Source organism: Palaemon carinicauda, chromosome 31, assembly GCF_036898095.1.
Source record: "Palaemon carinicauda isolate YSFRI2023 chromosome 31, ASM3689809v2, whole genome shotgun sequence".
Classification (NCBI taxonomy): domain Eukaryota; kingdom Metazoa; phylum Arthropoda; class Malacostraca; order Decapoda; family Palaemonidae; genus Palaemon; species Palaemon carinicauda.
Window position 1 is genome coordinate 73,183,485 of NC_090755.1, and position 72,089 is coordinate 73,255,573.

General features: G+C 41.6%; 1 long non-coding RNA gene across 1 annotated transcript; it reads right to left on the reverse strand.

The window, feature by feature from the left end:
* Positions 1-6,884: 6,884 nt before the first annotated feature.
* On the reverse strand, positions 6,885-57,148 carry LOC137625015 (uncharacterized). Its single transcript, XR_011040800.1, has 3 exons — positions 57,019-57,148; positions 56,369-56,835; positions 6,885-7,494 (listed from the first exon to the last, which is right to left on the reverse strand). It is a non-coding gene; the product is annotated as an uncharacterized lncRNA (long non-coding RNA).
* Between the last annotated feature and the right edge of the window lie 14,941 nt (positions 57,149-72,089).

Here is a 72,089-nt window from a genome sequence, read left to right on the forward strand (position 1 = left end):
AGAGAGAGAGAGAGAGAGAGAGAGAGAGAGAGAGAGAGAGAGAGAGAGAGAGAGAGAGAGAGAGAGAGAGAGAGAGAGAGAGAGATTCATTTAAAGAACATGTTAACACCATGTCTACCTTCTCGCCGATCGTCCGTCTCTTCCTGGCGTAGCAAATCCTACACCTGCGTTGGCCTGTCTCTAAGGTAAAGTGACAATAAAACACATTTTTTATTTATTATTTCTTTATAATTATCTTTTTTACATGCTTATTTCATATTATGCAGTTAAGTTATTGTTGTGTAATTATATTTGGTAATTTATTAATGATTTAATATAGGTTTTTGGGGTGTGGAACGAATTATACAAATTACAGTGTATTCTTATGGGAATATTTGCTCCAACATACGATTGTTTTAACATACGAAGCAGTTTCTGGAACGAATTAAGATCGTATGCAGAGGTACCACTGTAATTGCTGTTTCACGCATAACAGCAAAGATCAAAATCAACCTTAGGCGAAATGTAATCAGCACTATCTTCGTCGATCCCTAGAGCTTGCCACTGTCGGGAGACGACACCCATCAGGTGGAGGCGGAGGCACTAAGTCCGCGCCGCATGAAACGTAAATACGCAGAACGAATCTAATTTTGTATTCAGCTTAGCGCCTGAAGCGCGCGTATAATGTTTGACAACACTAATACCTCGCTTTACCTAAAGCAAGGGTGAGCGTTCTGGGGGATGACAGAAAACGCTTGAGAGGACTTCTGTTCGGGTCTTAAAAGACTGTAACGCCTGGCTACCCTCTCGATTCCTTTTGTCGTTCGACTTAACTTCTCCCCTTCCGGGAGCTTGACAGAGGTCTAAAACTAGGATAACGACAGGTCCGAACAGAAGCACTCTCCACTGAATAAAATTCACTGCGTAATTTAACACTAAAAATTTGCATTCTACTCTTTGGTAAAAAGAAAGTTTCACAATCTTTTGAAAGCCAAAGTATACGTTCTCTCAAATGAAATGAACTCTTAGAGAGACTTCTATTTCTCTCAATCGTTTGAATGAGAATGAAAAATCACTGAATCCCATATGAATGCAGCGAAATATTAAATATTAAATATTACCTTAATAGATATAGTTATAAAATAAAATAAACCCTTAAATTAAGGAATTCCAATAAAAGATGAATCATCACTTGTATTCACAATAACATTTACACTTAATATACGAACAATCTTAGTATTCCACTACGGAAAACAACGATACACAAAATCGTGCGCTACATCGATTCGTATAAACATCAAGTGAAATTTAATTTCCTTTAATCTTTGACTAAGGAAAAATACTGACAGGACCAATTAATTTCAAAATAAAATGTTCCTTTTATACAGTACAACTAAAAAACTTGAGAAGTAAGAAGAATGTACTATTCATAAAAATTGCTACCAAATACTGTATTGTAATATTGTAACAATATTAAACAACTGCGTAACAACTGAACGCTAGTTAATCTCTGCAAACAGATCAAAGATTACCTCAAGAAAAACTATTTAAAGGATAAAATTTTCTTAGATTAATAATCCTTCAATTTAATTTATAACTTAATACTTCAAAGAAAGTATCCACTTATAATTCTTTGTAACAAAGCAAGTTGGACTTAACCCTGGATAGGTACGGTCCTCGGACACCCCTTTAAGGGTATACTCGGACGCGAACGACCCCGACGCCAAAAAAAATTCTTGAAAAATCAGTTTTTGCAGTAACCTCCTTTTTTCTTTTGCCAAAAAAAACTTCAATGAATGCTTAAAACAACTGTAAAGATAAATACTACTCATCTGCAGAAAAACTATTTATTATAAATATTTTAAAAAATTAAGTAGAAAAAAAAAAGACCTGACATAAAAATTCATAAAAAAAAAGTTTATACATATATACACAAATCCTTTTAGGAATTGATTCTTGAATGTTTAGGACACATCTTGATGTATTTTGGATGAAGTCAGACCCATGGAGGTGAAGATCTGAAATGAGAAAAAAAGGGTAACTTTTTTTGGCCAAAAAAAATTGTCCAAATTTCATGAATTTTTTTGGGTACCCAAATGAAATAGGAAGTGGCTAATTTTTTTAGGGAATAAACATATGTTATCCTAAAATAGAAATATGTAAAAAAATCTTCATTATTTTGTAAATTACATTTATATCAGGGGCCATATCTAAAGGTAATTTTTTGAGTACTTGGAAATTTCGTAAAAAAAATACATATATTTAATATATAATATGATATTTATGCAGGTAAAAATATACCAAAATATCACAAATTCTATAGGGAACAAGAATATATATAGATAGGGCAGCTTACGCTTCGGATATGTCCACAAAATGGCCGCCAACCACACTGACTCAGACTCCCTAATCTGCCACTTGAAATGTAGGAAGGGTATGTCAATTTCAAGGTGTTATTTACTAATCTAATTATTATTGGATATGCATAAAAATTGTATGGTGGGTTGCTGGATAATTGTCGATTATTTTACGACTATAAAATTAAAATTCTGACCCAAAAAATTTTTTTTGAAGGGAAATAAAATCGAAAAAAAAAAATGTAAAACAATATTTTAGCTAAAAAAATTTGATGATATTCAAACAAAAAAAAAGTAAACAAAATTTTCCGACAAATAAACATCTAGAGGAATCATTACTCTGTGATAGTTCCTTAGTACGTAGTAATTTTGAAAGAATTGGGAAAAAACGAAAAAATGGCAATCACAGGAAAATCGAACACATACCTATATTTACGCCATATCTGGCTAAAAAAAAGATAGGCATGGGTAGCCAGATCATCTAGAAACACTTTCCAACACTATAAAAATATAAGTTTTGCGACACTACTTGCCAATTCCTTACGGTAACATGACTAAGCAAAAAAATGCAAAACAAATAAAAAGGGGCACTCGTGGAAAAATGGCCATTCTAATATACGGCATTTCAGAAAAAAAAAATTTCAGCCACGTGCTAGGCAAACCATCAAGGCATATTTTCCGACAAATAAACATATAAATGAAATATTACTCTGTGATAGTTCCTTAGTACGTAGTAATTTTGAAGGAAATGGGAAAAAACGAAAAAATGGCAATCACAGGAAAATCGAACACATACTTATATATACGCCATATCTGGCTAAAAAAAAAATAGGCATGGGTAGCCAGATCATCTAGAAACACTTTCCAACACTATAAAAATATAAGTTTTGCGACACTACTTGCTAATTCCTTACGGTAACATGACTAAGCAAAAAAATGCAAAACAAATAAAAAGGGGCACTCGCGGAAAAATGACCAACATTCTAATATACGGCATCTCAGATAAAAAAAAAAGACATGCACGTGTTAGCCCAACCATCAAGGCACACTTTCTAACACAAACATGAAAAAAAAATCAATAATATACGGCAATTCCTTACTACGTAGTAAATTTTTACAAATATTGAAAAAAAAACAGAAATTGGCAACCGCAGTTAAATACCCAATATACCAATAACTACGTCGTATCTGACAAAAACAAAATCACGCATGGGTAGCCAGATCATCTAGACACACTTTCCAACATTAAAAAAGCAAAAGTTTTACGACACTATTTCGCAATATCTTACGGAAAAATGACTTGGCAAAAAAATTAAAAAAAATTAAAAAGGGACACTCGCGATAAAATGCCCGACATTCTAATATACGACATCTCAGATAAAAAAAAAGACATGCACGTGTTAGCCCAACCATCAAGGCACACTTTCTAACACATAAACATGAAAAAAAAATGAATAATATACGGCAATTCCTTACTACGTAGTAATTTTTACAAATATTGAAAAAAAAACAGAAATTGGTAACCGCAGTTAAATACCCAATATACCAATAACTACGTCGTATCTGACAAAAACAAAGTCATGCATGGGTAGCCAGATCATCTAGACACACTTTCCAACACTAAACAAGCAAAAGTTTTACGACACTATTTGGCAATATCTTACGGAAAAATGACTTGGCAAAAAAATGAAAAAAAAGGAAAAAGGGGCACTCGCGGTAAAATGGTCCTCGTGGTGATGAACGACATTTTAACTAAAAAAAAAAACATGCACATGGTAGCCAAACAATCCACCAAGACTTTCCACAACAGATAACCTATACAAGTTGCACCATTCTACGACAATTTCATAATACGTAATAACTTTGATAATTATGCAAACTACCTCAGAAGGGTAAACTCGGACGCGAACGACCCCGACGCGTCTCAGAAATCGGGGAAGGAGTACAGCTACAGCAATGCACATCTGGACACTACTAGAGCGTGTAGGGGAGACACCTCCTGCAGGTCGATCACCCACAAATTCAGTCACAGGGGTGAGTCACGTGAGAAAAACCTGTTTTTTTTTGACGCTCGGGGTCGCAAACGACCCACCGTACCTATCCAGGGTTAAAGCCTACGACATAAGGCTGTGACGTCATCAATGGAAGAGATGTTTACATCTCGCCCCATGCTTTCACGAGGTTTAAAATAGGTTGAAAAACCTTTTAATCTTACCTTTTAAGTTATAAATACGTGATCGCAGATCAAATAAAACAAAAAAGGGAAAGCCCAAACTCAAAAAACGTTAATACATCACCAAATAATGTCCAAACAGAGTAAAAAGCGAGAGAGAATTTCCAATAGAACAGCCCGCTATGGCGGCAGGGAAAATCTGTAGTAGTTGGGTATAGTTCTACCTGTAGTACCGCGAGGGCGCTAGTGTACTCCTGGCATACTGGCGATGGCCCCGCGAGATTTTGAGTTTCCTGCCGGGGTCCAGGGACTTTAGCCATTCTTATATAACCAGTGGGTAAGTTTTATATTTAAAAATATTAAATTATGAGAAAAACTTCAAAACTTTGTATACACATTACCCAGAAAAAAGCTTCAGAAGGGCAAGCAGTATATCTCTTTTTAAGGCCATGTGGTCTAATTTCTATAATATCTAAAAAGTAAAGAAAAAGCAATGGTCTCTAGATAGGTTCCTTGTCAAAGCTAAAAATGTGAAAAAACAAAATAGACTATCAAGAGTCTAGAAAGTGCAAGTGAATCGGTTAGTGATAGTGAACGTCATTGAAGAGAAAACTTGATAAAGTACTCAAAAGAGAATTTCCCTCCAAACAGTAAACTGGGCCCCTACTCCTCTCTTGTAGGTTGGGCAAGGCACCAGCCACCCGTTGAGATACTACCGCTAGTGTGTTATGGGGTCTTTTGACTGGCCAGCTTTCCTTACTCTCTTCACTTCTTTCCAAAACTACTACTTATTCTCTTCATATGAACGACCTGACTCCGCCCTAGGTCAGCTGCCCTCTTTGCCTCGGTTACCTTGCGCTTTACTTCCACATTTTTCTCTCTACTGTATATCTTTCATACGTCTTTACACCATTACTCCTTCTCTCTGGTTACGATTCATTTTCCCTTTGCCTACACACACACTGAATAGTCTGGCCTATTCTTTACATACTCTCCTCTGTCCTCATACACCTGACAACACAGATTACCAAATAATTCTTCTTCACTCAAGGGGTTACTGCACTATCATTGTTCAATGGCCACTTTCCTCTTGGTAAGGGTAGAAGAGACACTCTAGCTATGGTAAGCAGCTCTTCTAGGACACTCCAAAATCAAACCATTGTTCTCTAGTCTTGGGTAGTGCCATAACTCTGTACCATGGTCTTCCACTGCCTTGGTTTAGAGTTCTCTTGCTTGAGGGTACACTCGAGCACACTCTTCTATCCCATTTCTCTTCCTCTTGTTTTGTTAGTTTTTATAGTTTATATAGGAGATATTTATTTTAATGTTGTTACTCTTCCTGAAATATTTTATTTTCCTTTTGTCCTTTCCTCACCGAGCGATTTTCCCTGTTGGAGCCCCTGGGCTTATATCATCCTGCTTTTCCAACTAGGGTTGTAGCTTAGCAAGTAATAATAATAATTTTAATCATGTCAGCCACGACTTTCCTCAAAGATAAAATTTGAGTTAAATTGTCAATATCTCTATTTAATATTTAGAATTATTAATTGTATATTTTTCTGATGTTAGGATTTATAAATTGTTCAATAATCAGCATTGCAAACCTTTAAAAGTGACTATTTATGGATGTATATTTTTTTATAGTAATGCCTCGCAACACAAAATAAACTCATTCTGGAGTGGCTTTTGTAACAATCTTTTTTTCGTGTTGTGAGTCACATTTTACATGTAAATCGCCTAATTTGTTCCAAAACCTACAAAACACAACATTAAATCTTATAATAACGCTACAGTGTAACCACAATGACATACTGTACAGCAAAAATACATTTGAACCATTCAATATACCTAAACTAACTTAACTATAAATTAAGTAGTCATGAACACAATGTAATAATTAATGGAAAATAATACAAACCATACAGTACTATACTGTACAAAATATATAGTAACATATGTACTGTACTATTATAGTAACCCTACTATAGAGATACAGTACAATCTCTATTGTGTAAACTCATTTTCTAATACTTTTTTAATGGGTGATTATTATATTCTGGCCTGGTTGGCAAACCTATTTTCCCAACAAGAATTTTTTTTGCAATGCAAGTCATAAAAGTATTCGCATCTCGTTTTGCAGCATGAAAATTTTGTAAGCAGATCCTATTGTGGAGAGAGCTATAACTGTATTTCTTATGGGAAAAATTGTTATAATTCAAGTGTTTTAGTTTACAAACTTGCACCCAAAACTTTCATAATCCAAGGAACCTGGTTATAAATCTACCTAAATTTATTTGTATACTGTATTATGTAGATTACTAGTTTGCTTATAAGTGAATTCTTTCACATCTACATTAGTTTTCTTTTCCTTAAAGAAAGTAAATATTCCAAATTTTATTGTTATTTGGACTCTTAGTATGGACATTCCCACTGTCAATAATACACCCTTTTTTAATCCTATAAGCATACATATCAATGGAATAGATAGGTATTGTACATAAAAATAGGCACACCCTTCATCCATGAATTTCAACTAGTTCTTTTCACCAATTATACTTTTGTATTATACTTTCAACTTGTGCCTCCATGGTTGCTGTTTTGCAAAATACATACCAGATTATCATGAATCTATAAGGGAAGGGGAGAATGAAAGCTGTAAACCCTAAGTTCTAACAACAAAGTCTAGGCTCAATTTCATCTATGATTTACAGGATTGCTTTAGAATTCTTATGTGTAATATACTTGACTAATGTACACAGAAAAAGGTGAAAACTGGTAATGGGGAAAGAGATATACCAAAATTTTGTTCCTCAAAATAATTGCCAATTTTCAAAGACACCACACTCAAACCAATTAACTTTGTATACCAACTTACAGCTTGTTACCTTGTGTAGAGGAAACTCAAAAGGTTAGCAGGCTCCGTTACACAAACGTTCACGAGTTACGATAATCTTCTAAGGGAGGCATCCCAAACTAAAAAAAATCCTGAAAAAGGGATATGAAATTAATAAACTAGATCACAAAATAATATTTCGAGGCACTCAACCTTCAACCATTGATCAAGCAATAAAAAACACAAGGTTGTCTAGTTCTTACTATTAAAAGAGAGGAGATTAACCAGCCCAATGAGTCAAGCTGAACTTGGGAGGACAAATATTTATATTAAAGTTGATAAATAAAATACATAGTAAATATAGTACACAAATGAATAATAAAATGGTAACAGGAAATCTAAATCTTAGCCATAAAACCTTTTTCTCAAAAATGTTAATATCTTAAAAATACAAATTCTGTCCGGAAATGTAAATAAAAAATTCTTACCAAACTATAAATATCTCATTTAAAACAATTACAATTGTTAAAAACTACACATTTCACATAATTTGTATTTTTCCTAGCCATACAATCGAGTTATTTAATGGGGTTACTTTTGATTTCTTTTACTAGGGCCAGACAATCAAAAAGAAATTGGTAGATTGTCATGTTGCGTTACTAGGCAACTGCTGCCAATGATGAGTCTCGCTTGTATCAAGCACTTAAAACTTTTGGTAAATGACTCAGGTTTGTATAGCTAGGAAATATATAAAATTTGTAGTTTACTCCTACGTGGATACAAACTTCCAAGTCATTTAATGGGGAGTTTTCCTCAGGTGGGAGGAAGTCTCCATGAGGTAGGTGGTCTACCTTTTTTTCTCAAGATACAATTACTAATAATAGCAAGAGATCAAAGTGAATTATTTGCGAGCAGTGCAGCCGGCTCGCACAAGGCAGAACTTCCTGTTCCTTCTAAAGAGCTTTGCCAGGGTGAAGTGATATGAATATCAAGTGGCTTGTAATATAAATATATTAATATATCAGCCAAACAACACACTTCACCTGCTCTAGGAAGGTTTTAAGTAGGGACTTCAAGTTCGATCAAAATTGCCATTCGCCTTCAAAGTCAAACACCCATTATAATGCAATGAATAACTGATGCCTGAGATAAAAGCAGTTACTTATCCCAAGAGAGCTTACATTAGACACTTTGTTGTGCAGCAACAATGGGTCCTATGGATAAGTTGTCCAGTGTGCTGTGTGTGCAATCTTCCAGACTCCTACTTTTAGAGCTTGAGCGATTGTGGGGTTTTTGCGGAACGTTAACATTACAGCCAGCCCACGTACATCACATGCTCGAGGGGGCCATTGGAGACACTTCCCCTGAGGATTTATAGGCTCAAATGATAGTTAACCTCAATCAGAAAGAAAGTGTTTCTGGAAACTTTTTTTTTGGAGAGGCCTGTGCTCACAGACAGATGGGAGATTCTAAGCCTAAGATACTGGATTCTCTTTAGATATTTACATAGTGTTTTAACAGGACATGGCAACATGACCGCTATGTCATCAGTCACCTCTTTTAGAGATAAGATTGTGAAAGTCAAATCTGATATCATCAATTGGATTTTGGGTTTTGACCATCATGCAGTTAACTCACCCTCATGACTGAAGCTAAAGGCAAGGAAGAAGACTGTCTTTAAGGTAATTTCTCTGACTAAATTTATGCATAGGTTTACATGGGGATTTTTTTCAAGGCTCGTAGAACCTTAGTTACATCACAGGATTGGGGCTTTAGTTCTCGCGGAGGCAAGACAGCTTGAAACTTATAATCAAGGCTGAGAGTTTCCAAGAGCTTGAGAGGTCAGGTCCTTTCAGTTTGAATGCTTGGCTCAAGGTCAAGCAGTAGCCTTTTACCGCAGTGACTGAAAGGGCCTTCTTGTTCCTTAGGAAAACAAAAGTCTGCAATCAGGGGAATATGGCTTTGAAGGGAGAAATATTCCCCTACGACGCCAATCAAAGATTTTCCACTTAGTCAGGTAAACTGCTGAAAAGACTTTCGTTGGTATACGGAAAGCCGACTCACAGTTGATCTTGAAAAGCCTTTCTTTCTGAGGAGACACTGGATAGTCTCCAGCCATGAATGGATAGGCAATGCACTGCATTATGGAATTTTTTGTGTGGTTGGCGTAGCAGGTTTGGGCATTCTGGAAGTTCCAGGTCTGAGAACCACTATACTGCTGGCCAATTTGGCGCAACTAGCATTACTCTGACTCCCTTGGATGTTCTGATTCTGTTCAGTGTCTGACGAATCAGAAAGTGGTGGGAAGGCATAAAGTCTACACCATCCCATAGGTGTGGAAATCGTGTCTTCCATCACTGCAGCTTGGTCTGGGACTGGAGAGCAATACACCGGAGTTTGAGATTCAGGTGGGTGGCGAACATGTCCAGAGACGGGAAACCCCACAAAAAGTCTCTTCGCCACTAGAGGAAGCAAAAACCATTCTGAACCAACTGTTGTTCCTTGATAGCTCAGATGGCCGGTAATGACGTTTCTTTTGCCGGGGATGTACCTCGCCAAGGAGAAATTGCCTGCGACTGTGTCCACTTGAAAATCTCTACTACTAGATTGCACAGCAGGAGAGAGGCTACACATCCTCTTTTGGAGATTTAAATCACTACCGTGGAGTTGTCGCTCATCAACACCACAGAGTGACCTTTCAGTCTTTGCGAAGTGGAATAACAGAAGTTTATATGGAAGTTCATGTCCTCTTCTGACCACAGACCCGAGATCTGTTTTTCCCAGATGAGCATCCCTTCCCTGGCGAGATGCACCTGTGAACAGTACGAGCTGTGGGAGAGGAGCCTAAAGGAGTGTTCTCGCTATTAGGTTCTCCTAATTCAGCCACCACAGGAGGTCTGATATCACCTCTTGAGGTACTCGAAGCAGGGTTGCAGGATGGTCCGAGGCTTGTGACCACTGGGCCTTTAGAGCCCACTGCACCAAGCGCAGATACAATCTCCCCAGGAGAGGTGACATAACTTCTGCCACATAGGGGCAGGCAGGAGGTTCCCTTTCAGAAAAGTTGCTGCCAAAGTCCTGAACCTTGCCACTCTGTCTGCAGGAGGGAAGGTTTTGGCTTGCACCCGAGAGACTGGTTGGGGAAAATGAATGAATGAATGATTTGAAGTTCTCTGGCATCCTGACATCGAAAGTCATTGACGCCTATATTGTTCATTATAAATAAAGATTGAAAGAATATTCAATTAAAACCAGAAAAGTAAATGTTATAAAAGATAAATCGCATTAAAAAGACCTGCTTCTGATATAAATTTAAAAATGCCACTAGCATTGTACGACCATCCAAAGATCTTGGCAAGGATGAACCTGCCATCCTCACCCCGAGCCTCAGAGAGATATCCATTTCTTTCTGTGCTATAAGTGGGGCATTCAGTCAACTAATGCCTCACTGTCAATGGTAAGAAACAGTCATCGTAATATGGTTGGTGTTGGCCAGCAAACAGAAACTCTTGTGTCATCCGAGTGTGACCAACGCAGAGAAGACAAAGAGTAGAACCCCATTTTCGGGGCATCCCATTATACCTCTGAGGGGATATAACAATCGCAATTTCTCTCATCTTATTATCGGTTAAACTATCCTAATGCTGTTGCCAACTGTTTTAAATAGAATTCTTCATTGCTGTTAAAATATCATTACAGAGAATGGGATACCTTCTAGGTAGCAACTCGGCTGCAGCATTCTTTACTAGTGAATCTGCCTCTTTATTTCCAGACACACCAGTGTGCCGTAACCCAGCAAAATCGAACTGTTAAACATTTTAGGCTAATAATTAAAAGCCACTCTAAAATCTTTAAATCTAAAGGGTTACAAGAATTAAAACCTTCTAAAGCTTGAAGGACACTTCTTGGATCACTATAAATGGTAAAATTGCCCTCCTCTTTTAACATTTTCTTAATAGTGGTTAGTATGCCATATAATTCAGCAGTAAATATGGAAGATCTTGGAGGAAGTGCACCTCTACAGTTAAAAGAACTACTATATACTCCAATTCCAACACCAGCATCAGATTTGGAGCCATCGATATATATATATATATATATATATATATATATATATATATATATATATATATATATATATATATATATATATATATATATATATATATATATATATATATATATATATATATATATATATATATATATATACTGTATATATATATATATATATATATATATAAGTGGATTCCTTATGTTTTTCAACATTTCATAAAAAGAGACCTAGCTTCTAATTCGGCATAGTTTTTTAACACCAAAAAGATATCTCGGGTAATTTCCACGGAGGGGTTGATGATATCTTAAATGGAGGCACCTTACCTCTAATTACATCAAGACTTTAATAATTGTTTTACCCGAAAACCATAAGGTTGAGGAGATTTTGTGTGCAACTCAAAGTACAGTATGTTGAGTGCCTTGCAAGGGCTTGCAGTCTGAAAGACTAAGAATAATGGAAGACATTTGGTAATGATCTAGAGGTAACTCTCCAGCATCAAGGAGATTCAGGATAGGCAAGGTTCTAAACATTGCTGTGGACAATCTTAATACCAACATGATGTATTGAATCCAATCTCTTTAATCAACTTTGGGTGGCTGAGGAGTATATTTCACAACCATAACTAATTTTGGAAATAATTAAGGCCTTGTATAATTTTAAAATAGTTTTACAATCTGCCCCCTTGATGTATATGGGACAATACTTTTAAGATTCAGAGCCTCAAAACATTTAGCTTTCAACCCCACTAAGTGAGGAACCCATGTAAGCCTAGAATCAAAAATCAATCCTAAAAATTTAGCTTCACTTACATATGGGATCCGTTGCCCTGGTTGGGGACACGGCTGGACTTCTGCAGGTTCAGTTGTATCCCTGACTCTTGTGTTTCAGCAAGAGCACTCTGGATTGCACCTAGATTAGCCTGTCGTTTAGGTATCTAATGAGCCTGAAGCCCATGGCATGTGCCCAGACTGCGACAAGGACAAAGACTTTGGTCAAGACTTGGGGATCTGTAAATAGGCCAAAGCTTTCAAGCTTGTCTTGAAAGGGAAACCTAGATACTTCCTTGAGACAGAATGGGTGGGGACCCAAAAGTAAGAATCTTTCAGGTTTATGGTAAGAAGGTAGTCATTCTTCAAGATGGCCTGGAGAACGGTTGGCGTCTCTTATCTTGACCCTTGTCTGCAAAATTGAGATGTTCAAGAGGGAGCGGTCCATATAGGTCTCTACCTCCCATCAGCTTCTTTACCAGGAATAGATTGCTGAGAAAGCCAGGTAAGTTGTTGAAAACTTCAACTGCTTCTTTGCTTAGCAACATGGAGACTTCCTCTGATGAGAGTAGATCTTTTGAAGATCCTTTCATATATGGTTGGATCTGGTTCCTGGTCAGACGAGGTGGAAAGTCTATGAAGGGGATCTGATACCCTGAACGGAGGGCTTCTGCCATCCAAGGGTCAGCCCCTAAGCCATGCCACCTTTACCTAGTGTGTTGTAGACATCCCCCACTGGTGGTAAGCTGGGGGACAAGCCCTCCCTAGCGTGAACTGCTGCCCACAACATCCTCTCCAACGAAAGTTAGGTCTAGGATTCTACCTCCCAGGTTATCGTGCATCCATGGGAGGGAGGAGACGTGTCTGTTGGGGAGGTAACCTAAAAGGCAAATTCTTCATTTGTTTCTGAGGAGTAGAAAGAAAAACTCTGTGTCACTGCTCTCCTTACTATTGGGCTTTATTCCAGTCTCTCTAACTTCTCAACAGCCTTAGTAACATCTGAAGATGGAAAAGGGGAAGGCAAATTCATTAGGTCTGAGTTCCTGAGAACAGTAACATCTCTAGGGGAGAGCTGTCTAAAGCCGACTCAAGAACACAATTTAAAGGAAAACATCCTGGTGGAAGAGGACCTCTATGGCCTAAGCATCAAATCTTGAAAGCTCCTTTTAACTATTCCCATACATTCTTGTCTTTGAGGTTTCTAGAAACGGCAAAACGAGTGTGCCCTAAACCAGTGATCTATTCACAAGCAAGTCTGAATGGCTGATATGGCGGCTACCTCCATGTTTGTCAGTTCCAGTCCCCGAAATTGTGCCTGGTTAGTTCAATAGTCTTTCTGCTAGAATTGAAGGTACTAAGTTGGCCACATCTTGGTAAATGGGAAGTGAGCTTTGAAAGGCACCAGAGTTAATATAAAAATGTCTCTGGCACCAAATCGATAATGGGGGAATTTTGATTATCTACTTGCCTTTACCAAGTTTTCAGCAATAGACTCGAGTTTTAAAAAACTCGAGTGCCCTTAGGCTGGTTAGAAAGGCCCATGTCAAACCATATTCTAGGGCTCAGACTGCGGGAAGGTAACGTCTATAGCACACCATCTGATAGCAGCCTGCGCTAAGGGAGACTCGTCTGAATCTTTTAAATGAGGATGATAGCACACCGTCTGATAGCAGCCTGCGCTAAGGGAGGCTCATCTGAACCTCTTGAATGAGGATGAGCCTCATGATCTTAACGAATTGAGAGGCTTCCAAGCTCAATATTGAGGCCTCATCAATAGTGTTGATATCCTGGTGAGAATATTTCGTCTTTGTAGATCTCTTTACTTTTCCTAATAATCTTCCTTCCCCTTAAGTAATAACAGGAAGCAGGGGGAGGAGGAGGAGTGGAAGGAATCTAGTTCACTTCCATCGTAAGAGCATTCATCGCTATACCCTGAATGGAAAGCGGATAAGTTGAATTCTCTCTTAAAACTCGTTTTACGAGGTGAGAGAGTTCTCAGCACTGTGCCATTTTGAACGTCTACACTCAGGGCAACATCTACGACGTCTGCAGATCCGTTCTTCTATCTATCTCCAATAGGGGAGTGATCCTAGGGAAGGGGGGAAACTTTCAGCGGCCCTTATCCGCTTTCTATCCCTAAAAAAAAAAATCTAAATAAGAATAGCGTTCCGTAGGACGCTTATCATGATTATCATGATCGTCATACCAAGTGTAAGAACAGTATCTGGACGATTACAGTCAGCCCGCACTTTATGCAAGTTTATACTTCGTGGTTTCACTCTTACTATATGCAACAAAGGGTAGTAGGACAAAATACCCAAGGACAAAAAGTTATTCGAGATTAGTAAAGATCTTACAATTAAAACTATATAACTACCCAACAAGCTGTTGTTCATTTTACTTTTCTTTCTGCACTTTGAAAGGCAGAAAAAAACGCACACTTCTTTTCCTCAAACAAATTTCTTTATCGTTCATTTTGATTTTTGTAAGAAGCCCTTCAGTCCAAAATGGAAATCATCACTAGTAACAATGAAGGAAAAAACTAATATTTGAAGGATATGCATACATTTTTAACAGAAAAAAAGAATGACGTACATATTGGAGGTGTGAAAAACGTGCTTTGTGTAGTGCCAGTATAATCACTTTTAATAATTTAATTGAAAAAAATACTAACAATCACTCGCATCCAACAGATGAAGCACGCATGAGTGCTTTGAAAGTTATAGAAAATATGAAAAGATCACACTCTCAAATCTGAAGCTAAATCTTCGGTAATTATACACTGTACACAAGATTTGTTGTTAAGCATATGCGGTGCTATGCAGGTGAAAGATTCCTTTGCACGCAGTGTAAGACGTATAAGTGTGTGTGAAAGTGCCATTGAAGATTTATCGATAACTACAAGAGGTGAACGTATTTTATGGTATGAATCAGAAAGTGTGCTTATTTACACAACTAGAAAGAATTTGGAAGTCTTGAAAAGTAAGAACAAGTGGTTAAGTGATAGCACTTTTAACTGTGCACCAGTCAGAAATCTGCTTTATACAGTACGTTGCATTGTGTTGTGTCCCAAAGTAAGACTTTTACCATTAGTATTGTCACAACTTGGATGTTAGAATGTGAAATAACAAAAAATAAATATAATTGCATACCGAATACCCAAGGTATAACAAAATTTAAAAGTGAAGAAACGCAAGGGAACGCATGTAGCTGTGGTATGCTGGGAATGGGGAGTTCAAATAATATTTCAGTAACATAACCTTAATTTAATTCAGTGCACAGTAAACATATACATATAAAGTAGACATAATACACACAAAATAATACACAAATATAAAGATAATATAACTGTCCTAATACTGGACAACACACTGGTGAGATAAGGGGATTATGAGGTACAGGTTACAAAATACTTAGCCGAAAAAGCCGACCAGCAGAGAAGTTCACAAAAACGATACAAAGACGAGACACAATACAGGTGAGGGAGGCAGACTTGTAGCAGTGGGTAGCAGTAATGAGATGCCAGTGACTACCGATCCAGCTCAGACCCTGTATATATACAGGCCAGAAGCAGTCACGGCGTATCCTGATTGGCTTACGTTGAGGTGGGAGCAAGCAATCCCACTTGCGACTGCTAATTAGAAGACATGACAAGTGCTCAAGTAATTAACAAGCAACCTGCTTGTTGTACAGGGAAGGCAGGCGGGGGGAAGGAGAATGGTGGCCGTGACACCCCCCCCACCGAAGACCTCCGAAGTGGGACATGAAGGAGGTTAACCTTTTGGAGCACGAGATAAGGTGTCCGCAATGATGTTGTCTGATCCCTTGATGTGGTGAATTTCGAGATGGTATTCTTGAAGAGTAAGTGCCCAGCGAAGAATCTTCTGATTGGTTAGTTTGGATTTCTGGATGAAGGCTAACGGGTTGTGGTCGGTGAATATTTTGATTGGACATGAAGCAGACTGTAGGTAGCATTTGAACTTGTTAACGGCCAGAATCAGGGACAAGGCTTCCTTCTCGATGGTTGAGTAACCCACCTGGTGACTCTTCAATTTGGCAGAGAAGAAAGCCACAGGGTGCAGAATGGTGGAGGATGGATCTGGTTGCAACAGCACTGCCCTAACTCCAATTCCACTCGCGTCAACCAGCAGGTGGAAGGGCCGCAGATAATCAGGGGTACCTTTAGTACTGGTTCAGAAGCCAAGAAGTTCTTGATGTGGGTAAAAGACATCTGGCATGCTGGAGTCCACTTGAAAGGCTGAGCAGGGCTAGTCAGAGTGGTGAGGGGTGCCGCCACAGTCGAGAAGTTGCTGCAGAATGGACGGTAATACCCCGCCATCCCGAGGAACCTCATCACCTCCTTTCGTGTCGTGGGTGTAGGGAAGGAAAGGATCGCCTCCACATTGGCTTCTTTTGGGCGCACAGTACCGCTTCCCACTACATGACCCAAGAAGGTTACGGTGCCACGACCAAACACTGACTTCTGGAGGTTAATGACGAGTCCTACGTCCTCCAACCGTTGGAACAGTCCTCTCAAACGCACCACGTGCTCGTTCCAGTTGGTCGCCACCACCACCACATCGTCCAAGTAGGCATGAACTCCTGGTAGGTCTCGGATGACGGAGTTAATGAGTCTCTGGAATGTGGCAGGGGCATTAGTAAGTCCAAAAGCCATTACCTGATATTCATAGAGCCCAAACGGGTTGATATTCATAGAGCCCAAACGGGGTAATAAAGGCAGAAAGGGCCTGGGCTCTTTGGGTTAACTGCACCTGATAATAACCCTTCAGTAAGTCTATTGTAGAAATGAAAGAGGCATTTCCTACTGTATCTAGCAGTGTTTCAATGAGTGGCAATGGGTAGGCATCCCGGACAGTGACGTTGTTTAATTTACGGAAATCTGTACACATCCGGTAAGTTTGATTAGGTTTAGGAACCAAGATACAGGGTGAAGCCCAGGGAGACTGACTAGGTACGGCTAGATTATGATCAAGAAGATACTGTACTTCTTGTTTGAGGATTTCAGTCTTGACAGGGTTAAGGTGATAAGGACGTTGTCTAATGGGAGGTTGGTTTGGATCTTTTAATTGAATGTCATGTTTAAGAATATTGCAAGAGCCTGGATGTTCTGAGGTAATAGTTGGAAATTGTTTTAGCAAGTGAATTATCTGCTGTTTTTGACAAGGGTTAAGCCCACAAAAATACTCATCAGACTGAAGCAATAGTTCTTGATTCGATGAGGCACTAGTAGGTAAGGGAAAGTCAATGGATTGGGTGCCTTCATTTTCCTCGGACAAAGTCACTGCCACAGGAGCTACATCATCATTAATGGTTACAAGAGTCACTGGCAAACTGCTGGTACCCTCTTCTGGTGGTCTGGAAAGGTAGGACTTTATCAGATTAATATGTACCAACTGCTGTTTTTTACGTCGGTCTGGGGTTTCAAGAACATAGTTAAGTGGTCCCAGCCGTTCTTTAATTTTATATGGCCCTAAAAATCTCTTTTGCATTGGACTCCCTGTTATAGGTAGAAAAGCCAAAACCAAATCCCCTGGATTAAATGTTCTACTTTTCGTTTTCTTGTAATACTGGGCTTTATATTTGCCTTGGAGCCGGGACAAGTGGGACTTAGAAAACTTGCGTACTTCCTGTAATTTACTTTGTAGATTTTTAACATATGCATTTACATTAGTGTGACTGTCTGACTTGGGCATGAACCACTGATCTTTCAATATTTTTAAGGGTCCCCTTATGGGTCGCCCATATAACAACTCAAAAGGTGAGAAACCCATAGATTCGTGATTGGCTTCCCGAATAGAAAAAAGTAACCAATCTAAGTTAGTGTCCCAACTTGCTCCAGTCTCCAGGCAGTATTTTCGTAGCATGGATTTTAGGGTCTGGTGGTACCTTTGCAGACACCCCTGCAATTGTGGATGGTAGGCTGAGGAGACAACATGTTTGATTCCCAGTTCAGTAAGGACCTGTTGAAAGAGAGCACTTGTAAAGTTAGTACCTTGATCGGATTGGATCTGACAGGGGATTCCTTTAGAGGTGAACATAGATAGCAAAGGTGCAATTACAGATTTGGCAGTGATGGATTTAAGGGGAAATGCCTCAGGATAACGGGTGGTCACATCGACTACAGTTAAAAGATATTCGTTTCCTTTCTTTGTCCTAGGTAGGGGGCCGACACAATCAATGATTATTTTAGTGAAAGGCTCTTCTTTGATAGAAATTGTCTTGAGGGGAGCCTTGGGAATGTTTTGATTAGGCTTACCCGCTACCTGGCAAATGTGACAGGTCCGCACGAAACTGGAAATGTCCTTACGCATCCCCGGCCAGTAAAAATGTTCCAATACTTTGAGAAGTCTTCCTGATACCTAGATGTCCTGCAAAACCATCATGAGCTAATTTGATGACACTATTCCGAACTGATGTAGGAAGGACTATTTGATGGGTTTCTGACCAGGACTGCAACTTATTGTGGGTAGGTGGTCTGTATGCTCTCATTAAAACTCCATCTTCAAAATAAAAGCATGGAGTGGTGTCTATATCTGTTTTGTCGGTAGCTGTGTGAAGTACATGAGAAAGTGTGTGATCCTGCTGTTGTGCCTGAATGAGTTCTTCTTTGTTCATGGCCCTGTTTATCAGATCATCCTTCCCAAAGGATGGAGGAGTAGTAGGTAAAGATGGAGTTAAGGATGAAGAATTAGCGGAGGGAGCAGTTAAGACCTTACTTTGAGACCGGGTGACAGCACAGGCAGGGAAAAGGTGGGGAAGTCTTTCATCCAGATCATGTGTAGGACTAACAGGTAAAGGTTGGTCTACTGTCTTCACTGGAGGAACTGTTAGGGTACCTGCGAGATCATTACCTAGTAGAAACTGAATTCCGAGTACAGGCAAGGAGTCTTGACGTATGGCTACTTTAACAGGGGAGGATAGAAGGTCACATTCAAGATAAATTTCTGCTAGGGGATAAGACGTTTGACAAGTTAGATCAGACAATAAAACTTTTTCACCGGTGTAAGAATCAGAAATGTTCGGAATGACATTGGATAATAGAATGGACTGGGCTGCACCCGTGTCTCTAAGTATAGTGATAGGGTACTTATGATCACCCTTACATATCGACACAAATCCTTGAGAGATAAAAGGGTCAAAGAGAGAGAGATTAGGACCAGGCACATTTGAGGCTGCTATTGGCTTAGAAGAAGTGACTGTGTGTTTGGAGTTGGAACTTTTGGATACTTTACACCCAGGATGACGACACTCTTGGAGCATATGCCCGGGTTTCTTACAATAATTACAGGTTACTGGCTGGGGAGCAGGACGTGAACTGTTGCCTCCTAAACCTCGCCCCACTCCTGCAAGGTGTTCACCAGAGGGGGGTCTCACACTGGGGCTCTGCCTACGAGCTCCACTCCCCCACGTGTCTATCATCAACGCCTGAGCATCCACTAACTCTGCTGGTCGGATCACATCCACTAACTCTGCTGGTCGGATCAGCTCCTTCTCACCCCTTTCCTCCACATATCTCACCAAGTGGAAGGGAAGCTTATTCTTCCACTCCTCCAAGACAACAGCATTAACTAGTTCTGAAAATGTTGTTACATTAATAGCCTCAAGCCACTTTTTACACTGTCTTAATTTATCAGTGGCAAATTCAACATAAGTTTGGGTATGGGACTTGGTTAAGGATCTGAATTTCAGTCGGTAGCCGTCAGGAGTAAGAGCATAGGCATACAAGACCTGTTTCTTAACAAAATCATAATCCTCAGGCCTATCTAAACTGTTATATACCCTAAGAGCCTTTCCTGTTAATTTTGGAGTTAGGATGGTAAGCCATTCATCCTTTGGCCATTCTTGTTTGTTAGCAATAATCTCGAAAGTTTTAAAGTACCCATCAACATCATCTTCAGAAAAACCAGGAAGGAGGGAGGACATGTTACCTACATTTAATTTTAACTGTTTTTCCTGTATTTCTAGTACCTTTTCTTTGCTTTTTTCTGTTATTTCCACCTCTTTAGATTATAACTCTAACTCTCTTTCTTGCTTCTCCCTTTCTAATGCAAGCCTTTCTCTTTCTAGTTTGATTCGTTCTCTTTGAATTTCGATTTCTCTTTCGTTTTCTACTTCTAATCTGAGTTTTTCTCTTTCTTTTTCGCTTTCTAACAGTTCTCTTTGCATTTGTAATTGATAGTCTAATTTTAATTTCTCCAGTTCTAAGGGATTGACTTCAGTAAATCGCTGATAAGGCCTAGCAGGTGACAAAACGGGAGGCGAGCGGTAACCCGCTGGTTCAGCCTGAGCGTTTACTATTAATAATATTTCAGTAACATAACCTTAATTTAATTCAGTGCACAGTAAACATATACATATAAAGTAGACATAATACACACAAAATAATACACAAATATAAAGATAATATAACTGTCCTAATACTGGACAACACACTGGTGAGATAAGGGGATTACGAGGTACAGGTTACAAAATACTTAGCCGAAAAAGCCGACCAGCAGAGAAGTTCACAAAAACGATACAAAGACGAGACACAATACAGGTGAGGGAGGCAGACTTGTAGCAGTGGGTAGCAGTAATGAGATGCCAGTGACTACCATTCCAGCTCAGACCCTGTATATATACAGGCCAGAAGCAGTCACGGCGTATCCTGATTGGCTTACGTTGAGGTGGGAGCAAGCAATCCCACTTGCGACTGCTAATTAGAAGACGTGACAAGTGCTCAAGTAATTAACAAGCAACCTGCTTGTTGTACAGGGAAGGCAGGCGGGGGGAAGGAGAATGGTGGCCGTGACAGTATACTGTGTTACATGTAGAAACATGAAAAAACTTGATACAATATTTGAGTTCCTCAAAGAGCAGCGTCTTTTCCCAGAGTCTGTGACTCTTGATTATGAACAAGTAGCAACAAAAAGTTTGAAGATATGTTTTCCAAATACTTCAATCATTGGCTGTTTTTTTTTCATTTCAGTCAATGTCTTTGGCACAAAATACAAAACCTTGGTCTCCAGTGCTGGTACACAGCGACAATGCTTTCATAATCAAACAATTACAGGCCCTAGCTTTTGTTCCTCCAGAGGATGTGACTGATCTTTACAAAGTTTTTTACTTCAATCGACCACGAAACTGACAAAATTTTGAGTGAATTCTTTAATTATTTTGAAATTACATGGCTCGGAATAGTTCAAAGAGGTCGACGAAGACATCCACCCTTCGATGTTTAAATGTGGAATGTGTACCATAGTATAGAATCAAATTTGCCAAGAACTATGAACTCTCTAGAAGGATGGCACCATTCTTTTAACAAGTTTCAACTACTCACCCAACTCACTCTAAGCTTGTAAAAAAAAAAAATCAAAACTGAACAACCAAGTACAGTGTTTATTCCCCAACAGGCCACCTTAGGTGCATTGAATTTCATAGCAGTATGAAGAGTGCAAAGTTATCTAGATCACTTTTTTTTATCCCTTTTTAGATGTTTTATCCATTAGGCATTTTGTCCATTGGGCATTATGCCTGTTACGCATTTTGTCCGTGTTGAGGAATTAAGCATTTTGTTCTTAAGCATGCTGTCCTTAGGACTATGTCATTAGGCATTCTATCTGCTCACAGCAACAAAGAACTGCAGTACCTATTAAATGAAAAATCAAATATTCGCGATAAAAAATCTTGCGACATGATAAATTGCACTGGGCTTGCTTTGCTACACTTCCCTCTCTCTACACCCAGCTTGTCCCAACTTTCGCTGTATATCCATTTACTGTGGTAAAAATTTACAACTATGTTGGAAATGAAAGTGGATTTTTATTAAACTGGTGTTTCACTTAACTATATCTAATAATAAAGCATGGAATTTTACTAAACTGGTGTTTCACTTAACTATATCTAATAATAAAGCATTGAATATTTACATTTTAGTATCATATTTATAAATAAAAACAGAATTATAACCTTTTCCATTGCTTACGTTTATGCTTTCCCAATAGACAGATTAAGACATGGTACTGAAGGATACTTCACATTTCCCAAATGAAACCATTTTAACTTTATCTAATTAGCATACTAATTTCAATAGCTTTATTTGAATTACTGTATATTCTTGTGTAAAGGACGACCACATATCATACACTATGTTGGTTTTTGGCTGGAGCCGGTTGCCTAAGGTCAAAGATACCGCCATGGCCTCTAAAACATTGATATGAAGTTGGCGGAATATTGTCGACCATAGTCCCTGGACTTTCTTGTACTGAGAGTATTCCCCCCCCTCCCCCCCCCCCCACCTGTTAAGGAGGCGTCTGTGTGAATGACCAGCTTGGGGGTGGATATTGTAAGGATACAGATTTGCCAGATTTTGACCTTTGTCCATGGTTGAAGTCTTTTCTTCAGAATTGGTTGGAGTCGAGCCCTTTGTCTCGATATTACTCGTTTTCCTGGAGCACCATACTCGGCTTATATCTTTCAGTCTGGCCTTCAGTAGTATATCTGTTACTGAGGTAAACTGGAGGGCACCCAGGATTCTCTCTTGATTTCTCCTGGAAGACAATTTGTCTTTGAGAAAACGTATTGTGTTTTGCTATATCGTTCCTCTTGGCTGTTGGGGGAGACAGTGTGGGAGCATAGAACCCATTGAATCCTAGCCATTGAAACTTGTCTTCGGGACAAACGAGATTTCTCGAAGTTGATTTGGAACCAAAACTGTTGTAAGAGATTATCACTCTGTAGTTGCCGAGAGGCAATTTTGCCTAGTTGAAGAATAGAAACGGACGAAAATGCCTTGCTTTCGGAACATGATAGCAAACATCTGCAAGATCCATAGAGGAGGTGACGGCCCCACAGAGAAGCAAGGTCCGCACCTGAGAGATGGTCAGCATGTGAAACTTGTCGCATTGAATGTAAGAATTCAGAAGCGACAGGTCCAGGATTACTCTTCGCTATTCTGAGTCTTTCTTTGGCCCGCTGAACAAGTGATCCTGAAATTAAAAGCGATTTACTTCCTTTATTGCTTCCCTTTGCAATAGATCGTTTCCATATACGACTAGCTCTTCCGTTGGATGTTGATGAAAACTGGTTGGTGGAGGGGGCCTTTCTATCCAACTCCACCCCAGACCTTTGGAAATTATGCTGAAAGCCCAAATGTTGAACGTTCAACGGTTCCGAAAGATGTAAAGTCTTCCCCCCACCTGAGAACTCCCAATGATTTGCTGTGGATTTACCTCCTTGGCCTCCGCGGAATTCTCGGCCTCGAGAGTAGCTGTTGCGAAAAGTTCCTCTCGAGCTAGCGCCTCTGGCGCGCTGGTAACCCTGGAAAGCACCCTGAGTTTCAAAGGTGGGCTTAAGGGCTGGGGAAGTAGCATAGGAGGTAGTTGCTATTTGGGACTGAGGAACCAGCACGTATTGCTGTTGGGGTTGACCCTTCGAAGTGAAAGGTTGACTCCCTTGTGCCACCTGGATGGTTTGAACCACCTGTTGGGACTGCCGGTTTGGAAGGAATGGAAAGATCTCAGACTCTTTCTACCTCGAGATTGGTTGCTGGCCGGTTCGAACTTGTGCTTGGGGACTAAGCCCATCGAACCTTGAGGCTCTGATTGACCCTAGCAGCTCCGCTGACGACGTTGTTGACTAAATCCTCAGGGAATAAGTCAGGGCCCCAGACTGGGGCTTTAATGAGCTTGTTAGGCTCATGTCTGATAGTGGCCTCAGACAAGACATGCCTACAGCAACAACGTCTGGCCGCAAAGAAGTCGTAGGAATCAGACAGTAAGGTTTGAAGTAATGACTTCATCAAGACCTTAAAAGGTGGTTCTTCTTCATACATTAAAGAGGTCTTTTCTGCCATTGTAGTCGAGTTGATAGGTCTACTCAGGCGCATACAGGCTTTGAACTCGAGGCATATCAGGGATTCCGGAAGCCTGGGTAGCCACTCACTGAACTGAATGAAAGCACAGTCAGCGCTTAATTTACCCGATGTGAAGGTCGCTGGGACGTTAGTCCAGCAATCGTGATCCCTGGGGACAGGAGGGAAGTCGGATCCGTTTCCTTCAGTTGCGGTAACGGCTTGTCCTCGTTTATTGCCTGCTGAGCAAGGTCCACTTTCTTAGTGACACACGGAGTAGGGGTTTACTCCTCCACTAGAAACATCGTGTACGGGCTCTTGTGAGGTGTTAACGTAGTGTTAACACACTCCCACTCGTTTAAGGGCCGGACCCAGGTGGACTGAGCCTGCCCTTCGGGTACATTTCGGTTTCTTTGGGGACTTTGTCAAACCTTACGAGTGTCTCCTTGGTAAGGCATGCGAAACCAGAGAGAGGGAACTGTAGACCCGGCAGGTAGAATTCAAAATCTTCTACAGTCCGGGTGCCAAACCCTTCGATGGTAACATACCATCTTTGAAGGGAGAGTGCAAGGCCGCCTTCCACGGATTGCTTTCGACGAATTCCGGGAGCTTAGAGGCATCCGGGATGATATATTGTGCAGTTGAGGTAGCCCATAACGAATGAGACCCTGTACGAGGCTATCTGGTTTAGCACTCTCTCAGTGAGGGTGCTAACAAGGGAACCTATTGCAATATAATATATATACACATACATACATATACGTATATATACGTACGCACGCACATACATACATAATATGGAAACACATCAACACAACATCGTGTTCAAAATAGAAATGAATTTCTACCTCATACATGGGATCGGACGCTGGCCCCTTCTAATGAAAGGTCAGGTCGAAACCAACCATGCCACGAGAGGCCATTGTATCAATCTTGAAAGGGCTGCCGGATCGAAGGGAGCCTCCGGGGTCGTAGGTTTTAGGCTGAGCTTCGCTCTCGACCCAAGAGAAGTCTTCACTGGTTTGTGATTTGGAAGACCTGTGAGTCTTTGATAGGGGCTGGCGGGTAGCTTTAACTTTAGGGACAACAGGACGTGGCCTGACATCAGCCACGTGCTTCCTTGAAAACCCCTAAAAGGAAGAGACACAGGGTCTCTTTGCCCTGACACTCCAGGCGAACCCGCCCACCCAGATCTAAAGGGTCACCAAGGTAGAAGTCATGGAAGACTGCGAGCTCCGAAAGAGGGTATATCGTTACTAATGAACAAGGTAACTCCGTTGGGAATGTAAAATAAATAGATCGAGAATAAATGTTTAAATCGATCAATCACAAAGGAAATAAAATGAAAATCCCAAAAGATTATATCCGAAGTTAAAATTATAGATAGTAACGACAGGGGCACCTACAGAGTGTCCCATAGTAGGGTAGTAACCCAAAAAGATCCGGGTGTTCCGAATTTTTTAAAATAGACCGGTATGAAACCGGGACAAAAGGCTATGAACAAAATTTCGGACCGGTATAGTAACCGGGGAGAAAACTTTTCATAAATTAACTGACATTGTTAAAATAATTCCATAAAAGGTGAAGATTACCAACGAAATAATATTGTCATAGCGAGAAATATACTATCCCGTCGGTACTGGGGAAGTATAGAATAAAATAAAGATACATGAGTATCCCATAGCAGGTCAGTAACCTAAAGAGATCCGGATGCTCCGAAATCTTAAATTAGACCAATATGAAACCGGGACAAAAGGCTATGAACAACTCTAGGACCGGTTTAGTAACCGGGGAAAAACCTATAAATAAACTGACATTGTTAAAACAATTCCGTAATAAGATAAGGTTATCAATGAAATAATATTGTCATAGCTTGAAATACACTATCCCGTCGCTACTTGGGAAGTATAGAATAAAATACAGATACATGAGTATCCCATAATAGGTTAATAACCTAAAAAGATCCGGGTGTTCCGGATTCTTAAAATAGACCGATATGAAATCGGGACAAAAGGCTATGAACAAAATTTCGGACCGGTAGAGTAACCGGGGAAAAAATATCACAAATTAACTGACATTGATGAAACAATTCCGTAATAAGTTAAGATTATCAATGAAATAATATTGTCATAGCGAGGAATATACCATCCCGTCATTACCAGGGAGGTATAAAATAAAAAAGGGTTTATAATAACATACTACCTTATAATAACATGTTCCCTGTTAAACAATTCCGTAATTTTATATGATCATTCAATGAAATAATATTGTCATAGTAGGAGATATACTACCCCGTTGTTACTGGGGAAGTATAGGATAAAAATTTTATAATAGCATGTTATAATAACATGCTACCTGTTGGCTCCGGGGAGACAACTATGAGAGACCCCGGGGTCGTAACATGCCTACCGGGGTAGGGGGAGTCAAAAGGGGAGGGAGGAAGGAGTTCAATGACTCTCCGCCAGCCACAAGAACCCAAATGAACACCGACAATGAATAATATAACAACAAATATCCGCTCCTCCGTGATACCCCACGAACAAAAATTTCTACATTATAGTAGAAACTAAAATAATACAGTACATAACGAAACATAACCAATACACAACCAAGTTCCCCCAGCCGACCGATGGCCAATCAGAGCGGCGGGGAAAAAGGGCTACGACAAGGCATGAGAATGAATGTACTAGACTGAAACCCCGGTGGATGTTCTCGGTACCAACTATAGTGAGTCATAAGGTATCCCAGGAAGGGATGGTGTGAGGGGGGGAGGAGGTGGTGGCAAGGCTGAGGTACGAGAAGGACTCGATCCGTAATGCCAAACCGCTCACGCAACATGAGAGACGAGAGGAATCCCCGAATGGGGATAATGTTGGGGGGAAGGAGGCAACGAGAACTAACCAATGAAAGGGCAAGAGGAGATCACGTGGGCATGAGGGAGGACAGGAGTACCAACCTGACCGATGGAACCACATAAGTAAAACGGAATGATCATAAACGGAATGAGCAATAAAATAGTGTAAAATAATGTACAATAATGTTAAATGATGTAACACATTGAACTGGTTATAGGCATGCGTAACTTAAAATAAAATTAGTAAGAGAAAGACGCAAGGGAATGGCAGGGGGATAGGCCTAATAGCTGGCAGCCCTCCAGAGCGGGAGTCGTCGCGCTGGACAGGGATACCAACATAACTTCTACCTAGGGTAGATGCCGAACGGTAGGAAACAAATAAAATAACAACTGCCCCGCGAGAGTCCCACTCAAACTAAGCGATAACTAGACGGTTATCACAATAATAAGATCAATATATCAATAATATAATAATATAAACTCTTAATACGGTAGCGAAACCAACTAAGCCATGCCCGAAGGCAGGCTTGCCAACCGAGTTCAAAACTATGATACGTAGTAAATCATCAAAACATCAAAATAATATCCAAAGCACAATGATGAGGTGTAATCGGTGAGAAAAACCTCCAAAATAAGGTTCGAAACGAAAAACAATAAGTATGGAAGACCAATTGCAATACGTTAAGAATGAGCGAAGGCAGTAGCAAGCCAGCAAGGGAGCCGCAAGCGGTCCGACAAGAGGAAAATATAAAACCTCGAATAAAATTAAAATTAATGGCAATGCTACCCCCAAAAGCTCAAAACTCATAGACTTGGCACTTAACTTAGATATGGAGACCAGGGAATCTGCCATCGGCAAAAAGAAATGAGATATGAACGAAAAAACCAAAGAGAAAAATATACAAATGTTCATAGAAAACGTGCTATAAAGGAGTGACGTCACTGGCGTGGGTTAGGTTAGTGGTAGTAGTGTTGATCGGCACCTCGCTGTGGCGGGGATTTTGAAGAGGAGATATCTAAATAGTGCGAGACCTCTCGTTGTGAATTATCACGCCCCAGTATATTATACTGACACCTTATATAGGTGAGCGAGCTGGTTTTCTCTGGTAATATATAGCAGTTATATTCCTTAGAAATGGTGCTTTAGGAGCATTTTCACTGGGCGGCACAGCTCGGAGCCCAGAAAAGATGTTTTGCCAGAAGACGTTCAAAAACTTTAGATATGGGAGTAATGGAAATTGGGTGGTAATCAGTTGGACTTGAGCAACCAAAACCACATTTAATAGAGAAGTAACATTACCAATTCTCAAAAAAATAAAAGAGAGAGAGAGAGAGAGAGAGAGAGAGAGAGAGAGAGAGAGAGAGAGAGAGAGAGAGAGAGAGAGAGAGAGAGAGAGAGAGAGAGAGAGAGTGTGTGTGTGTGTCTCTCTCCAGGTCAATAAACCCATCGAGTACCTTTATAAAAAGAATGCATGTTCTGACTTTTTGCTCCCCCCCTCCGAAGTGATACTAGCAGAGAAGTCTCCTTCCACCCAAGGCAGCTCCTCTCGGGGTGGGTCGTAGGCATCCTCAGAGTGACTGATGGTTCCTGCAGGCCTGGAGGTCCTTGAAGACTACTTTGGAAGTATCTTTTGAGTCCTTTGATTCCTTACGAGGAAGGAGGTAGGATTCAAGCATCGAAGGCCGGATGGGATTGTCCCTCCTGACTTCCGTCGGTGGTAGAGAACTCTCTCCATGCGAGGGGAAATTTCCACTGTAGGTGGAAGGGAGGAAATGCAAGCCTTGTGCGACTCCCTCGGCAGGGTTGAGGTAGGAGTGTGTCCGGCAGAAGACACAGAACGGAAAGGCCTCGAAGGCCTAACAGGAGTTAATTTCCCCTAGGGGATATAACTGCGTCTGACTCTCCTCTTTTCCTTTTCAAGGGAGTAGTCAAAGTTCCTCACAGTAGGTCTACTGGTGCCGTTGAATGGGAGGTCACTGAAGAGTGAGATGACACAGCAGGCCTGATGGCTTGCACTACTGTTCTGACCATGGCACTGAACCAAGGCTGCTTGCTGACTGAGCACTGTCAGAAAGATCCCTTGTAGGGTAAGGGACCGAAGGTTCCCCGTGAGGAGTCTCTACCGACGTTTGCGATGGTGGGTCTGCCTTTGAAGATACAATCTTCAGGATCCTGAACCCTACTATGGAGCCTCCTTTCCCTTTCTCGGGTGGTCGCGTTGAGATGCGTTTGCGGGAGGGGAATGGGGCAATGATGACCTGTCAGTCTCGAATGTGAAGTTCCTTTTGCCTGTGAGAATGTTTTGAAGCCGGGGGAACCTGCTCTAAGGTTTGGCGCAAGCGCGCAGGAGAGCGCTGGAGCATTTCCGAGCCGGAGAGAACTTGCGCGTAGTAGAGTGATGGGGCGTAGTAGAGTGATGGGGCGTAGTAGAGTGATGGGGCGTAGTAGATTAATGGGGCGTAGTAGATTAATGGCGCGTAGTAGATTAATGGCGCGTACTAGAGTGATGGCGCGTAGTTGAGTGATGGCGCGTAGTTGAGTGATGGCGCGTAGTAGAGTGACGGCACGCAGTAAGGTACTGCGCAGGTGAGCGCAGGTGATATGGAGTGTGCTGAAGCAAAGGAGAGCGCTGGCGCACAGGAGCGCGCTGGTGCAGAGGAGAGTTCTGCCGCGTATATCGCTGGGCATGAGAGCGCTGCCGTGTAGGACAGCGCAGCTGTGCAGGGGAGTGCTGACGAGTTGGAGAGTGCTGGAGGGCACTGACATTATGCTGGTGAGCACTAGTGAACTGAAGGGCGCTGGCCTGCTGGAGAGCATTGGCGCACAGCCCAATGTTTTGGAGTTCCATTATGAGCAGACAGACGAACAGGAAACAGGAACGGAGAAGGCAGGTCAGCAGGTCTGCGTGAAGGAAGGTCTGGAACCGGGATGTGCTCTTTGGAAGGGAGAACAACCTCCGACAGGGAAGAGTAAAGGGCCGAAGTCCGAAGACAAGCGGCAGCATCGTAAGGAGAAGGTCCAGAAAAGGGCGGATGTCAAGGGCCGGGGGACAAATGAAGAAGAGGTTCCTCTTCAGGGGAAGGTTACAAAAATGAGGCTGAAGAGCCAAAGAGGGGCCTTTTCACAGATGGTGAAAGACCATCTCTAAGGCGAAGCGGAGGGTAAGCTCTGTGAGATCGAAGACGCCCTCCAGGGGCCGAGGAGTAAGCAAGCCGACCTTTAGAAGCAGCAATCCTTCACAGAGGAGTCTCTATGAATGAACTCCTCCTCCGAGGAGAAACACTCGCAGGATAGAAAAAAAAGACAGTTTCCCCATTGAAAGGATGAACAGGAACAAGGGAAACACAGTTGGCAACAACAGCTGGAGAATCTAAAGGTGCAGGGGCGTCGGCAGTAGCCACAGAAGACGCATGAGACACCACAACGTCGACGCACAACAGAGGATCCAACTCCGAACTTGAAGAATTCTGCACACTTGCACCACGAATGATGAATTGCAGCAAGGAGTCCTTGAAGGGTCCCAAGGACGATCACACCTGTAAAAAGGGAGACAAGAGACAAGGGCTCACCCAGGGGGAAAGGTGGGTCTGCTTCGTTAGGGGGGAAGCGACGTCATCTCTCGACGACAGGGGTTGACCATTAATTAAAGGGTCTATGCTACTACTCGACGGTCTCCCGGAAGAGACCGAACAAGGAGGAGCTCCGGAGGAAGGTCAGGAAGCAGAAGAGGAGGTCTTGGGTTTTTTCCCTTTAGAAGAAACCTTCGAAGGAGAACTATCCCGCTTTGACTACTTCTGTCGTCCCACAAACATTTCCCACTGAGGGGCAGAACACTTCCAACACGCACTACACCTGTTATCACTATCACACCATTGACCTCTGCAGGCGGGACAAAGGGTGTGGCGATCGGTGTCCACGGCTGACATGATGGTTACGCAGGGCCGACTTTCAAGTCCAGGCCAAGTACGCATGGTCACAGAAGTCAACCCACATACACTAATCAATGATAAAGCACAAACACAAGCAATTAATGGCAGTCCAAAAATAGGCGAGGGATGAAGAACGGCAACGACCATTCACCAACCGAGCCAGAAGCAGAGAGAGGTAAATCACTGGTGTGTGAGCGGGAGCTGTAGCAAGCTACCGCAGCCCTTGCTAAAATTTTAATGGTTCGACAATAACCCCCAATAAATAGCACAGGTTTGAATTCCCGTTTCGAAACAAGCTGTATTTATGTTCAAGAATGTAGAGATATACGGTAACATACTGCGCAAGAGACAACACATAAGAAGTTGCATCATGCTAGTGGCGTAGGCTACTCGTGTGATTTGATCGATTGATTTAAAGTTTTCTGGCATCCCGACATCTAAGGTCATTGACGCCAATATCATTCATCATATATAAAAAAATAAAGAATATTCAATTAAAACCATAAAAGTTAAGATGTCCTTATTAAAGTTAAATAGTTTTCAGAAGACCTGCTTCTGAAATAAATCTAAAAATGCCACTTGCATAGTATGACACATGGTGTCCAAGAATCTTGGCAAGGATGAACCTGTCATTCTAACCTCGAGCCTCAAACATATCTATTTCTTAAATTATTATAATTGGGGCATTCGGTCAACAAATGCCTCAATGTTAAGGTACCAAACAGTCGTTGCAATATGGTTGGTGTTAGCCCTTCAGCAGAAACTCGTGTGTCAACGGAGTGTGACCAATGCGGAGATGACAGAAACGACTCCCACTTTCGGGGTATCATGTTATACCTCCAAAGAGATATGACATTTGTTACTTCTCTCAATTTATTGCCAATTAGACTATCACAGTGTTATTGCCAATTATTACAAAACAATTTCTTGATGTTAGGTAGGAAATCATTACATGAAACGGGATACCTTCTTAGTAGAAACTCAGATGCAGCATTCTTTGCCAGTAAATCTGCCTTCTCATTCCCAGACACACATACATGTGCTGGAACCCAACAAAATTGAACCATTATACCTCTCAGTCCAATAACGAAAAGCCATTCCAAAATCTTTAAAACTAAAGGGTTACTAAAATTAAAAATTTCTAAAGCTTGAAGGACACACTTTGCATCACTATAAATGGAAACACTCCTCCTCCAACTCTATTTTCTCAATAGTGGTTAGTATGCCATACAGTTCGACAGTAAATATGAAGCTGTTAGAGGAAGTGCATCTCTACAATTAAAACCATTACTATGTACTCCAAATCCAATGCCAGCACCAGATTTGGAGCCATCAGTAAACATAAAAGTTGATCCCCAGTGTTCTGCAACTTGTTCAATAAAATGAGACCTGGATTCTAAGTCAGTCAATTTTTTTTTAACTCCAAAAAAGGATTTATAAAAAGATACCTCTGGTAATTTCCATGGAGGCATTGATGATACCTTAAATGGAAGCACCTTACTTCTAATTATATCAAGACTGTTAATTACTTGTTTAACCCAAAAACCATAAGGATGGGGAGATTTTGGGTGCAACTCCAAGTATGATGTGTGCTTTACAAGGCTTGCAGTCTGATAGGCTAAAGAATTAGGAAGTCATTGCAACCTCAACCAATACCGAACAATAGATGATGTTCAGTAGAAGTCTTACAGGTAATTCTCCAGCATCAACCAGGAGACTTATGATAGGCGAAGTTCTAAACGCTCCTGTGGACAATCTAATACCAGCATGATGCATTGCATCTAATATTTCTAATTGGCTTTGGGTGGTTAAGGAATATATTTCACATACATAACTAATTTTAGAAAAATCAAGGCCTTGTATAATTTTAAAATAGTATTGCAGTCTGCCCCTCATGGTGTATGGGACAATACTTTTAAAAGATTCAGAGAGTCAAGACATTTAGCTTTTAATGCTTTTAAGTGAGAAACCCATGTAAGCCTACAACCAAAATATCAAGCCTAAAAATTTAGCTTCACTTACACATGGGATTTGTTGACCTTTAATGTATATATCAGGGTCTGGATGTGCTCCCCGAATACAACAGAAATGGACAAAAAGTTTTACTTGTAGAGAACTTAAATCCATTCATATCGGCCCACTGAATAATTTTGTCAATTGAGAGTTGTAGTTCTCTCTCAACCATTGCCATTCTAGCTCCAGCAAATGATATGTAGAGATCTACAAATACTGTTGAGAGAACATCCCAGGGAATGACCGAGGATATTTCAGTAATTGCTTGTGGAAACAGGGTTACTCTCAGCACACTACCCTGAGGAACTCCCTCTTCCTGACATTTACTCTGATAGAGTTTCCCCCACTCTCAATTGAAAAATTATTTGAAAGAAATGATTGAATAAACAGTGGTAGCTCTCTTAATCTCAATTCATGAATGATTTTAAGTATACCATATCTCCATGTAGTATCATATGCCTTTTCAAGGTTAAAAAAACTTTCACATGGCGCCGTTTATCAACGCATCAATCGTTGAGTGCATTTTTTTGAATCCACACTGAATAGGTGATAAAATACCCTTCTTTTTAAGGTACCACATCAGTCTTGCATTGACCATCTTCTCCATGATTTTACATAAACAACATGTCAATGCAATTGGTCGATAGCTTGCTCCTAAAAATTGTCCTTATCGGGTTTTAAAAAGGCTAAAATAATGTATAGTTCCCAAAAACTTGGATAAATATAATCATGCCATACTTTGTTAGTAATGCTTAAAATAATAACTTTGTATTAAAAGGTACATATTTAATCATTGCATATGGAATTCCATCGGGTCCAGGGGATGAATCGTTACAAAAAGCAAGTGCAGAATCAAATTCTCTTTCAGTAAAAGGAGAATTATACGACTTCCCTTCCTGTTGCAAAATTTAAAATTTTCTTTTCTATACCGGTGACCAGAAGCTCCTTCACACTCGCATGACACATTTGAAAAATGATCAGCCAGGCCATTGCTAGCACCATTTGCTTGAGTCACATACTGACCATTCACCTTCAACACTGGTGGTGGGTTTGGGGTAAATTTGTTGGCAATCTTGTTCATTTTCCTCCATACAGCAGATGGTGGTGTTCTACTGTTGACTTTGGAAACAAAGGATACCCAAGATTGGCGCCTAACTTCTCTACACTTTTTGTATGTTATCAAATTTTCCTCAGTAAGGCGTCTACGCAATATGGTCCAAGATTTTCTAGTGGCTCTGTGCACGACAGTTAATTCTGAAGACCACCACGTGACTGGTCGTCGTTTGAATAATCCTGTGGTTTTGGGAATAGAATTGACTCCTCGTGTAAGGAGAGTTCCATTCAGTAGGTCTATGGTATCTTCAATACTTTCAAAACTGTTCTGCACCCCCCTAGATTTCACTTAGCTCATGATATTTAACCCAGTCCGCCTTGTCAAGATTCCATCGTGGCGATCTCTGTAAAGGTGGACCATTGTTGTTTATAATGATTGGTGCATGATCACTAGTATGCCAATCATCTAATGTCCTCCAACCAAAATCAAGAAGGCAGTTGGACCTTACAATTGAAAGGTCAATGCATGACAAGGTACCTGTGTGAACATGGAAATGTGTGGGCTCTCCTGTATTAAGGAATCCGACATCCTCGTTCCCCTCAATTGATGATATAATATTCCCCCTGCTGTTTGCTAAAACATCACCCCACAAAGGATGTCTACCATTCAAATCTCCAAGAAAAAGAAAAGGTTGAAGGAGCTAAATTATCATATATGTTATCATTTAGTACAGAGATCAGATTGTATATTTTCTCCTTATATCAATCTGTACAACCACTGCCTGCAGAGGTGTACGAATATATAAAGGTATTTGGGGAACATCTCGACGAACGTATATGAGACTTCGCCATGGCTCCTACTCGGTGATTAAATGGTGTTCTATAGCTAACATACTCACGAGGACAAGGAATATTAGCATCAAGCTTGCTCTATTGTAGAAATACATTTATGGGGGAATGTTCATGAATTAAGAGCTTAAGTTCTTTATATTTGGCCCTTAACCCTGACAATTTCATGCCAAAATGGAAGATCATAATAAAATAAATTTATGAATATACTTAACCCCCTGGTTATATAAGAATGGCTAAAGTCTCTTGACGCCCAGCATATCGCAGATATGCTAGGTGTACACTAGCGCCCTCGCGGTACTACAGGTAGAACTATACCAAAACCTCCTGATCTTCCATGCCCCATGGTCTCTAGAGGGGAGGAGGGTGGGTTTTTAACTTATATAACCAGTGGGTAAGTATATCAAAAAATTTATTCTATTATGAAAATATCATTTTTAAATATAAAACTTACCCACTGGTTATATAAGAATAGCTGATTGACACCCTTGGTGGCGGGTCAGAGACAGCTATATTTCTGGGTCGACCTGTGACGGCCGGTGAAAAAGTCCTTCTTTGTACTTTTTCCGATATAAATCTTCCAAATATACCAGAGAAAATTAAAAGCATGGAATGCAGAGGTTACAACCCTTGCGCGAGCACCTTGTTGGTGTCGTATATCTACCAAGGGCGTTTGTAAAACACTATTCACAGGCTGTCTTCCATTTAGATAATCCCTTCATCAAAGGGGGAGGGCAGTGACAGGCCCTAGAGAATACAGTTGGGTTACCCTACCGACACCTACCACTCGCGCTCACCAGGTTATCCTTCTGTTTTTGGACTTGCGAGCAAGTTGAATTTGTTTGGCCACAGTGTTTTTTCGAAGAGTTTCTCGTTATTTCAACATGACTGACGTTGCTACTTCACCCTTACCAATGTTAAGTACCATAGTTTGTTTTGGCAGCTTATTGCAGTACCGGGCATTTGTTCTGTTTCCAATATGGTGGTTTTTAGTTTTGGAAGCGATTGTCCTGCCGAGATATCGGAAGCCATTTTGGGTTATGTTCGCTTCGGTAAATTTTCTAGTTATTTTTGCCCGTCTGGTACTCTGTCATCTAGGTTATATCACTTACGTTTTATGGCCTTTTGTGTAATCATTAATTATTATTAGTTTTTACTATGGTATTTATTTGCTTGCAAGTCCAATTTGGACCTACGAAGAATAGCGATTTACAGAATAGTGATTTAAAGTTTAGCGATTTAGTCTGTTAGTTTGTACTCGCCTCAGGAAGGCTCGATTTAGACTATATCCTTGTTTATTTGTTACGTTGTCGTTATTCTTCGTTCTTGGTTATTACAATTACGGTACTAAGAAAAAAAAAAATCAATTTTATTAATTTTCTTATATTATTGTGTGATGTTAGTTTTTTATTATGTAACCTTGAGAGCGAGAGCATAGAGTGCTCGTTTCCTGTTCTACAGATATGAGTTATCCCTTCTCTCGTTTTCTTTATTAGCTCGAGTAAGAGAGGTGAATTTCCTGTTCTCTGTTTTTATACGATCACAAGTTATTCAGGCCTCCTCTTATTATCGGAGTTGATGATAGTACGTTTAATGTTATACACGTTTTATTGATGTGGTTACTGTTAATATAGATAACACTATTAATAGGTACGTTAGTGTACGAGTCATTAATTGGGGTCGTTTTATACCGACACCCTTAGCTCCGCCTTGAGTTATGCTCCGCTATAATGGATACTCATTGGGTGAGAACTAGTCAGATATTTGGAGTGCAACGGTGAAATCCGGCACTCAGACTCCGGCTGAGGCCTTTTACACACGAACCTTTGTCATGTTTGATCGCCTTGAGTTATACTCCGCTATAATGGATACTCATTGGGTGAGAACTAGACAGATATCCCTTAATTGGAAATTCACTCAAGAGTTACATAAACAACTTAAGAGGTTCTCACCTGATAAGGAAGCTGACTGCAATGATTCTCTGCCTCATTTTATTTGTTATCCTTAGGAGATCCAGCGGTCCACCCAGGGGGCTGATGATCTCTAGGAGCTGTCAAATAGTTCAATAACTAATAACATGACAGGACCTCAACTAATACCTTTGTTCCGGGTGCTCTCTAGGAACAAAATGACCACCTGACTAAATCAAAGATTGCGGAAGATTGCCGACCAATCTTCACGTACAATCATAAAAACATATATAAAAGTTCCAAGAGAAGAACAAGGGTACGAGGAATTTAGGGAAATATAGTGGTGGATATTTCACCTACTACTGCACTCGTCGTTACGAATGATCCCAAAACGTAACCGTGCTCATAAAGAGACTGGAAACGGTATAAGTAATGCAAGGTGAATACAAGATTACCCCTTCAACAAGCTGTATGCACGATGCTTTGCAGAGAATAGTTTGCTTAAAAGCTACAGAAGCTCTCACAGTTCCAACTTCATGAGTCTTTACGCTTTCGACAGCTTAAGATCTGTCACACAACAGAGTGAAAGAACCTTAGCAATTAAAGTCTATACGAGATGATAGAGCGTTTTAGACATAGATAGCGCAGGCTTCTTGACCGTGCTCCATTTATGCCATGGATGAGAAGGAAGTTTGTTAATGACCAAGAATCCAGGTTGCAAGGTGCCGAAGGCTTATCCATTCCGAAGTCCATGTTCTTGCTAAAAGATTGAACTTCAATGACTCTCAACTATTGCCAGACTTACTCAGAAGTCTCCTAAGTTAGACCTTAAAAAAGAAACCAAGTGTAAAGGCTCGAATCTGTCACTATCGTGGAATTCTAGAAACAACTTCTAAATTCCAGGCTGGCGAATCTTGCTGAAGCTTCTAAGTCATCTCAAATGATCTAAGAAGATCTATAAGGTCTTTATTTGATAGATCCAATCTTCTGCGTCTGAAGACAGCTGCCCGCATACTCCTGTACCCCTTGATGGTCGAGGAGGAAAAAGGATGTTTTCTTCTAAGGTTTTAGAAGAAATAGGCCACTTGTCTTAGTTACTAAATGAAGAGACTGCTTTAGCTCTCCACCACTCCATAAAACCTCCTATTTGGGCTGCAAAACCTTAAGGCAAAGGTCCTTTGTACAAGCGATAGCCTCAGCTGCCTCCTTCGAACAATCCTCTAGATCTTAGAGGTTTTCCAAAATACTGGAGGCAGCTAGACCTAAAGCTTGATGGTTTAAAATAAAGCGTTCGTGATCCTGACACGGGGAAACAGACTGATGGCATGCTTACAGTATGCACCCAGCATGGTCCCAGCATGAGTCCAGTATGGTTCCAGCATGCGGAATGTGCTCAACATGTCGTGAGTGTGTCAAGATCTAGACCGCCTCCCGAAACACGTCCAGATCGGTCGCCAGAAACCGATATTGAAGCTAGGCTTGTTGAAAAGAAACATCAACAACGTGAACCTCATGCTGTCAGGTTAAGACCTATTCGTGTGTAACCAGAGTGTGTTCAACATACTTAAAAGCCAAAGCTTGACGCGAGGGAGCGTTAGCTGCGAGGCCAGAAAAACGCGAAGGAGAGATAACAGTCTGTCCATACTGCTGTGAGAAAAAGACTTGACTGTATACGGCATGTGCTTGCATTGTCGTAAGGTGTCAGAGAGCTGTATGCGTTCACCTTGTCGTGTGGAGTCCCGCTTGTTGTAAATCTACAGCGTGCTGCGAGGCGGCGACAGCATCGCGTCCGTTCAGTGGCGCAAAGAAGCGACAGTTAGTTTATCATGACGCGGGAAAAAACCTGACTGACATTATCCAGCATATGTCCAGGCTGACACATGCGTCTAGGTTGCTTAGGATTACAGACTGACCGGTTTGTCGAGAGTTGTCCGCAGTAGCATGCGTCTGCATGAGTGGTAGTCGCGTGTCCCGCAGACCGCGAAGATGGGACAACTTGTTGAAAGGATCAACTTTGACTGTCAGCGTCCAACATATGACCAGACAGGCGTCTGCGTCTGTGACTGCGTGGGGGAGAGACCAGACCAGACCTTGCGTCTGCGTGACGTCTGCCGTATGAGAGAGACCAGACTGCCACAGCCGTCTGCTCTAATGCTTCCTGTAACAGGAGCATATCTCTGCGAGGTAGCGTTGCTGAGCATCGGAGAACTACGCTGTCTGATACTAACAGAAAACCATTTCTATGGTCTATGGTAGTCCTTAGACTCTTTTAGGAGAAAATTTTTTTCCCCTGAGAATCGTAAACGCTAAAAAAAGAAAAAAAAAAAAAAAAAAAAAGATGAAATTGACCTCTTTTAGCTCAGACCAAACCTACACTCGCGGGGCAGCGTGTGCGCCAACTCAAGTGTGAGCGAAGGCTGGGAGAGATCATCAACCGCAGTCCCGTGAGTGACCTGGGAGAGTCCTTATGACATTTCTAGCGCGCCTTGTGCGCGACCTGAACATATCCAATGCTGTGAGATACCGTCAACAGCAGCCGCTAGACCCCAGAAGAAAGTACTAGACATTTCCCCAAACTGGGGGAGGGGAAGAAGCGTGAACAGAAGCAAACTGAGCACCTTTTCTCTCGAAGAACTATATGTCTTACACAATTTTGGTGCTAACACATCGCCTTCTTTCGAAAAGAAAAACTTCCGGTGAACATCAGTTACTGCAGGATAAGTTATTAGAAACATACGACTCCTGAAAGGTCTTGGACGTATTGATTGGTGACTACCAAGTCTAGGTTTTGCGTCCTTCGGCGAGGACAAACTCTCTCTTCCCTGAAAGTGCATAAGATTCCAGAGGAAGAGCTAGGATTGTATGCGACTTGCATGACTTCCGCTTCTCTCGTGGAAGAAAAAACATGCTCGATTGCTTCCAGTTTAAGCATCGCGACATGCCTGCTGCGAGGGTAAGTTCTGTTCGCTTGCGTACATGATGAGTAACTTCCTAGTCTAGTAGACAGGGAAAACGTAGAACGTCATCCCCGTCCGGGAACTGCGTCCTATTACGCAGAAAAAAGTTACACGATCCGAGATACCATAGCGATGACGAACTTATCGCTTCAAGACATTCCAACTTCGCTCTTCTCAAGAAACTATGTCACATGGTTGCGACGTCATAGTTCGACAATCGTAGAAGAAAAGAGCTTTATTTCATCATTCCAAAGCGGAGAGGGAATGTCTTGGACTGCATCAACAGGATCGCTCGGCGGAACATACGTTTAATGCACAAGGTCCGCTATGAAGCCTACTGACCTTCCTTCTCCCAAGGGTTGGAAAGTAAGGAAGAGGTGTAGGGCTAGAGTAAGACGAACAAGAACAAACACCTCCTCCAGCGCACTGTGCTATGTTTACGAGTCACTAAACAAGAGCGTTTTAAAACATAATACATTAAACCATAAAAGATCTGCCCGTGGTGGGAGATATACTCTTACCCTCTATTCTCATAGAGACATTACTGCACCTCCTGCTGTTGCAGCTGCAGGAGCTGAGGAGCTGCATCAACCTCTACAGTAAGATTCGTTACTTTTCTGAGAATGATTTAATGTTAATTTATTTGTTTATTTTCTTATTTACTTACTGAGCCATCTTTCCCTATAGGAGCCCTTTGGGGTTAAAGCATCTTGCTTTCTCAACTAGGGTTGTAGCCTGGCTAGTAATAAAAATAAAATAGATACACACACCATCAACGCAACTAGCGAAAACTCTGAAGTCGGAACTAGGAGCAGCAGGTATAAAATAAAAGAAACTTCAGAAAACACTCATGAGTTTCTGAAAGTTACTCCCTTCCTCCACAATACTCTTATCCTAGGAAGAGAAGTCTTGATTCCAAAGAATCCACTCCTTAGGATTCTGAATTCAGACCTCAATGCTTAGAGGTTTTAATTCTAGTTCTCCCAACTAAGAATTAGCCTAGCAGGCCTTGGTCTGAGAAATGTTATTTTCATTGGTAAAATAAATTTTTGAATATACTTACCCGATGATCATATAGCTGTCAGCTCTGCTGCCCGACAGAAAAACCTACGGGCGGAATACGCCAGCGATCGCTATACAGGTGGGGGTGTACATCAACAGCGCCATCTGTCGAGTAGGTACTCAAGTACTCTATGTCAACACAGAACCAATTTTCTCCTCGGTCCACTGGGTCTCTATTGGGGAGGAAGGGTGGGTCCTTTAATTTATGATCATCGGGTAAGTATATTCAAAAATTTATTTTACCAATGAAAATAACATTTTTCAATATTAAACTTACCCGATGATCATATAGCTGATTCACACCCAGGTGGGTGGGTAGAGACCAGCATATATGTTAACCTTAAGAGCTAAGTATTCCGTATTTAATTTTAGCAGTTATTCAAAATAACAAACATAAAATTAATAAGTACCTGGTAAGGAAGTCGACTTGAACAATTACTCTGCCTTTTTAAGTACGTCTTCCTTACTGAGCCTCGCGATCCTCACAGGATGCTGAGCGACTCCTAGGAGCTGAAGTATGAAGGGCTGCAACCCATACTAAAGGACCTCATCACAACCTCTAATCTAGGCGCTTCTCAAGAAAGAATTTGACCACCCGCCAAATCAACCAGGATGCGAAAGGCTTCTTAGCCTTCCGGACAACCCAAAAAACAACAATAAAAAGCATTTCAAGAGAAAGATTAAAAAAGGTTATGGGATTATGGGAATGTAGTGGCTGAGCCCTCACCCACTACTGCACTCGCTGCTACGAATGGTCCCAGGGTGTAGCAGTTCTCGTAAAGAGACTGGACATCTTTAAGGTAAAATGATGCGAACACTGACTTGCTTCTCCAATAGGTTGCATCCATTACACTCTGCAGAGATCTGTTTTGTTTGAAGGCCACTGAAGTTGCGACAGCTCTAACTTCATGTGTCCTTACCTTCAGCAAAGCATGGTCCTCCTCATTCAGATGGGAATGAGCTTCTCGAATTAAAAGTCTGATATAATAAGAAACTGCATTCTTCGACATTGGTAAAGAATGTTTCTTAATGGCACACCATAAAGCTTCTGATTGTCCACATAATGGCTTAGTCCGTTTCAAATAGTACTTAAGAGCTCTTACTGGGCATAGTACTCTTTCTAGTTCATTTCCAACAAAACTAGCAAGGCTTGGAATTTCGAACGATTTGGGCCAAGGACGAGAAGGAAGTTCGTTTTTGGCTAAAAAACCAAGCTGTAAGGAACATGTAGCCGTTTCAGATGTAAATCCAATGTTCCTGCTGAAGGCGTGTATCTCACTGACTCTTTTAGCTGTTGCTAAGCAGACGAGGAAAAGAGTTTTCAAAGTGAGATCTTTGAAAGAGGCTGATTGCAGTGGCTCGAACCTTGCTGACATAAGGAATCTTAGTACCACGTCTAAGTTCCAACCTGGTGTGGCCAACCGACGCTCCTTCGTGGTCTCAAAAGACTTAAGGAGGTCCTGTAGATCTTTGTTGTTGGACAGATCTAAGCCTCTGTGATGGAAGACTGCTGCCAACATGCTTCTGTAACCCTTGATCGTGGGAGCTGAAAGGGATCTTTCCTTCCTTAGGTATAACAGGAAGTCAGTTATCTGAGTTACAGAGGTACTGGTTGAGGATACTGATTTGGACTTGCACCAACTTCGGAAGACTTCCCACTTCGACTGGTAGACTTTGAGAGTGGATGTCCTCCTAGCTCTAGCAATTCCTGGCTGCCTCCTTCGAAAAGCCTCTAGCTCTCGAGAGTCTTTTGATAGTCTGAAGGCAGTCAGACGAAGAGCGTGGAGGCTTGGGTGTACCTTCTTTACATGCGGCTGACGCAGAAGGTCCACTCTTAGGGGAAGTGTTCTGGGAACGTCTACTAGCCATTGCAGTACCTCGGTGAACCATTCTCTCGCGGGCCAGAGGGGAGCAACCAACGTCAACCTTGTCCCTTCGTGAGAGGCGAACTTCTGTAGTACTCTGTTGACAATCTTGAACGGGGGGAACGCATAAAGGTCTAGATGGGACCAATCCAGAAGAAAGGCATCTATGTGAACTGCTGCTGGGTCCGGAATCGGTGGGTTGGCCCCACAATGCCCATAGTTTGTTGCATACATTCTTGTGAAGGGTCCACTCTGTTGGGATGATTTGACCCTTCCGGCTGAGGCGGTCTGCCATGACATTCATGTCGCCTTGAATGAACCTCGTTACAAGGGATATGTTTCGATCTCTTGACCAGGTGAGGAGGTCCCTTGCGATCTCGTACAACTTCATCGAATGAGTCCCTCCTTGCTTGGAGATGTACGACAGTGCTGTGGTGTTGTCGGAGTTCACCTCCACCACCTTGCCTAGAAGGAGGGACTTGAAGCTTCTCAAGGCCAGATGAACTGCCAGTAGCTCCTTGCAGTTGATGTGTAACTCGCTTTGAACCGCATTCCAGGTGCCCGAGCATTCCCGACCGTCCAACGTCGCACCCCAGCCCGTGTCCGATGCGTCCGAGAAGAGAAGGTGGTCGGGGGTCTGAACAGCCAGTGGCAGACCCTCCCTGAGGAGAATGTTGTTCTTCCACCAAGTCAGTGACGACTTCATCTTCTCGGAAATAGGAACTGAGACCGCTTCTAGCGTCTTGTCCTTTCTCCAGTGAGTAGTTAAGTGAAATTGAAGGGGGCGAAGGTGGAGTCTCCCTAACGCGATGAACTGGTCCAGTGATGAAAGCGTCCCTATCAGACTCATCCACTGTCTGACTGAACACCGGTCCTTCTTCAGCATGGACTGGATGCATTCTTGGGCTTGACTGATTCTGGGGGCCGACGGAAAAGCCAGAAAAGCTTGACTCTGAATCTCCATTCCTAGGTAAACTATAGTTTGGGATGGGATGAGTTGGGACTTTTCTATATTGGCCAGGAGACCCAATTCCTTGGTCAGATCTAGAGTCCACTGTAGATTCTCCAGACAGCGACGACTTGACGCAGCTCTTAAAAGCCAGTCGTCCAAATAGAGGGAGGCTCTGATGTTTGCTAAATGCAGGAATTTGGCAATATTCCTCATCAGTTTGGTAAAAACTAGAGGTGCCGTGCTTAGGCCAAAGCACAGGGCTTGGAACTGGTAGACGACCTTCCCGAAAACGAACCTTAGAAAAGGTTGGGAATCTGGGTGGATGGGGACGTGAAAGTACGCGTCCTTTAGGTCTAACGAGACCATCCAGTCTTCCTTCCTGACCGATGCTAGAACCGACTTTGTCGTCTCCATGGTGAACGTCTGCTTTGTGACAAAGACATTCAGAGAACTGACGTCTAGCACCGGTCTCCACCCTCCTGTCTTCTTCGGCACTAAGAAGAGGCGGTTGTAGAAGCCCGGGGATTGATGGTCCCGGACTATGACTACCGCTCCCTTTTGTAGTAAGAGAGACACCTCTTGCTGTAAAGCTAGCCTCTTTTCCTCCTCTCTGTACCTGGGAGAGAGGTTGATGGGAGTCGTTGCTAGAGGGGGCTTGCGCAAGAATGGAATCTTGTACCCCTCTCTGAGTAACTTCACAGACTGTACGTCTGCGCCCCTGTTCTCCCAGGTCTGCCAGTAGTTCTTGAGCCTGGCTCCCACTGCTGTCTGAAGAGGATGGCAGTCAGACTCTGCCTCTAGAGGACTTGGATCCCTTCTTCTTGCTCCTACGTTGACTTCCGGCATGAGCACCTCCTCTGCTGGAGGCTCTGCCACGAAAGGGCGGGATGAACCTTGAAGCTGGCGTGTCCATCCTAGGTCTAGGTACGGAGGGCAAAGGGGTGACTTTGCGTGCGGATGACGCCACCAGGTCATGGGTGTCTTTCTGGATCAAGGAGGCAGCAATCTCCTTGATCAACTCTTCAGGGAAGAGACACTTCGAGAGTGGAGCAAACATCAGCTCCGACTTTTGACATGGGATGACTCCAGCTGATAAGAAGGAGCAAAGGTGATCTCGCTTCTTGAGTACCCCAGACACGAAAGAAGCCGCAAGCTCACTAGAACCATCCCGAATGGCTTTGTCCATACAGGACATGATGAGCATGGAAGTTTCCTTATCCGAAGGGGAGGTCTTCCTGCTCAATGCTCCCAAACACCAGTCCAGGAAGTTAAAGACTTCGAAAGCGCGGAAAACTCCCTTCATAAGATGGTCCATGTCCGAAGGGGTCCAGCAAATCTTGGAGCGTCTCATAGCCAGCCTGCGGGGAGAGTCTACTAGACTTGAGAAGTCGCCCTGGGCAGAGGCAGGAACTCCCAAGCCGAGAACTTCTCCCGTGGCATACCAGACGCTAGATCTGGAAGCAAGCTTGACCGGGGGAAACATGAAGGATGTCTTTCCCAATTGCTTCTTAGACTGCAACCACTCTCCCAGTACCCTTAAAGCTCTCTTGGACGAGCGAGCGAGTACGAGCTTCGTAAAGGCAGGAGCTGCTGACTGCATGCCTAAAGCGAACTCAGAGGGAGGCGAGCGTGGTGCTGCAGACACAAACTGGTCTGGATACAAATCCTTAAAGAGCGCAAGCACTTTCCTAAAGTCTAAGGAGGGAGGCGTGGTCTTGGGTTCTTCGATGTCGGAGTGTTGGTCGTCAAGATGTGCAGCTTCGTCATCATCAGAGATACCATCGTCTGAATGTTGAGGAGGAAGAGGCAACGGAGTGGGCTGGACGGCTGAGTCCGGCAGCACGGGTGCATGCGTGGCTGCACTGGACCCAACATCATGCCACTGTTGGTCAGTCTGAGAACTGGCAACAACCAAAGCTGAGTGGGAGAGCAAAGAGTCTACTCCCGACTGTGGAAGGATAGCGGAGACCACCGTGGGTTGCGGAGGCTGACGCACCGCGTCAAAACACGGCAGCCTAACTCCACCCTCCTGTTGTTGTGGTAGCTCACGCACGGCAACGGAGTGCTCCGTGCGTCTGTGAGCGTCAGCATGCGTCTGGCAGGGTCGACTGCGCATGGGTGGAGGAGCTCTCACAGCCGGAGTGTGGGAGCAGGCAGCCTCAGCGTCTGCTGGGCGCACAACCGTGGCAGGTTGTAGGCTAACGGGTGCAGCGTCAACCTTCTCCGTAGCCGGAGTGTGGGAGCAGGCAGCCTCAGCGTCTGCTAGGCGCACAACCGTGGCAGGTTGTAGATTGACGGGTGCAGCGTCAACCTTCTCCGCACGAAACTCCTGCATAACCGCAGCTAACTGAGTCTGCATAGACTGCAGTAAAGACCACTTAGGGTCTACAAAAGCGGCAACAGACGGAGCTACTGTCCGTTGTGACTGAGGGTCTACAACAGCGGGTGCGGCAACAGACGCAGTTACTGCCTGTTGCGGTACCGCTTTGCCTCTCTTGGGAGGTGTGCAGTCGTCGGATGACTGCAGCGAGTCCGAACTGACCCAGTGGCTACACCTGGGCTGTTGGACTAGCTCGGAAGGGACCTTACGTTTAAGAGGCCGTGAGACCTTGGTCCATCGTTTCTGTCTAGAAACCTCTTCCGCAGACGAGGAATAAATGGGCTCACTCGTCTTCTTGTGGGTGGGACGATCTCGGTAAGATACGTCCGAAACCACGGAGGGTACGTCTGTACGCTGATTAAAGCCTGTCGAACCCTTTGGTCGTACGACATTGCTTCTCCCCTGGGCTTGGGAGCTTGCAAGAGGTCCCGGACTGGGAGGACGACAGGCACGAACAGACGCACCCTCATGCGTAACACTGACACTTTTCACTGCACTGACACTCACTTCACTTCCCACTGCACTTTTACCTTTCAACTCTCTGACGTCAGCCATGAGTTGATTGCGGTCATTCGCCAATGACTCGACTCTCTCACCTAGAGCCTGAATGGCACGCATCATATCCGCCATTGAAGGTTGATGAGAGCTAGCAGGGGGGTCGGGTGCAACCACTACAGGGGAAGGAATAGGTTGAGGGGCATGGGGAGAGGAAAAATCAATTGAGCGAGACGAACTCCTCCTGATCCTATCCTTCTCTAGCCTACGTGCATATTTCAGGAATTCTTGAAACCCGAATTCCGAAAGCCCAGCGCATTCCTCACATCGATCTTCCAATTGACAGGCTTTACCCCTACAATTGGAACAAACGGTGTGCGGATCAATAGAGGCCTTCGGAAGACGCCTTGAACAGTCCCTAGCGCTACATTTCCTGTACTTGGGGACTTGAGAAGGGTCAGACATCTTGAATTAGTCAAAGGGGGGAATTCAAAATCTATCCAAGTCGTCAACAAATAATCCAAATCCAAAAAAGAATGCAAGGAAGTATTGAAGATAACTTCTGCACAGCGATAGCTAATAACTAGAGATGAATACTTCACCAAATAACGTGAAAATCAATCCAGAAAACAAGAGCGTATTCAGTAGGTCTTGCCGGTGACACGACAGAGAGAAAATTGGTTCTGTGTTGACATAGAGTACTTGAGTACCTACTCGACAGATGGCGCTGTTGATGTACACCCCCACCTGTATAGCGATCGCTGGCGTATTCCGCCCGTAGGTTTTTCTGTCGGGCAGCAGAGCTGACAGCTATATGATCATCGGGTAAGTTTAATATTGAAAATATAATATCTTTCTAGTTAAGATTTATTTCTTAATATAGCGCCTGGAGCAACAATGACTCAACGTTAGTCAGTCATGGTCAGGTAGACATCAAAGACTATTGTCATAGGTAGCGAAGCGTCCACACTGACAGTGAAGCATCCACACTGACGCTGACGCTCCGCTCCGTTGACGTTCCGGTTCCGTTAACGCTTCACCGGCTCTGTTGTCTGTCAAGTTGCTTGGTAGCATGCTCTGCTGCCTGGCGAACATCGGCGCGCCTGAATAGACTGATACTAGGCGCTATAAGCGGTCGGTTGGCGTTGAGCAGGTAATCGAAGTGATGCATCCACCTCCTCCCACCGTTGAACATTGCGGCTGATAGGCCACCTTTGCGACAACGAGTCATCACTGGAAAAGATATGTAGCCTGTTCGACCGCGTCAAAACCGGAATAGTGACACCCAACCGCACTGCCAACGGCAGGCTGATAAGACTGCATAAACGAAGATAGTTGCTGTTTCATGTATAACAGCAAAAACCAAGGATCAACCTTAGGCGAAACGTATGCAGCATTATATTCGTCGATACCAGGCGCTTCCCACTGTCGGGAGACGACACCCATCTGGTGGACGAGACGGCACTACGTCCGCGTCCCATGAAACGTAACACACGCAGAATCAGTCTAATTTTGTTTTCAGCTTAGCGCCCGAAGCGCGGTTAATGTTAGAAAACACTAATACCTCACCTTATCTATAGCGAGGGTGAGTGTTCTGGGGATCGACAGAAAACTCTCAAGAGGACTTCTGTTCGGGTCTTAAAAGACACTAACGCCTGGCTACCCTCTCGATTCCTTTCACCGTTCGACTTAACTTCTCCCCTGGGTCCGGGAGCTTGACAGAGGTCTAAGGCTAGGATAACGACAGGTCCGAATAGAAGCACTCTCCACCGAATAAAATTCACTGCGTAAATTAGCACTAAAAAAATTTATATCTTACTCTTTGGTATAAAGATTTTCACAATTATTTGAAAACCAAAGTAAACGCTCTCAAACGAAATGAACTCATTAGAGAGAGACTTACAATTCTATTAATGCTTTGAATGGGAATGCAAAAGTCCCTGAATCCCATATAAATGCAACAAAATATTAAATATTAAATATTACCTTAATAGATATATTTATAAATTAAAATAAACCCTTAAATTAAGGGGATCCAATAAAAGGCGAATTATGACCCGTTCCCATTGGAACATCTACAATTAATATACGAACAATTTTAGTATTCCAAAAACCATTAAATAAACAACTATACACAGAATCGTGCGCTACATCGATTGTAAAGAATACTGTCGTATAAACATTAATTGATCTGTAACTTCCTTTAATCTCTGAATAAAGAAAAATACTGAAAGGACCAATTGTAAAATAAAATTTTCCTTTTATATAGTACAACTTGAAAACTTGAGTAGTAAAAAGAATTAGATCGGAGATCATCTAAAGAAAAACTATTCGAAGGATAAAATTTTTTAAAATAACAATCCTTTAATCTAATTTATAACTTAATACAGTGATGCCTCAGGATACGAAATTAATCCGTTCAGGATGCGGTTTCGTATCCTGATATTTTCGTATCCTGAGTCGTGTTTTACATGTAAATAGCCTAATCCGTTCCAAGCCTTATAAAAAGTCACCCTTTCTTTCATAAACACGCTAAACTGTAGTAATAAACATGCAATGCAGCCATTTCTATCATTCAATAATTAACACAACCATTAAAAACAGCCTAATCCATTCCAGAAACCACTGAGATTATTCAATAATGTAGTTATAGCCAAGTTATCCCCCCCAAGCCCAAAGAAAATGCTCCGTTTTCTTTACTACTGTATAAAAGTTACGGTACTGTATGTACGTAAAGCATTTAGATCAGTGAAGGTGTATTGTTACCTGTATGTACACCTAAATTAATGATTGATACCTGTACACTCTGAATAAAAGGTTACAGTTAATTAGTGTAACAAAAAAGTTGAAACTTACCTTTTGATTGAGACGATGTGCGATAGCGAAGTCGCGGCAGAGGAGGATGGCATAAGGCAGAAAACGTAACAAGTGACAGACTACGTACAGTAATTTACACACTTAACACATTAACTTTACGAAATAAAAAAATGGAAGAAATAATTAACACTTAACATTACGTATGGAAAACTATAAGATGAAAGAAAAAAATTACTTTAACACTTAACGGTAACATAAAACTTAAAATTGAATTTTTTTTTTTTTTTGCTTTTTAATAACTTTACGTTTTTCTTATTTTCTAAATCTCTTCTACTTCTTCATCACTTTCTTTTTTCTGTTTCTTTTCTTTACTTTCACCTTCTAATTCTTCATCCCTTCCTCTTTTCTGTTTCTTTTCTTCACTTTCACCTTCGTCTTGGCCTACTAATACCGCTGGCCTCTTTAATAAGAAACTATCCATTGAAGCTTGTTTCTGCCTACTTTTCAACACATTTCTAAAATGCGTTAGGCAAACGTAAAATAATACACTACGTAACAAGTGACAGACTACGTACAGTAATTTACACACTTAACACATTAACACTTAAACTTTACGAAATAAAAAAATGGAAGAAATAATTAACACTTAACATTACGTATGGAAAACTATAAAATGAAAGAAAAAATTACTTTAACACTTAACGGTAACATAAAACTTAAAATTGAATTTTTTTTTTTTTGCTTTTTTATAACTTTACGTTTTTCTTATTTTCTAAATCTCTTCTACTTCTTCATCACTTTCTTTTTCTGTTTCTTTTCTTTACTTTCACCTTCTAATTCTTCATCCCTTCCTCTTTTCTGTTTTTCTTCACTTTCACCTTCGTCTTGGCCTACTAATACCGCTGGCCTCTTTAATAAGAAACTATCCATTGAAGCTTGTTTCTGCCTACTTTTAAACACATTTCTAAAATGCGTTAGGCAAACGTAATATAATACACTACGTAACGTTATATACAGTCTATGTATAGTAAACACTAATACAGTACAGTGCACAGTAACGAATGTTTATTAACGATAACAAGTGGCGTACGAATGTACTGTATATTAACACTAAGTCAAACAAGCGAAAGCACACAATGTCTGTTAACGATACCGCGGTCGGAACGAAAAGAGAGAGAGAGAGATGAACGCCCGTGCGTAGGCAAGCTGGGATAGTTGCCGACCAATAGGAAAGCAGGATCTTATGGCATCAGCTAGCGTCTGAGTAGGGAGATAACTAATGGGTGAGCGGGAGGCTGACAGTGAGTCTACCCAAGTTCAAAGTCAGGGGGCGCGCGCTTTTTAAAATTTCTCTCGGCGAAGAGTTGGGATCTCGTAAGGTTTTCATATCCTGAAATTTTATCCGTATCCTGGGGCATAAAAATCTTCGAATCACTTTTTGCATCCTGAATTTTTCGTAAGCAGAAACTTTCGTATCCAGAGGTATCACTGTACTTCCAAAGAACGTATTCACTTATCATTCTTTGTAAAAAAGCAAGACAGACTTTTAGCCTACGGATCAGGCTGTGACGTCATATCAATGGATGAGATGTTTACATCCCGCCCTTATGCTTTCGTGAGGTTTAAAATAGATGGAAAAACCTTCTAATCCTACCTTTTAAGTTATAATTACGTGATCACAGATCAAATAAAACAAATAAGCGAAAGCCCAAACTCAAAAAACGTTAGTACATCACCAAATAACTTCCAAAAGAGTAAGAAAACGAGAGAGAATTTCCAATAGTACAGCCAGCAATGGCGGGAGGAGATGATCTGAAGGGTTTGGTATAGTTCTACTTGTAGTACCGCGAGGGCGCTAGTGTACACCTGGCATATCTGCGATAGCCGCGCGAGATTTTGAATTTTCTGCCGGGCGTCAACAGACTTTAGCCATTCTTATATAACCAGTGGGTAAATTTTATATTTAAAACTATGTATTACTTTCTAGAAGACATCTTCGATAAGGTCTTCCCATTGACAGTTTTTTATTTAACAATATTTTCTTTATGCTTCTTAAGTGTGGGTCTTGATAAGTCTTATATTAGACTTTTCAGTGTGATTTTTACCCAATTCTTGTGGGGATGGTAGATTTCAACTTAAATTTTTGATTCAAGAAGTTTTCCTTGATGATCTGAAATATCAACAGGCAGATCATATCTATTTGATGACATAACTTTGGTGTTTTTAATGGATGAGGGTGGGAGAGATGGAGGTCTCGCTCTTTTCCTATAACAGGTGGTGGTTTATCAGGTTTTGGCGTTTTCCCCACTACAGGTGCACCGGATAACTGTGTCTAATGTGAAACCCCCCAACAAATCAGGCAAAGATATAGTGTAATGGGAGACAAAGGTTTAATAGAGGTGAGCAAAGCCTTAGGTGATATTCTTGCCCTATCCTGCAGAATTTTATCAGAAGATGGCAAATTTCCCTTCTAGGGAATACTGGCAGTAACAGGTGGGTTGGATGTCTCCTGCCTCATTTTTTCTCCTGATTTTAATACCTTTGCATAACTTGTTGATTTACTCAATAGTCTCTTGGCATGGCCCTTACTCGTGTTCGATACTGGACTTATTGAGAGCATTCTCTTTTAACTTAAGTTGCTGGCAGCTCCTATCAGTAGACTTAAGATTCAAATTGCAGTTTATACAATTGGCCTCTAGTGTACATTCTCCATGGTAAACATTGGAGCAAGTAATGCATATTTTATCATTCTTGCAATCTTTAGATGGATGCCCAGATCTAAAGCAATTGAAACATTGCAGTGGTTTCTGCTTAAAGTTTGAACTTTAATCCATTCATTTGCTATGTATACGTGGAAAGGCACATCAGCATCCTGGAAAGTTAGGATAATCATTGACGTTCCAGGGACTTAGGCACTTTCCACACATTTGAAGGACATGTCATCTCTTCTGTAAACTCATAAAACCATTCCCTTTCCATAACTGAAATTTAGATGGGGTTTGACATCCAGCTTTATGTCATTCTCTGTCTTTAAATTGCAAAGTATAACAGTTTGTGTTTCTGATTTGGCACATGAGGAACTTGTTCTTTCAAAAACGAGATATAACTCCTGGTATAATGGTACCTATTTTCTATTGAAGAAATTTACATATCTTAAAATAATTTCTTGTACTCCATTTTGACTGAGCAATAAGCCACTTTGGTGGTTTTGGCTTTCTCTGGGAGGGTTCAACTACCTCTATACCTTTATTAATCCAATCTGCAGGTTTGTATATATCTAGATCCTTAGGTACCCCATCGCAAAGAGCACCCTTGATGTTCAAATTATTGATTTTATTATTCATATTACTGATTGCATTGAATGCTTCATCATGATTAACAATAGATATCCATTAATCGCATTTGTCACCTTCAAGCCTCATTCTTATTCCGTTGATTTTGCCATAACATTGAAATGTTTTATACAAGCCATTGTAATTAGTTTCTATTGGAATTTGGGTGACATGGAGGGTTTGCAGTTTCCTTATGTTACCCAAATTACTTCATTTTTTAGCATCGATAAATTGATCCCTTAGAGTTTCCAAGTCATCAACAGAGGGGGATTTCGTCAACAGAGGGGTTGGTTGGTAAAGTAGAAGCAAGCCGGGTTATTTACCTCTTATCGGAGGACGTCAGTTCTCCTATCCAATGTGGCCCAACACTAGAAGAGGCTTCAGCGGGGTTCAGTCCTCTATTAGAGAGGGGATGCCTCTCTTTAGGTGGGCGTACACTGGTCAGTGGGGGTAGTTAGCCCCTCCCACCGAAGACTCCAATGCCTGATGTTACCCATTACCCGAAAATATGGGCGGCTTAAAACCGCATCACTGGATCCCGACTCTTAACAGACCAAGTCTGCACCCAACGGGGTCTGCCAGAGGGTGATGGCATCCAAATTTGTACTGGTTGAGATGGTATTCCATGTATCGCACCCTGCGCCAAAACCAAAGAAGCAGTCAAACTGAAGTCGACAACAACTTCATGCCCAAGAGGAAGAGATGAGAGAATAAAAGAAGTACTGTAATCGAAAGGAGAGAAAGTGCTGACTAATTTATTTGGATCAACAACTGGGCACCAAGGTCCAGTGGGAAAGCAGTTTCCACCATTCATTAGAGCCCAGCTGCTAATCCCTAAGCACCCCATCCTCGTCAAGGCTTCAGCATCTGGGGGGATACTCAAGAGAACAAAAACACCGAACATTTACAGGAAGTGCAGTTAAGCTTTACTATACTAATATTACTGTACATATATTACAGTAATATACACAACAGTTATCAGTGAGTATTAGGTTACTACAGTACAGTATTACTAGATAGGAACAACTTTTGCTGTACAGAACATTAAGGGGATGACGAAGACTCGGTAAACTTTACCTTAAAACAATACTGTACTGTAACCTTACTGTGTCCAGTATGTAGAGTATTATACATGTGTGCAAATGTACTGTACACAGTACATATGATTATAAACTCTTATAGAAACCACATTAAAACAATATTAGGCAGTATTTACTGTGTTAATCATCAGCTCTGGCACCCATTCGTGGCAAAGGGCAGTGACTTATTAGGTTAGGAGTTTGCCCACCTTAGTACAGTATTCATTCTCAGAAATTCGCTTTTCGCGCCTGTGTCTGTGACCTAACTTGCAAATAACGAGGCTTGACTGTAAGAGTCAAGAGGTTTGAGGACCTTCTGCACACCAATTGGGGCAGAGGTGATCTGCGAGCCTTGTCCAACATTCATCTCCTAGGATCTTGACTACTGATGGATGAACTCAACAAGGGTTCCAAGGGAATCCTAGGGATCACCTGGACTGGAGCAGTCGGGGGTTGTGGTGGTGGAGGAGCCACATTCAGAGACCAGCAGGGTGGTGAGTAAGGTGCTCACCCATGCAGAAAGTTCTGTTCCCCTAGGTAAGCCCTGGGCTTCCCTTGGAGGTCTAGGTTTAGAACGTCCCTTAGGCGGGACTCTAGAAGGAGCTTCAGTCGACGCAGGAGTGTGTGTCTGAGGCAAAGGAACACGTTCACTCGGAGAACGAAAAGGACAGTCCAGACTAATAGGAACGTTGGCGACCATATTAGGTGGCGCCTTGAAACACACCGGAAAGGGTGTCGGCCTGCTGCTGGAGGAGAAATGAAGAAGCTGAAGGGCGGGGTGTAGGTGTTGGTACCGTATTTGCTCGCGATTAAGACACATCTGCTCGTGAATTGTTCGCGGAAATCGTCGATTTACTCGCGAACCCCCGAGATTCAGGCGCATAATCGTGATTCTCGAGCAGAAGTGCTCGTAACACGAGCAGTAGGAGCCACGCAGGAAGAGGAAGGTCCAACACCTTCCTGCTGCCTCAAAGAAGTACCTACGTCCGACAAAGTCGGCAGAGGCCACCTCCGAGTAGGAAAAACACTATCGCTGGAGAACGTGTCGCACTGGGACGCGTTTCCTAGCATCGCATATGCAAATGCTTTCGTAATACTCCCCAGGCAGTGAAAGGCACAGGGGGTTTAGCTGGACGCCTGTCCGAGTAGGAGGTCGGTATGAGGGGCTACACGCTGATGGACTGGGCGAACGCCTACCTCTACCTCTAGACAAGGAATGTCTAGACCTTGATCCTGAACACGCAGTTCATAATCGTGAACGAAATGTTCATGAACTAGAGCATCTATCTCTCGTTCGAGAACGGCGTGAAAGTCGTGTACGCCTAGCTCGCGAACTTGAATGTCGTTCTCGTGAATGGTACCCTCGCAAGCCATGAACGCCACCCTCATTAACAGGAGCGTCATCCTCACGAGCGTGAGCGCCGTTCTTGTGATCTAGATTGCAGAGACCTAGAACGGGAGCGTCTGGACCCGGGTCTGGACTGTGCTTGTGCAGGACGCGATCACGAGATTCTCCTCGTGAAGTGGAACACCGAGGAGAATGTTGAGACCGGGGGGTCTCGTGAGCGCAATGCTTTAAAGCATGACCGCCTAATAGAAGAAGAGCGGTCAGATCGTGATGACCTACAATCCATCAGATCTTCCAATCGTCTCGAACGGCGATCAGGGGAAGCGTGTCTAGAAGGGCGAGGCAATGGCGATGCTCGTCCTTTAGCACTGCTAGGGGTAGAAGCGCTGGTCCCCAGATGATCAACACCTGCAACCTGAGGGTTCCTGTGGGGAGAAACAAAAGGTTGAGGGTTACAGGACGACGAGGTCCCAGGATGGTGAGAGGGTTCGTCGTCAGCAGGGGCCGTTGGAGAGGCGAACGCAAGCAGTCACCTTGTCCGCGTGTGGAAGGGACAGGAGAGGACAAAAGATGGACTTCATACAGTTCCAAAGCGTGAGATGTTGAAGGCTCTAGAGAAGGGTCCTTCTTGGCACCGCGCTGAAGGAGACGCAGAAGCTTCTCCTTCAAAGGGGGTTCCAAAATCCCTTAGGTTGACCACACCTACTAAAGATCTGAAGGAGAAAATGGCTCCCCAGGAGCTTGAAGTGAAGTTGCTCTTCTAGGGGAGGCAACAAACACACCCCAGTACCCCGGGGTTGCCAAGGAGTTAGTCGGTCTGCGCTCCTACTCGACCGGCCCTCAGAAGTGTGAGAGCAAGAAGCTTTGAAGAGATTTGGGGGTGGGAGACGAAGAAAAGCGTGCTTTCCTCACCCCTAAGGGAGAAAGATCGGGCTTCGACGCCTTCTTCGTGCGCCATCCAAATTTTCTCTCATTGGAAGGCAGGCCACTCCCTACTGAGCAGGGCGAACCCCGCTTGCATCGATGATCTTTGCAAGGAGGGCAGAAAGAGTGCGGGTCAGTCTCCAACGAAGACATTAAGGTACCACATGCAGCACCTTCACACCCAGGACAGGTTTGCATGAGGACCATTAGAGAGTAGCATGCACACCTGAAAAGAAAATGCAAAATCAAAATGTCCAATGACAATCTAGGGAGAGAGTGGACGTCCAATCTCTACCGAGCCAAAAGAAAAAGCGACATACCTCACTGCTGTAATAGAGGCAGCTAGGTAACCCCCGCCAACCCCAGCCAAACCGCTCAAGAGGTTAGGCAAAGTTGCCATCTCACACTACGTCTAAAGGCTATCTTCCAGCTTCGCTGAAAGATAAATCAATGAATAACGGAAGGTTTGTTAGTATGGGAACAACTACTACTTACAGTTATGTTATTTGCCAGTTCCTCATAATTACTCACCTATAACTGTTACGCTACCCAGACTTAGCAGCCAAGAGTTTGGAGTTAGAGACTTACCGACAGGACTCATTTTTATGTTACAATGCATATGTCACTAGTTGGAATGGGGTATGCAGTTGATTAAACAATAAATGAATTGAATCTTATAGCACATGTGGTGCTACATGCTGCTGTTACATTAAAGGATCTGAAATCCTTTAATATGTACCACCGCCAGGTTTCCACATGTAGGAGTCACCAACCAGGAGAGGAACTTTTATTTAGATTTTACAGAAATAAAATTAATATGTAACCATGGGATAACTGTATACTGTACATTATGAATTGGAAAATATAAAATATCATTCCTCCTGGGAGACCACCACTATTGAATGTGCTAAAAAGATCCTTAATGAGATTAAATATGCTGGTCTTGTGTTGGACTAAAAAATGTTTTTGTATTCGTACAGTATCTGCACTTGCTCAACCTGAAAAAGAACAAAATCTGTGAAAAAAAAGAAGAACTGGAAATAATATATTACATTCTCAAATACTATAAGGCTGCTTAAATATGTAACAATATTTCAAGACAAATTTATTGATTTTCAAAACTAAGAGCTAAGAAAAGTGCAGTAATGAAGTATAAATGAAAACCTGTAACATGCACAAACCTTTGGGAAGGGCCAAAAGGAGACAAAGACCTACATATCTAAGATTCCTACCAAGTAATACATCTGCAAAGACAAAAGGACAAAAAATTTATGGGCCGTATCGGTATGGCAAGTTTAAGGTACAGTACGACGAATATGTGAAACGATGATTTTTAGACAACACCTAAGGAAAAATATAAAAATGTTATTTTCCTTAGTAAAATAAATTTTTGAATATACTTACCCGATGATCATATAGCTGCATCCCTGCTGCCCGACAGAAAAAATCTACGGGAGGAATACGCCAGCGATCGCTATACAGGTGGGGTGTACATCAACAGCGCCATCTGTCAAGTAGGTACTCAAGTACTCTATGTCAACAACGAACCAATTTTCTCCTCTGTCCCACTTGTTCTCTATTGGGGAGGAAGGGTGGGCCCTTTAATTTATGATCATCGGGTAAGTATATTCAAAAATTTATTTTACTAAGGAAAATAACATTTTTCAATATCAAACTTACCCGATGATCATATAGCTGATTCACACCCAGGGGGGTGGGTAGAGACCAGCATAACAAGTTGACATTATGAGCTAAGTATTCCGTATTTCATTTTAGCAGTTATTCAAAATAACAAGCATAAAATAAATAAGTACCTGGTAAGGAAGACGACTTGAACAATTACTCTGCCTTTTTAAGTACGTCTTCCTTACTGAGCCTCGCGATCCTCATAGGATGCTGAGCGACTCCTAGGAGCTGAAGTATGAAGGGTTGCAACCCATACTAAAGGTCCTCATCAAAACCTCTAATCTAGGCGCTTCTCAAGAAATGATTTTGACCACCCGCCAAATCAAGTAGGATGCGAAAGGCTTCTTAGCCTTCCGGACAACCCAAAAATATTTCAAGAGAAAGATTGAAAAGGTTCTGGAATTAGGGAATTGTAGTGGTGGAACCCCCACCACTACTGCACTCGTTGCTACGAATGGTCCCAGAGTGTAGCAGTTCTCGTAAAGAGACTGGACATTCTTAAGATAAAAGACGCGAACACTGATTAGCTTTTCCAAAAGGTTGCGTCGAATATATTTTGCAGAGATCTATTTTGTTTAAAGGTCACGGAAGTTGTGACAGCTCTAACTTCGTGTGTCCTTACCTTCAGCCAAGCTTGGTCTTCCTCATTCAGAAGGGAATGAGCTTCTCGTATTAACAGTCTGAAAATAATAGGATAAAGAATTCTCTGACATAGGCAAAGATGAATTCTTAACTGAACACCATAAAGCTTCAGACGGGCCTCGTAAAGGTTATTAAAATAGAACTTAAGAGCTCTTACAGGACATAATACTCTTTCTAGTTCATTTCCAACCATACGATAAGTTTGGAATATCGAACGATATTGGTCAAGGCCGAGAAGGCAGCTCGTGTTTGGCTAGAAAACCAAGATGTAGAACATGTAGCCGTTTCGGATGAAAATCCGATGTTCTTGCTGAAGGCATGAATCTCACTGACTCTTTTAGCTGTGGTTAAGCATATCAGGAAAAGAGTCTTAAAGGTGAGATCTTTCAGGGAGGCTGATTGAAGTGGTTCGAACCTGTCTAACATAAGGAATCTTAGAACCACGTCTAAATTCCAACCAGGTGTAACCAAACGACGCTCCTTCGTGGTCTCAAAAGACTTAAGGAGGTCCTGTAGATCTTTATTGTTGGAAAGATCTAAGCCTCTGTGACGGAAGACTGATGCCAACATGCTTCTGTAACCCTTGATAGTGGGAGCTGAAAGAGATCGCTCTTTCCTCAGATATAAGAGGAAGTCAGCTATTTGAGTTACAGAGGTACTGGTCGAGGATACGGATACTGACTTGCACCAGTTTCGGAAGATTTCCCACTTCGATTGGTAGACTCTAAGGGTGGATGTTCTCCTTGCTCTAACAATCGCTCTGGTTGCCTCCTTCGAAAAACCTCTAGTTCTCGAGAGTCTTTCGAAACTCTGAAGGCAGTGAGACGAAGAGCGTGGAGGCCTTGGAGTACCTTCTTACGCGTGGCAGACGTAGCAGGTCCACCCTTAGGGGAAGAGTTCTGGGAACGTCTACTAGCCATCGAAGTACCTCGGTAAGTTATTCTCTCGCGGGCCAGAGGGAAGCAACTAGTGTCAACTTTGTCCCATCGTGAGAGGCGAACTTCTGCAGTACCTTGTTGACAATCTAGAACGGAGGGAATGCATATAGATCTAGATGAGACTAATCTAGTAGAAAGGCATCTAAAAGAACCACTGCTGGGTCCGGGATAGGTGAGCAAAGTATTGAGAGCCTCTTGGACATCGAGGTTGCGAAGAGATCTATGGTTGGCTGGCCCCAGGTGACCCAAAGTCTCTTGCATACATCTTTGTGGAGGGTCTAATATGTTGGAATTATTGTCCCTTCCTACTGAGACAATCTGCTAAGACATTCAATTGAATTGAATTGAATTGAATATGGGATTTAGGCATTAAGCCAAGCACTGGGGCATCAAAGGCCATTCAGCGCTATATAACGAAAATCATTCAATCATATCTGTACACTCACACCATTTAGTATCATTTTAACCTTTAATACAAATCGTAACACTTTCATACAATAAAATCTAGATGTGAAATAAATAGGGATTAAAAGGGTAAAATAAATAAATAAATTAATAAAATCAATCATAGCTCGTAATATAACCCAATACTTTGTATAAATTTTCTCAAGTTCAGGGTATTACAGTTTTCCCCCAGTATATCTCTTAACGGTTTGTCCTGGAGTAAATGTGTCCTCCTCTGGAGATTAAAAACAGGACAATCGACTAAAATATGTTTAACATCCATTGTCACTTGACAGGTATTACAAAGAGGGGCCTGTCTCCCTTCCCCACTCTTCATTAAATAATTGTGCGTTGCATGTGTATGGCCAATACGCAGCCTAGTTAAAATAATGGTATCCCTTCTACTTGTAGAATTACAACATGACCATTTATCCACCAATGGGTGGATTTGTTTCAATTTTGTATTGGTGGTCAGTTCAGACCATCGAGCTTGCCACTTATTTTTACAGTAAAGATGAATCTCACTTTTAAGATCTTTGTAAGGAATACTCAAGGGGGATGGATTACTTAGCCCTGAAGCTTCCTTTGCTGCCTTATCAACTTGTTCATTCCCATCCACCCCAACATGGGCAGGGACCCAACAGAAGTGAACACTGATACTCTTCCTAGATTGCAGAAGTACTAACCAGTCCTGCACCTCTTGTACTAGATGATGGCCTGGCATAATTTGTTTTAATGAGAGTAAAACACTATTGGAATCCGTAAAAATTGTATAAAAACTATTTTGGTTGCCATTTTTAAAAATATGTTGGACTGCGAGAATTATTGCGTACAGCTCAGCAGTAAAAATTGAACAAGAGTATGGGAGTTTCCTTCTAATAACAATATCCCCCATCACAGCTGCACTTCCAACTCCTGCAGCCGATTTGGAGCCATCTGTAAAAACATGTTTCCCATGATGTTGAGCAGCATGATTTAAAAACTCACTTTTCATTACCCTACTAGGTAAGGTATTTTTCCCTCCTGCCGTAAAACATACTTTAACAGGTGGATTACACCAAGGAGGAGACTTGGGATATCCTACCTCTGCTATCTGTGCTGTTAACAAGCCTACTTCTCTAGCATCATTTTTCAGCTGTACTTCCAAAGGCTTAGGCACTCTAGATCTGTTAGGAGCCCGATCTAAAGGCGCCCTAACATATTTACAGTTAGGATTGTTTCTCACAGCAAGGGACCTAGCTAAAAACCTCAAACTCAACTCCTCTCTGCGAATGGAAAGGGGAGGTATGCCAGAATCAACATAGAGACTGTCAATGGGAGATGTTCTGTAAGCACCTGTGCAGATGCGAAGCCCAGCATTGTGAACAATATCAAGTTTTCCAAGTAAAGTCTTTGTAGCTGACCCATATATTTGGCATGCATAGTCTAACTTGCTCAGACACAAAGATGTATAAATTCTAAGCAAAGTTGTTCTATCAGCACCCCAATCAAAATGCGATATCACTTTCAGAATGTTCAGTGACTTCTTAACCCTGATAGATAGGTCATTTATATGGGGACCAAATGTCATTTTCTTGTCGAAAATGACTCCAAGAAACTTGACACTATCCTCATATGGCAAAATACAATCATTTAAGAAAAGGGTGGGGATCTCTTCCCTTTTACGAGTACGAGTAAAGCGAATGGCTTTGGTCTTCTGAGGAGAAAACATGAATCCGCGAGAATTTGCCCATGCGGAAGCAGCATTTATTGCAATTTGAAGATTTTGGCATGCTTGTAGTGCAGATGATCCACTACAATAAGTTGCAAAGTCATCGACAAATAGTGATCCTTGTATGCCAGGAGGTATGTGACTAATGAGACTATTAATAGCAACAGCAAACAAGGTCACACTCAATACGCTGCCTTGGGGGACACCTTCTTCTTGCATGTAGGATGAAGATAGTTCTGACCCTACTCTCACTTTAATGGAGCGGTTTGATAAAAATTCTTCAATAAAAGAGAACATATGTCCTCCTATACCCCACGAGGCCAATTGCTTTAAAATACCACCCCTCCAGGTGGTGTCATATGCCTTTTCAAGGTCAAAAAAGACACCCACCACCTGGTTTTGGTTAGAAAAAGCATTTGAAATTTCCCTTGATAACATCAGCAAAGGGTCTAGAGTACTTCGGTTCTTCCTAAAACCAAACTGTCTGTTAGATAAAAGATTTTTTGATTCTAGATACCACACAAGTCTATTGTTGATCATTCTCTCAAATAGTTTGCATATGCAACTGGTCAAGGATATGGGCCTATAACTAGATGGCAGTTCTGGGTCTTTACCAGACTTGTGGCCTGGAATTACAATTGAAGTATGCCAGGAATCAGGAGATGTATGGGAAGCCCATAGACCATTAAAGGTTTCTAATAAAAATTCCTTGGTATCCACTGGAAGATGTGATATCATTTCATACCGGATGCCATCCTCACCTGGGGCAGTTAAAGAAGAGCTGGAGATAGCATTTTGCATCTCCTCCATACTAAAAGGCAGGTTAAAAGCTTCAGTATTTGAAGAAGCAGGAGGAACAACAGATGTTGATGCTCTAATTTGTTGAAATGCTGGGGAATAGTTGTCAGCACTTGATACATGAGCAAAGTGCTTAGCAAGAACCTCTGCTACATCTTTGGGGTCAGATATATATCTATTATTTTCCCTTAATATTGGTAGAGGCTTAGGGACGAATTTACCTTGAAGTTTTCTAATCTTGTCCCATATTTCCTTTGAAGGAGTTTTGGTATTAATATTAGATATATATTTCTTCCAAGATGCTCTCTTTGCTTTTTTAAAAATTCTTTTTTGTTTGGCACAGGCTCTGAGATATGCTATTCTATCTGCTAAATAGTTTGTCCTCAAGTATCTTCTGAAGCAAGTTCGGGTCACTTTTCTTGCGTTGGCACATTCTTTACTCCACCAAGGAACTACAGAGCGATGAAGTAAACCGCATGTTTTAGGTATAAACTTGCTAGCATTATCATCAATAATATTTTCAAGATGTTGATAGGCATGCACTGGAGATGTAAATTCATCATATTCTTTATCAGTGTGTGAACAGTTTTCATAAGCTGCCCAGTCTGCCTCATCTATCTTCCATTTTGGTGGACACTGAGAAGGAAGATTATGGACATAATTTAACATTATTGGCCAATGGTCACTGCCATGTAGGTGTTCATTTACTGACCAAAGGTAGTCCAATCGAATGGATGAGGAACAGATTGACAAATCAATGGCTGATGTAGAGTTGTGGAATACATCATACCTAGTTGGAGAACCATCATTCATTAGTATTACATCATTGTTGTCGATTAATTCTTCAACAAGATTACCCCATCTATCGCACACATTTCCACCCCATAAAGTATGCTTTGCATTAAAATCACCCATTAAAATAAAAGGGGCAGGAAGCTGATTGATCAAGTCTTGGAGGTCAGAAAGTCTAAGCCCTCTTGGATTACCAGCATGATCTAAGAGGAAAAGTTCTAAGGATGGTTCAATATATAGCGAGCATAAAGTAATTTTTTTCCCGATATGAGTTCTAACTGCACATGCCTGTAGTGGTGTATTGAGTGGGATTGTTTCAAATTTTACAGATTTGTGAATAATAAAACCTGTACCACCTTGAGCTCTTGCAGCTTGCAAAGGAGGGGATCTACAAAGATGATAATTGAGTCCAGGATTAAATGGTTTGTCACCGATCTTGGTTTCCTGTAGGCAAATTACCTTCGTGTCTGAATCCCTGGTTAAAGTTTTTATTTGCTCAATGCTAGTACTTAGACCTCTGCAATTCCACTGGATGATAGACATTATCTTTTGTTATTATTTTTCTTTGTCTCATTTGTCTTTTGGGACTTTTCAGATGAAGCCATGTAAGGCCTGGAGATGGAAGGCTTTACTAGGCCACTACTCTTCTTTTCTTTCTTTCTAGAATCTTTATAAGAGTCAACCTTAGGATCATGAGCAGTAGGGCACTTACCTGACTTAGATGAAGGTGAGGATGATGGGGACCTTTTCCTCTTTGGAAGATCTTGTTTTCCAATCTCCATCAAATCAGGTAGAGATTCTGCCTGAGACAATACATTTAAGGTGGTGGAAGCCACATTGGCTTCCTTGGAGGATTGTGCTAGAACTTCTACAGTTCGAGCACTTAACCCAGAAGGCTGGGCTACTACCTCTAGGGGAGATGCTCCTATCGGTGACAATACTTTTGGTGTGTTGGACACCATATTGACCTCTTTGGAGGTTTGTGCTCTGGCTTTTATAGCCTGAGCACTTGACCCAGATGGCTGGGCTACTACCACTAAGGGAGATGCACCTGACGGGCCAGGTGCTGCCACTGGTCCCCCTGTGGTAGTAAGGGGTAGTGGATTATAATCTTTTGTTGGCATCTTAACCGCGCGAGCAAAATTAAGTTGCCGATTGAGTAAATGCTTTGCATAACCTACACTTATATGTTCAGCATTTGCTTTCAAGATTGCAGCTTCTTCATTCTTGTATTCTCTACATCTTTTATCATTTGGTTTATGATTATCTTTACAGTTTGCACAGGTTGTATCTCTGTTGCATTGGCCATGTTCTAACAAAGAACAGTAAATACAGATCTTCGTATTATTGCAGTACCGGGAAGGGTGACCGTACTTGAAACAATTAAAGCATTGTAAAGGCCTAGGTTTATATTCTCGAACACGTACTGTACTCTTTCATTCTCAATAATTATATGATCTGGTATAACAGGGGTTTCAAATGTTAAAACTACCATGCTTGTTTGAGGGATCTTACTTACTTTCCAAACATTAGCAGGGCACATGTCCAGAATTTCTGGTTCTGAGAATTCATATAGATCTTTATCAAAAACTACTCCTTTACCATAGCTGAAGCTCATATGTGGTTTAATATCCTTAATAGGATCAATTTCTGCAATCTTCATGCCACAAAGCATGTGAGCTTGAGTATCTGATTTTGCATTAATCAAAACAGATTGCTTACCGTATCTACTAATATCCTTACTTTTAATTAATCCAACTTTTTTTTGTATAAATTTACTAATCTTATAATAGTTATAATTATCTATCTTTCCAGATGCAATTATCCATGTTGGGGGCTTGGGGGTTCTTACTTCTGGAAGTCTATGCTCTATTTCTTTTTCCATCCATTCTTCTGGTTTATATACCTCTAGGTGTCTTGGTGCTTTATCACATAAAGCCCCAGAAATCAAACAATTGTCAATTTTTATGCTCTCTAAATTTTTATTTGCTTCTAAAGCAATCTCAAAACTTGAAAATGATACCCAAGCTTCCCAAAAGCCTTTACTACCATTAAGCTCCATTAAAATTTCTTTGATTGCTCCAAATCTACAGAAGGCTTCATGAATTATGTCATAGCTACAACCAATTGGTATGTTTTTTAAGTGGAGAATTTTCAGATTTTTTGTTGGATCTGGTAATGAGCCAGAACCAGAGAGTAAAGTATTACGGTTATTACAAGCATCATTTTCCACCAGTGTCGATAAATTGTCTTTAACAACACTGGTCAGAAAAGTATTGTTGGAGGAATCCTTTTTATTGCCGAGGTTGTCAACAGAGCTTTCCCTGTTTAAACAAGCAGAAGTCGTCAACGGTGTCTGGGGTTCGCCATTTGATCCAGGGGTACGGGGAATATTAAGTTTACTCATTAATTATTTTTTCAGGGGGAGGGAAGGGGTCATAATAACAATGAAAAAAAAACAATGGAAAAAAATATAGTTTAAGGGAGAGAAAAAATTAAGACTGTCTGAAATTCCAAAGAAGACACCGTTAGCCTTTCCTGGAATTAATTTCTCCACCAATGACACCTGTGAAAGCTGCTTACCAAATGTCCACTCCCTACCCTACCACAAAGGGATGGTACCACTATGATTAGAGTGGCTCAAGTGTATGCCAAACCCGCTTGATGGGACTGAGAGCATTTCATGAATACAATCATCCCCACTCTAATCATAGTGGCAGGCAAACCGGACAGAATGCCGAGAGTCCTATCTCTATAAAATCGCCAACCCCTGGAATCCGAAGGCCAAATTTCCTAAGAGATAGTTCCGCGTGCCAGTATGGGAATACTGACACTCCTAGGTGTCCAAACATTTTCGGGCAGTTGGCAAGACCACCACAGCTCCCACAATTGATTTTGAAATAAAAACCGATCATGGATACAATGTCCCCTCTAAAAAACCTGGACAGTGAAATGGGTAAAAGAGTTTTGACAGCAAGGTTGGAGACAGCTGATAATTATGAAGGAGGAATAAGCAATAAGAGGTAATAGAAAAAGAATGAGAGAAATTTAGAGTCAAACTGAGGAAAAGAAATTCCCCAGTTCGAGAGCCCTCTTGCCCGTCACAAGCCTTCAGCACGGGAATGATATGCCGTGCTGAAGCCCAATGACTTCATCAAGGCATTCTCTCGTTAAGAGGGGCTAAGACATTCAAGTTGCCTTGGAAGAAACTTGTTACTAGTGAAAAGTCTAGACCTGTTGAACAGGAGAAGAGGTCACTTGCGAACTCGCACCATGTCAGAGAGTAGGTCCCTCCTTGCTAGGAGATGAACATCAAAGCAGGGAGTTGTCCGTGTTCACCTCCACTACTTTGCCTTGAAGGAGAGACCTGAAGCTTTCCAGGTCAGCCGTACTGCCAGAAGCTTCTTGCAGTTAAAATGCATTGTCCTTTGACTCGAGTTCCATAATCCCGAGCATTCCCTACCGCCTAAGGTCGCACCCCAGCCTACGTCCGATGCGTCTGAGAAGAGAACGTGGTTGGGAGTCTGAACAGTCAGGGGAAGACCCTATAAAAGGTTGATAAAGTCCTTTCATCAAGTCAGACCAGACTTATCTTCCGGAAACCGGGATCGAGACCGCTTCTAGCGTCTTGTCCTTTTCCAGTGAAGAGCTAGATGAAACCGAAGAGGACGGAGGTGTAGTCTTCCAAGTGACACCAATTGAACCACGGATGACAGTGTCCTAACCAGACTCATCCACAGCCTGACAGGGCCGTGTTCCTTCTTTAGCATCTTCTGGATGGATAGCAGGGCTGGGGGTTGATCGTCTTGTTCAGCCATGTCCTCATCAGAGGGTTCCTCATCCGAAACTGATGAATGTTGAATATGGGATTTAGGCATTAAGCCAAGCACTGGGGCATCAAAGGCCATTCAGCGCTATATAACTAAAATCATTCAATCATATCTGTACACTCACAACATTTAGTATCATTTTAACCTTTAATACAAATCGTAACACTTTCATACAATAAAATCTAGATGTGAAATAAATAGGGATTAAAAGGGTAAAATAAATAAATAAATTAATAAAATCAATTATAGCTCGTAATATAACCCAATACTTTGTATAAATTTTCTCAAGTTCAGGGTATTACAGTTTTCCCCCAGTATATCTCTTAACGGTTTGTCCTGGAGTAAATGTGTCCTCCTCTGGAGATTAAAAACAGGACAATCGACTAAAATATGTTTAACATCCATTGTCACTTGACAGGTATTACAAAGAGGGGCCTGTCTCCCTTCCCCACTCTTCATTAAATAATTGTGCGTTGCATGTGTATGGCCAATACGCAGCCTAGTTAAAATAATGGTATCCCTTCTACTTGTAGAATTACAAGATGACCATTTATCCACCAATGGGTGGATTTGTTTCAATTTTGTATTGGTGGTCCGTTCAGACCATCGAGCTTGCCACTTATTTTTACAGTAAAGATGAATCTCACTTCTAAGATCTTTGTAAGGAATACTCAAGGGGGATGGATTACTTAGCCCTGAAGCTTCCTTTGCTGCCTTATCTACTTGTTCATTCCCATCCACCCCAACATGGGCAGGGACCCAACAGAAGTGAACACTGATACTCTTCCTAGACTGCAGAAGTACTAACCAGTCCTGCACCTCTTGTACTAGATGATGGCCTGGCATAATTTGTTTTAATGAGAGTAAAACACTATTGGAATCCGTAAAAATTGTATAAAAACTATTTTGGTTGCCATTTTTAAAAATATGTTGGACTGCGAGAATTATTGCGTACAGCTCAGCAGTAAAAATTGAACAAGAGGATGGGAGTTTCCTTCTAATAACAATATCCCCCACCACAGCTGCACTTCCAACTCCTGCAGCCGATTTGGAGCCATCTGTAAAAACATGTTTCCCATGATGTTGAGCAGCATGATTTAAAAACTCACTTTTCATTACCCTACTAGGTAAGGTATTTTTCCCTCCTGCCGTAAAACATACTTTAACAGGTGGATTACACCAAGGAGGAGACTTGGGATATCCTACCTCTGCTATCTGTGCTGTTAACAAGCCTACTTCTCTAGCATCATTTTTCAGCTGTACTTCCAAAGGCTTAGGCACTCTAGATCTGTTAGGAGCCCGATCTACAGGCGCCCTAACATATTTACAGTTAGGATTGTTTCTCACAGCAAGGGACCTAGCTAAAAACCTCAAACTCAACTCCTCTCTGCGAATGGAAAGGGGAGGTATGCCAGAATCAACATAGAGACTGTCAATGGGAGATGTTCTGTAAGCACCTGTGCAGATGCGAAGCCCAGCATTGTGAACAATATCAAGTTTTCCAAGTAAAGTCTTTGTAGCTGACCCATATATTTGGCATGCATAGTCTAACTTGCTCAGACACAAAGATGTATAAATTCTAAGCAAAGTTGTTCTATCAGCACCCCAATCAAAATGCGATATCACTTTCAGAATGTTCAGTGACTTCTTAACCCTGATAGATAGGTCATTTATATGGGGACCAAATGTCATTTTCTTGTCGAAAATGACTCCAAGAAACTTGACACTATCCTCATATGGCAAAATACAATCATTTAAGAAAAGGGTGGGGATCTCTTCCCTTTTACGAGTACGAGTAAAGCGAATGGCTTTGGTCTTCTGAGGAGAAAACATGAATCCGCGAGAATTTGCCCATGCGGAAGCAGCATTTATTGCAATTTGAAGATTTTGGCATGCTTGTAGTGCAGATGATCCACTACAATAAATTGCAAAGTCATCGACAAATAGTGATCCTTGTATGCCAGGAGGTATGTGACTAATGAGACTATTAATTGCAACAGCAAACAAGGTCACACTCAATACGCTGCCTTGGGGGACACCTTCTTCTTGCATGTAGGATGAAGATAGTTCTGACCCTACTCTCACTTTAATGGAGCGGTTTGATAAAAATTCTTCAATAAAAGAGAACATATGTCCTCCTATACCCCACGAGGCCAATTGCTTTAAAATACCACCCCTCCAGGTGGTGTCATATGCCTTTTCGAGGTCAAAAAAGACACCCACCACCTGGTTTTGCTTAGAAAAAGCATTTGAAATTTCCCTTGATAACATCAGCAAAGGGTCCAGAGTACTTCGGTTCTTCCTAAAACCAAACTGTCTGTTAGATAAAAGATTTTTTGATTCTAGATACCACACAAGTCTGTTGTTGATCATTCTCTCAAATAGTTTGCATATGCAACTGGTCAAGGATATGGGCCTATAACTAGATGGCAGTTCTGGGTCTTTACCAGACTTGTGGCCTGGAATTACAATTGAAGTATGCCAGGAATCAGGAGATGTATGGGAAGCCCATAGACCATTAAAGGTTTCTAATAAAAATTCCTTGGTATCCACTGGAAGATGTGATATCATTTCATACCGGATGCCATCCTCACCTGGGGCAGTTAAAGAAGAGCTGGAGATAGCATTTTGCATCTCCTCCATACTAAAAGGCAGGTTAAAAGCTTCAGTATTTGAAGAAGCAGGAGGAACAACAGATGTTGATGCTCTAATTTGTTGAAATGCTGGGGAATAGTTGTCAGCACTTGATACATGAGCAAAGTGCTTAGCAAGAACCTCTGCTACATCTTTGGGGTCAGATATATATCTATTATTTTCCCTTAATATTGGTAGAGGCTTAGGGACGAATTTACCTTGAAGTTTTCTAATCTTGTCCCATATTTCCTTTGAAGGAGTTTTGGTATTAATATTAGATATATATTTCTTCCAAGATGCTCTCTTTGCTTTTTTAAAAATTCTTTTTTGTTTGGCACAGGCTCTGAGATATGCTATTCTATCTGCTAAATAGTTTGTCCTCAAGTATCTTCTGAAGCAAGTTCGGGTCACTTTTCTTGCGTTGGCACATTCTTTACTCCACCAAGGAACTACAGAGCGATGAGGTAAACCGCATGTTTTAGGTATAAACTTGCTAGCATTATCATCAATAATATTTTCAAGATGTTGATAGGCATGCACTGGAGATGTAAATTCATCATATTCTTTATCAGTGTGTGAACAGTTTTCATAAGCTGCCCAGTCTGCCTCATCTATCTTCCATTTTGGTGGACACTGAGAAGGAAGATTATGGACATAATTTAACATTATTGGCCAATGGTCACTGCCATGTAGGTGTTCATTTACTGACCAAAGGTAGTCCAATCGAATGGATGAGGAACAGATTGACAAATCAATGGCTGATGTAGAGTTGTGGAATACATCATACCTAGTTGGAGAACCATCATTCATTAGTATTACATCATTGTTGTCGATTAATTCTTCAACAAGATTACCCCATCTATCGCACACATTTCCACCCCATAAAGTATGCTTTGCATTAAAATCACCCATTAAAATAAAAGGGGCAGGAAGCTGATTGATCAAGTCTTGGAGGTCAGAAAGTCTAAGCCTTCTTGGATTACCAGCATGATCTAAGAGGAAAAGTTCTAAGGATGGTTCAATATATAGCGAACATAAAGTAATTTTTTTCCCGATATGAGTTCTAACTGCACATGCCTGTAGTGGTGTATTGAGTGGGATTGTTTCAAATTTTACAGATTTGTGAATAATAAAACCTGTACCACCTTGAGCTCTTGCAGCTTGCAAAGGAGGGGATCTACAAAAATGATAATTGAGTCCAGGATTAAATGGTTTGTCACTGATCTTGGTTTCCTGTAGGCAAATTACCTTCGTGTCTGAGTCCCTGGTTAAAGTTTTTATTTGCTCAATGCTAGTACTTAGACCTCTGCAATTCCACTGGATGATAGACATTATCTTTTGTTATTATTTTTCTTTGTCTCATTTGTCTTTTGGGACTTTTCAGATGAAGCCATGTAAGGCCTGGAGATGGAAGGCTTTACTAGGCCACCACTCTTCTTTTCTTTCTTTCTAGGATCTTTATAAGAGTCAACCTTAGGATCATGAGCAGTAGGGCACTTACCTGACTTAGATGAAGGTGAGGATGATGGGGACCTTTTCCTCTTTGGAAGATCTTGTTTTCCAATCTCCATCAAATCAGGTAGAGATTCTGCCTGAGACAATACATTTAAGGTGGTGGAAGCCACATTGGCTTCCTTGGAGGATTGTGCTAGAACTTCAACAGTTCGAGCACTTAACCCAGAAGGCTGGGCTACTACCTCTAGGGGAGATGCTCCTATCGGTGACAATATTTTTGGTGTGTTGGACACCATATTGACCTCTTTGGAGGTTTGTGCTCTGGCTTTTATAGCCTGAGCACTTGACCCAGATGGCTGGGCTACTACCACTAAGGGAGATGCACCTGACGGGCCAGGTGCTGCCACTGGTCCCCCTGTGGTAGTAAGGGGTAGTGGATTATAATCTTTTGTTGGCATCTTAACCGCGCGAGCAAAATTAAGTTGCCGATTGAGTAAATGCTTTGCATAACCTACACTTATATGTTCAGCATTTGCTTTCAAGATTGCAGCTTCTTCATTCTTGTATTCTCTACATCTTTTATCATTTGGTTTATGATTATCTTTACAGTTTGCACAGGTTGTATCTCTGTTGCATTGGCCATGTTCTAACAAAGAACAGTTAATACAGATCTTCGTATTATTGCAGTACCGGGAAGGGTGACCGTACTTGAAACAATTAAAGCATTGTAAAGGCCTAGGTTTATATTCTCGAACACGTACTGTACTCTTTCATTCTCAATAATTATATGATCTGGTATAACAGGGGTTTCAAATGTTAAAACTACCATGCTTGTTTGAGGAATCTTACTTACTTTCCAAACATTAGCAGGGCACATGTCCAGAATTTCTGGTTCTGAGAATTCATATAGATCTTTATCAAAAACTACTCCTTTACCATAGCTGAAGCTCATATGTGGTTTAATATCCTTAATAGGATCAATTTCTGCAATCTTCATGCCACAAAGCATGTGAGCTTGAGTATCTGATTTTGCATTAATCAAAACAGATTGCTTACCGTATCTACTAATATCCTTACTTTTAATTAAACCAACTTTTTTTTGTATAAATTTACTCATCTTATAATAGTTATAATTATCTATCTTTCCAGATGCAATTATCCATGTTGGGGGCTTGGGGGTTCTTACTTCTGGAAGTCTATGCTCTATTTCTTTTTCCATCCATTCTTCTGGTTTATATACCTCTAGGTGTCTTGGTGCTTTATCACATAAAGCCCCAGAAATCAAACAATTGTCAATTTTTATGCTCTCTAAATTTTTATTT